This window comes from Beta vulgaris, chromosome 2 (genome assembly GCF_026745355.1).
Source record: "Beta vulgaris subsp. vulgaris cultivar EL10 chromosome 2, EL10.2, whole genome shotgun sequence".
Classification (NCBI taxonomy): domain Eukaryota; kingdom Viridiplantae; phylum Streptophyta; class Magnoliopsida; order Caryophyllales; family Amaranthaceae; genus Beta; species Beta vulgaris.
The window spans coordinates 28,886,909-28,958,997 of NC_079203.1; the positions used below are offsets into that span (position 1 = coordinate 28,886,909).

General features: G+C 37.7%; 2 protein-coding genes and 1 long non-coding RNA gene across 3 annotated transcripts in view; 1 reads left to right on the top strand and 2 right to left on the bottom strand.

Annotated features, from left to right (window-relative positions):
* Window positions 1-18,322: 18,322 nt before the first annotated feature.
* Window positions 18,323-19,556, bottom strand: LOC104887033 (uncharacterized). Its single transcript, XM_010671615.1, has 2 exons — window positions 19,126-19,556; window positions 18,323-19,070 (listed from the first exon to the last, which is right to left on the bottom strand). Exons 1-2 carry the CDS (start codon window positions 19,554-19,556, stop codon window positions 18,323-18,325), a joined length of 1,179 nt encoding a protein of 392 aa, XP_010669917.1.
* A 3,420-nt stretch (window positions 19,557-22,976) lies between these two features.
* Window positions 22,977-24,417, top strand: LOC104887004 (peroxidase 63). The gene has a single exon (XM_010671582.4). It carries the CDS (start codon window positions 23,138-23,140, stop codon window positions 24,134-24,136), a length of 999 nt encoding a protein of 332 aa, XP_010669884.1. The 5' UTR covers window positions 22,977-23,137; the 3' UTR covers window positions 24,137-24,417.
* Window positions 24,418-69,543: 45,126 nt separating this feature from the next.
* Window positions 69,544-72,089, bottom strand: part of LOC104887005 (uncharacterized) — a 9,512-nt gene continuing 6,966 nt past the window's right edge. The window contains exons 2-5 of the long non-coding RNA XR_789277.4: window positions 70,598-72,089; window positions 70,383-70,524; window positions 69,977-70,303; window positions 69,544-69,866 (exon numbers count right to left, since the gene is read on the bottom strand). The exon at window positions 70,598-72,089 is cut by the window's right edge and continues 467 nt beyond it. This is a non-coding gene — a long non-coding RNA (uncharacterized LOC104887005). The remainder of the gene's footprint in view (window positions 69,867-69,976; window positions 70,304-70,382; window positions 70,525-70,597) is intronic.

Below are 72,089 nucleotides of genomic sequence, written 5' to 3' on the forward strand. Positions count from 1 at the left end.
TGAAGGCACCGGCAGAAATGAAGACGCCCTACAGAAACAGGGACAAAAGTAAATATTGTCATTTCCACAAAGATTGTGGTCATGAGACGAATGAGTGCAAGCATCTAAAGAGAGCATTGGAAGATCTAGCCCGAAAGGGTAAAATGAACTCTTGCCTACCTTCATCAGGAAGAAAATTCCAGAAAAAAGACAATCGTCAGGGAAGAAGGAAAGATGATAAAAGCACTGATGAAGACGCGGTGATGGTAATTTTTGGGGGATTTACAGCCGGGGGTCCTACAACTCGCGGCCACAAAAATTATCTGAGGGAACTCAGTCAGGTGATGCTCACCAATCCGGTAGAGTCTGATCCTTTCCCCAAAATAGTGGTCAGCGAGCAGGATAGAGGAAAGATAAGAATTCCTCATGACGACCCGCTGGTGGTCGAGATGAAGATTGCTAATCTCAGGGTAAGACGGATCTTGATTGATATAGGAAGTTCTACCGATATTATCAGCGCGGATTGCTTGTCAAGGTTGAGGTTTGACGAGAATGACTTAATCCCTGTCAATCACCCTATAATCGGCTTCGGCGGAGGGGTTATTCATCCCATGGGAACGGTTACCCTGCCCGTCAGGGTAGGGGATAAAGATGCCGCGAGGACGCTTTTTGTGAAGTTCCTGATAGTACGAGATCTGACAGCTTACAATGTCATCCTCGGACGACCTACCTTAAACCACATCAAAGCTGTCATAGTAACTCATCTAATGCTCATGAACTTTGAGTGTGATGGTGGTAAAATCGGATCGTTGTATGGAGATCAGCAGGCGGCAAGAGAATGCTATCTTACTACTTTGAGACCGTCATCATGGAAGAAGAAATCAGAGCGGCCAAAGGCCATGAAAGATGATTCAGCCGAAAGGATGAAAGACCATGTAAATGAGTTGAAACAAGAGGTAGAGAAAGCACCAGCAAGGCCCCTCTCAGAGGGCAAACCGTCAATGCTTCTGCCGAGCAAGAAAAGGAGATGCTTGGCCATTAAAGAAGAGAAATTCATCCGAAGAAGTTATGGCTATCATGAGCTTGGGAATAGAACGTCCAGAGCGAGTGGAGAGCCAAGTGGAAATCTGTTTAAATCCAGAACGTCAGGAGAGGACGTTGAAGATAGGATCCGTCCTAGGTTCTGAAACCAAGGACGCCTTGGTTGCGTTGCTGAGAGAGTTTGAAGATGTTTTTGCTTATACTATGGAAGAAATGCCGGGAATTGATCCCGAAGTTGCTGTGCACAGGTTGAATATAGAGCCGGGGCAGAAGCCAGTCCGGCCAAAGAAGAGGCACTTGGGTCCGGCCAGGAACTAAGCAGTGGATCATGAGGTTCAAAAACTGCTAAAATCGAAATTCATCCGGGAAACTTTTTATCCGGATTGGATTGCTAATGTGGTCATGGTGCCCAAGCCGAATGGCATTTTGAGAATGTGTGTTGACTGCACTAACTTGAACAAGGCCTGTCCTAAGGACAGCTTCCCATTGCCCAAGATTGATCGGTTGGTCGACTCCACAGCGGGGCATGCACTGCTTAGTTTCATGGACCCCTATTCAGGCTTTCACCAGATCCCAATGTGGCCAGAAGACCAGAATAAAACTTCCTTCATCACTGAAAAAGGTCTATATGGCTGGCTTAGGATGCCCTTCGGCTTGAGGAATGCCCTAGCCACATTTCAGCGACTCATCAACACAGTCTTTCAGCCGCAGCTAGGTAGAAATATGGACGCTTACATTGACGATATGATCGTCAAAAGCCAAAAGGAGATGAATCATTTGGAAGATTTAAGAGAAACCTTCACCATCTTGAGAAAGTACAAGTTAAAGCTCAATCCGCAGAAATGCGTCTTCGGGGTAGTAGCCGGGAAGTTTCTAGGGTTCTTGGTCTATCAACAAGGGATTGAGGCCAACCCTGATAAAATACAAGCCATTCTGAATATGACTTTTTCGTCCAAGATCAAGGAGGTCCAGCGTTTGACGGGATGTCTGGCCGCTCTTGGAAGGTTTTTATCTAAGTCTGGCGACAAGTGCCATCACTTTTTTGCGACCATAAAGAAGAATGCAAAGTTTGAATGGACAGAGGAGGCCGAGAAGGCGCTTCAGCAGGTTAAAGATCATCTTCGGCAATTGCCTAGGCTAATCAGCCTGGCCGAAGGAGAAAAGTTGTATGTATACCTGGTCGTGTCCCCATTTGCAGTAAGTGTCGTTCTCTTAGCTGAAAGAGACTCAGTTAAGATACCTGTTTATTTCGTTAGCCATGTGCTAAAGGATGCAGAAAGCAGGTATTCGTCAATAGAGAAGTTCGGCCTGGCACTGCTTATGGCCAGCCGGAAGCTGAGGCCTTGTTTTCTAGCTCACAGTATTCTAGTCTACACTGACCAGCCGTTAAGGCAAGTTTTGCACAAAATGGATGCCTCCGGACGAATGTTGAAGTGGGCTGTGGAGCTCAATATGTTTGATATATCATTCGAGCCCCGAAAAGCAATTAAGGGGCAAGCTTTGGCAGACTTTATTGTAGAGCTTACCCGGCCTACAGTAGAGTACGTCCAGGATCCGGCAGAGGGAAAGAGGCATTGGACCCTAATGGTCGACGGATCATCCACTGCTAATGGATGTGGAGTCGGGATCATTTTTTCAGTCACCAGAGGGGGACAAATTTGAGTATGGAATGAAGTTCCAATTCCAGGCTTCGAACAATGAAGCAGAGTATGAAGCATTCTTAGCCGGCATAAAAATGTGTAAAGCGGCCGAGCTTTGGAAATTGAGGCAAAAACAGACTCTCTGCTGGTGGTCAGCCAGGTTAATGGAGATTTTGAATTCAAGGAGGCGTCTATGAGCAAGTATATGAGCTTGATAAAAGAAGAAGTAAAATCTTTAAAGCGGTTTGTGCTCGACCAAGTGCCACGATCCAAAAATCATCAGGCTGATGCCTTCTCCAGGCTAGCCAGTTCGGTTGAGGGGGATGGGCCAAGGACTGTCTTTTGGGAGGTCAAGGCGGCCAAGAGCATTGATTCAAAGGAGGTCCGATTTCTTAGCCGCGAAGGCGGTTGGATGAGCCCCATTGTTGACTATAAAAAATCAGGCTGGTTACCCCTTGATCCTTTGGAAGCCAAGTATGTGAAGGCAAGGGACAAGTGGTTTGAGTTATGGAACGGGACTTTATACAAAAAATCTTTCAACCGGCCTCTTCTCAAATGTATTACTAGAAAGGACGGATTGGAAGTTTTGAAATAACAGCATGAAGGAGCTTGTGCTTCCCATATTGGGGGGAGGGAGTTAGAAGAAAAAGCTCTAAGGACTAGCTATTTTTGGCCGACTTTGAAGGAGGACGCCTTGCTTTATGCCAAGAGATGTGATAGTTGTCAAAAGCATGGCAACATATATCAGAAGCCATCCAACTACCTGACTCCCGTCCTCTTTCCTCTTCCTTTTGCAAAATGGGGAATGGACATTCTCGGCCCCTTTCCTGTAGCAGCCGACCAGAAAAAGTTTGTGAAAGTAGCCGTCGACTACTTCACCAAATGGGTGGAAGCTGAGGCTATGAGAGGAATTACCACCAATGACGTCAAAGGATTCGTCTGTAAGAACCTCATCACAAGGTTTGGTATGCCCCAGTCTATTGTTTTTGACAATGGACCACAGTTTGAAACACCTAAGCTTCGTCAATGGTTGGTCGATCAAGGAATTAAAACCCACTTTACTGCAGTTGCTCATCCTCAAGCCAATGGGTAGGTTGAAGCTTTTAATAAGATCTTATCGGCCGGAATCAAAAAGAAGCTGGATAATGCAAGAGGGATATGGGTTGAAGAGTTACACTTGGTTTTGTGGTCAATAAGAACAACGGCCAAGAAATCAACTGGAGAAACCCCATTCATGCTAGTCTATGGCTTAGAGGCCATCCTTCTCGTTGAAGTTGAGGAACCAACTCTGTGAATCATGATGTACTCAAAAGATGCCAACTAGGCTGCTCTTCGGACGGCCCTAGATCTAGTTCCTTAAGTCAGGGGCAATGCGCTGCTAAGGATGCAACTCTACAAGCTCAGAATGGCTAGAGAGTTCAACAAAAGAGTAGCTAGGCGACCATTGAAGAAAGGAGATCTCGTCCTGAGGAAAATGGAAGCAGTAGGCCGAGCCAAGGAGTTGGGCAAGCTCACTCCAAATTGGGAGGGACCCTACAAAATCGTCGAAGAAGTTCAGAATGGCACCTTTCGTCTGGAAGGCATGGACTGTCGTTCTATTCCTAGGACGTGGAACTCTGATACCTTGAAAAAGTACTTTGTTTAAAGATATCTTGAGAAAGTGTAATCTCTTCTTAGTACCATCCAATGAAAAAAGTAGAAATGTATACATGTACCTTCGCTCTCCGTCAAGCAAAATTCATATAATACAGCTCTACTTCTCTCCTATGACTGTCTCTCTATTTGTTTTGTTTACTTAATTTAGTAAAAATGCATGTTGTCGGCCAAGCTGACTAATAAAACAGAGCAGCAAATAAAAACACCTTCTATTAAGAGATCGGCCACTATGTTATCATCCTTATAAGGATAAGTACATGGAATCGGCCTGCACCTTATTTACTTAAAGAGTTAAACATCTCCTAAACAAGGTCGGCTGGAATTAGAACACCTTAGTAAAGGTATTCTACTTTCCGTCCAAAAGCCATACTTAGAAATAACAACCTTAGTAAAGGAACAAGTTATTTCACAAATTAACAAGGATGGACGGGTTATAATAACCTTCATTAAATGTCCAAGTTATCTAGCAAAATTATGGTCCTTCTCCTTCTTGAAACTAAGGGTCACTTAGACCTTTTCGTCTAAGAAGGGGGGCATATAGGGACCTAATATGCTGCAGATAACTAAGTCCTTGTCCAATGACGAACAATAGCCAAAATTCAGGCCGCACATAGTTTTTAACTTATAAATTCTTACCGGTTTTAACTTGTCGAGAAGTATTCGGCCAACTAGAGTCGTTTGATCGCATAAAGTGTGTTAGGACGAGCTGTTTTTATACTTGGCATGAATAATTGGATCAAAAGCAAGGCGTCAAGGGCTTAAAACTATGAAGCTTTGAAGATAGAAAAAGATAACTCTTTTATAGATAAAAGAAAAGATTACAAACTAGTCTAAAAAATACAAAAAGAAAATTAAAGCAATACACTGAAAAAAAAAACTACAAGTACAAGTGGCCTGCGGCCAAGATGAAGAATAGGAGAAGTTAAGCTTCTGGAGGAGCGTTGTTCTCTTCGTCCTGGGCCTCGACTTCTTCTTCCTCTTAATCTTCTGAAGACTCCTGGAAGACGGGGGTTCCTCCCCTTTGATGTCAGCCCTATGAAGGCTCTCCTGAAATTCTAGCCGGCGAACATATCTGGGCATGTCCTCTTCTTCAGCCAGCATTTCAAAGGCCTTCACGGCCCAAGATTTTGAAGTATCAATCACTTCGTTCAGAGCTCCTTTGGCCGACTCCTCAATGACCGTCACCTCCGCCTTCAATGCTTGGTTCTTCCCTCGGAGAAATAGATTCTCTTTGAAAAGCTCCGCAACCACCAGCATGCCCAAGTTCCTCTCATCTTTGAGAGAGCGCTCCAGAGCAGCTCTCTCGTCCAAAAGCTCGGTCAGCCGGAAAAGGTAGGCCTTGTTCCGAGACTCCATCTCGGCCGACCGCTTTTCCCAAGCTATCTTGGACTGCTGGTGTAGCAGCTCTTGCTCGGTTATAGAAAACTGAGCGTGGTTGGCTGCTTTGGTAACGTCTGTGACGAATTTTTTGTTCTCTTTCCTCAGTAGCCTCTCCCAGTATTCAGTAATAATGCTGCGAGCAAAGAGCTGTCAAAGGGAAGACGAAAAGTGTTAGGACGGTTGCAAAAATGGACAATGAGTATTTACAAATATAGAAATAAAGCGGCAAAAGGAAGGAGATATACCTCGGCAGCAAGTTGGGACATATAGCCAACATGTCCTGAAGAGGCTCCCCTCAAGCCCTTGATGTAAGCTTCAGGGAAGCATTTGAAAAGCTCCAGCTTGAGCTTCTCTCTGTCAGCCGAGCTCATTCTCGAGAAAGCAGTCGAGGACTCATCGTCCGAAAAAGTGGGAGAGCCGGCTGGAGCTTCTTCAGCTATGCCCTTTCCCTTATCTGAAAGAGGTGACTCGTAAGTATTTCAGACGGGTATAATGACAGTCTGACGGTTGGAGGGACTCATTGGTCGCCCGCCAACGCGCAATGTTCTAACTACATTTGAGTAATAAGACTCACCAGAAGAACGGGAGGTCGTCCTATATGCCTCTGGCATCTGGCCTACCAGCTTGGCGACTGGTTCAGTATAAGCCGACTCGTCTAAAGCCGCGTCCGACTGAGCAGGCTTAGTTTCTGACCGGTCCAATTGAGCAACCGCTTCTGGCTGCTCAGATTTAAGAGGAGGAGTCTGGTCGATGGGGCCGGCATAAGGATTCATGGCCCTCTCCTCGGTAGCCGAAGAGTCATCCTCAGACTCGACATGAAAGGAAATGAAGAAGCTAGGGAAGGGGCTTTCCGGCTCAACCTAGAAAACTAGCGTTAAATGACAATTCCCCGACATTATTTGGGCACTGCCCAAGGGGTTGCCGTTGTTGTTGACATTTGCTGCAGGTGGAATTGTTAATCTATTGTCCTCAACCATATGATGTAGAGCATGCTTCAAAGTCCAGCACGTGATGTCAAATGCCCCTTTCCTGATGGTACTTACAGTAGGCATAAGGATTCCATTTTTTGGATTTATTATCAGGGGCAGGATTTCGAGTAAGGCCGAGAGGGTGAAGTGCTCCATTTGCATGAAGCCAAGTGAAGGCTTCTTCTAATGTTATGCTCAATGGAGTGAATGTTCTTTGAGGCTTTTCATGACCTCTCTTTTCGATAGTTAGGGCATTGTTGTCGTTGTTTTTGGAGCTAGAAGGATTTTTGTTGTTGCTCTGATTGAAAGAGTTATTGTTGTTGTCATTGTCATAATCCTTATCCTTTAAGTCTTGGACCTCTTCTTTGATCAGTATGCTTACCTTATAAAGCTTCATGCATGAAAGACACTATGCGTTGGAATTAATATGACCTCATACTTAGGCTGCATGTTATGAATAACCAGTCGGACTTGATCCTCTTGAGATGGTCTGTTAGTCATTTTTTTAGTATTTTCCCTCTATATCTTAAGGAATGTGACGAAGTCTTCATTGGATTTTTGTTTAGTTAAATCCAACTCATGAAGGCCAATGGAAAGCTCAGTATTGTATATGTATTGTTTGGGAAACTCTTCTCTAATGTAATCTCAGTCATTCAGCTTGGTCTCATTCAGTGAGCTGAACCACTTGGATGGATGTGCATCCAAGGTCAAGGGATTAACATAAGAAAACAGATTCACTAGCTAGTAGAATAAATGCTTATTGTTGCGGTCATTAAGTGGCCTATTGCGGTGGTGCAGCAATGGGGCAGCAATAGGTAATTAATATATTGCTGCGATTTTAAACCGCAGCAACATTTGAACATATTGCTAAGGTTTCTGGGTAAAACCGCAGCAATAGGAATTTTTTAAATATTAAAAATACTGATCTATTGCTGCGGTTTCTTTCCAAAACCGCAGCAATAGACACAGGGCAGGTAAAAATTATTTTTTTAAGTTTCTCTAGACTTAAATTTTTAATATTTATTATACAATTATAATATAATATTGTTACAAGAATCCACTATTGCAAATTTAAGAAAAACAAACTAAAAAAACTAAAAAACTAAAATGAAAAGACTAAGAAACAAATTCAAACTAAAAGATTAAGAAACTGAAATATAAGCTGAAAATAAAATACACAAATCAATAAATAACAAAAAATTAGATCTAACAATATACTACAAATATGTTTTTGAATTTGTTTTGTTGGTTAAAAAATAAATTGTTAGATCCAATTTTTTTATAATAACTATTAATAATATTGATTCTTAACCAACAAAAAAAAAATTCAAAAAAAAGAAATATTAGCCATCGACGTCGTCGAATGAAGAAAACAAACAAACAAAATCTAATTATCAAATTTAACTAAAAAGCAAAAAAACAAAAAATCGTCCCACGTCGCCGTCGTTGTCGTCGGCACCGTCGCAGCGAACAAAATTGTCGCACGTCGTTATCGTCGGCACCGTCGCAACGAACAAAATCGTCGCGCGTTGTCGGCACCATCGCAGCGCATAAAATCGTCGCGCGTCCAGATCTGCACAAAATCCTCGTTGTCACCGGCAACAAAGGAAAGTTTCTATTTCGCCGGCAAGTGAGAGGATGAGAGGATTTTGTCGAACAGCGAGTTCTTAGAGGTAGACAAAGATGATTGAGAGGAACACCATTTTTTTTTCAGAGGAAGATGAAGACCGGCAGAGAGGCGAGAGGATGATTAAGAGGGTTTAGAGGGAGAGGAAGACCGACAAATGGGTGGTGTGAAATTGATGAGAGGGAGATGGAGAGTCTGATCTGATGAGAAGGAACCCTAGATGGACCTTTTTATATTAATTTAAAAGCCTATTGCTGCGGTTTTCGGTAGGAACCGCAGCAATTAGTCCAAATAATATTTTTAATATATTGCTGCGGTTTTTTCCAGAAACCGCAACAATATGTTTGGTCAAATGGTCAAAAAATTTCAAAAAATTTCATCTGAAACCATATTGCTGCGGTTTTCGGCGAAAATCAGCAATATGATTATTTTATATTTTTCTTTTTACGTGATATATTGCTGCGTATGGGTAAAACCGCAGCAATATCACCGTAGCAATAAACAATTATTCTACTAGTGGTTATTGCTCATGCCTTTGAGAGTTATGGAGATGGAGGAAGCTCTCATATCATTATCTAGGTCTTAAACGCTCTTGAGTTTCGGGAGGTAACCCAGTTCTACCTTTTAGGGAGATTTAATTTTCTCTCAGATCAGGATCAATGATGTCATGGCCATGAGCCTAACTCTCGAGTGCAGGAATTGACTAGATCAATTGCTCGATTTTTTCGAACCTCAAATATGTCTCGGACTTGACAGGAGGTGGTGGTGGTGGTGGAGAGTCATCATATCCTTCTTCCTCAGTTATCAACTTTTCTCTCAACGCCTTTATCTCTTTGTCTTATCCCTGAAGACAACAATTCATTAGTTGGACCTGAGCCATGATTGCATTGAGTTGTTCATAAGTGTCTCCCATCTCGGATGATGATTCATATGATCCAGAAGTTTAGGGATACTCGATTAGAAAGGTGAGAACTCGTTTGACGAGTCTGGGAGTAGGTTGACCTTGTATCCTCTTTATCAGGCGTTACCAAGTTATGATTTCACCAAATGTCCTTAACTGAAATCGAATGGACCTCGTAAATTTTAAGAAATGAATTTTGAAATGAGAAATAGAAATGAGGTATGAAGAAGTGGGGAAATGAGAAGAATGGGAAATGAAAGTGGAAATAATTATGATTATGGTTATGATGGCGACATGGGCCTAACTACATGCATATGCAGATGTGGATTGGACTGACCATTGAACTTGCAAGCAGACTAGACCCAAAAGGATTGCCCATGTGGACTTGGGGAACACTAGCTAGCTTCGCTAGACATAATTTTTGGGTCATTATGGACTTAATTGGGATTCTATAAATATAAGGTAAGAGTAGCTTTGCTAAACATGGAGTATGCCTTTACGGTCTTAGGGGTTACTAGCTTCGCTAGGTATTAAGGATGTCATTATGGTCTTAGAGGGGTGACTATCTTCACTAGGTCAAAGGATGTCGTGATGGTCTTAAAAGTGAGTAGCTTCGCTAAACTCAAGGGACGATGCCTTTATGGTCTTAGGGATAAGTAGCTTCGCTAGATCTAAAGGGTGCCATTATGGTCTTAAAAGGGATGACTAGCTTCACTAGGTCAAAGGGTGTTGTTGTGGTGTTCAAGTTGAGTAGCTTCGCTAAACTCAAGACATGTCTTTATTTTCTTAACGGGATGGATATCTTCGCTAGGTCAAAGGGTGTCGTTATGTTCTTAAAGGTGAGTATATTCGTCAAACTCCAGGGATGCCTTTATGGTCTTAGGGATAACTAGCTTCGCTAGATCTGAAGGGTGCCCTTATGGTCTTAATTAAGGATAAGTAGCTTGACTAGGTCAAAGCACTAGTAAAATAAATGCTTATTTGCTGCGGTCATTAAGTGGCCTATTGTGTTGGTTTTGGCGCCCAACAATTAAGGGCGCAAGAATAGGAAATTACCTATTGTTGCGGTTTATGACCGCAGCAATAGGGTACCCTATTGATGCGGTTCCTAATCGAGAACGCAGCAATATGTATTTTTTTAATATTAAAAAAGTACACCTATTGTTGTGATTTTGTGCCAAACCCGCAGCAATATGTACACTTTTTCAAACAAAATTAAAATCTTCAATACGAAGAATACTTAAAATGCAATAAAAACTAAAGGTAACTAAAACATCAGATCAATCAACGAAAATACAGCATAAACATAGCCTAAATCAGAGCTTATTCGAGGAATGTAGACCAAAAGATGTATTTCAACAACAACGTTCAAATTCATAAAATATTAACTAGAGACAATCCTAAACATCATATCTAGATCAAAAATTTAAAAAAAATTGGAGAAAATAAAAAATACAAAAGTTTAGATCTGAATTGAAAATTAAAATAAAAATGAAGAAAATTAAAAATATAGAAGTTTAGATCTAAAGGAGAAACCAGAAAAAAAAAAAAAAAAAAAAAAAAAAAAAAAAAACTAAAAACAGATTTGAAGAGCCGCCAAAGGAACTTCGTGAAGGACAAACAGATCTCGAAGAGCCGCCGAAATTTAGATAAAAAAAATACAGAAGTTTAGATCTAAAGGAAAAAAACAGAAAAAAAAAACTAAAAATGGATCTCGTCTTGTTCATCTTCGTCTGGTTCGAAAGACAAACAAAGACGACGAACCGGAATCAACGAATAACTCTCGAGTCTCGACGAAATTAGCGACGAACCGGAATCAGTGAACTCTTGACATAATCAGCAAACTCTCGACGAAATCAGCGACGGACCGGCTATTAACGGATGTCGAGGAACCGCTACAGACGGTGGTCTTGATGAGAGGAAACGCATAGTCGACGGTGCTTTCGAGGAGTGAGCCTCGGCGGTTTTCAGCAAAAGTGAAAGGAGAATCGACGGTCTTGATGAGGGGAAGGCAGAGGATATTGCGATGGTATTAAGAAGAGTGATAGGAGAGAGAGGCTGAGATCCGAAGGGCAAGGCTGAGGAGTAAGAGGGAAGAGAAGGAGTGAGAGGCGTGAGATGAGAAGGGGAAGGCGCCTAAGTGACAGAAGAGATGAAAGGAGGGAAAAAAAAAAACCCCTAAGTGACACGCCTTTTATACTTTTTCTAATATTTATTAATGATATTACTGCAGTTCTTGACAAAAATCGCAGCAATATATTAAAATAATTATTATTTTAATATATTGGTGCGGTTTTTGTCAAAATTCGCAGCAATATGTTTGGTCAAATTGTCAAGTTTTTTCGAAAAATTTCCGGTTGACACCATATTGCAGCGGTTTTAGGCCGAAACCGCAGCAATATCTTTATTTTATATTTTACCTTTTCTTTTTACATGAGATATTGTTGTGTATGAGTAAAACCGCAACAATACCACCGCAGCAATAAACAATGATTCTACTAGTGAAGGGTGCCATTATGGTCATAAGGATGAGTAGCTTTGCGAAACTCAAAGGGTGCATTTATGGTCTTAAGGATAACTAGCTTCAATAGGTCAAAATGTTTATATATAGTCCTATATGGGTTTGAAAATGGACTTAATTAGACTTAAAAAATGAGTTGGGCTTTTTATGGACCTAATTTTGGACTTAGTCCTATATTGGTTCGAAGTTATACTAAGAAATGTACATGGGCTTGACATTGAACATGAACTAGGATTGGAATTCGATTGGTATGGACTTCAATTAGATTTGGATTAGGCTTGATATAGATTAGGGTTCACATAAAGATGCAAATGGGCCCTAGATTTTGACATGAACTAGCAGACTTATATGGACCTAAGATCGACTCTAATGTTAGTGGGCCTAATATGAATGCAAGCATGAACTTAAATTTAGATGGACCTAATATGAATGCAAAATGGACTCTAATGCATATGGGAATCAAATGAATGCAAATGGATTGGATTTGGATTGAAGGAAGGTGTTTGGATTGTGTTTAGAATTTTCGAAATTCGTTTTAAAAAAGAACCCCTTGTTTTTATCTTTTGTTAGTTGAAAAAGATGGGTTGTTTTTTAAAATACTTTTGTAAATGTTGTACATGGTATGATGATGATTAGTAAATGCTTTTTAGAAAAGGTAGAATATACATGGGTGTAGGAATGATTTTGAAAAATGTAAGTTTTTTGAAATTGATTGAATATGGTAAGGTAAGAGTGACAGGGAAGAATAGTTGAATAGTAGGGAAAAGGTAGACATATATGATGATTCTAACTCTACCATGACCAGTTTTCTAGATGCACTTTTTAGGAAAGACTCGACCTTGCATGAAAAGACTGAGTTTTTCCTTGAATTAGGTGAAACCTCTAAATAGACCATGCGAATGCTTACGAACCAAAAATAGGATCGACTACCACGGCGACTAAATCGACGAAAAGCACGCGATCCACGGACTGCGTGCCGCATAGCATCGCTACGCGCGCCACACAGTCGTGCGTCTGGCGCGAGGGGGGTGCGTTTGGAGAAACTTAATGCACTTGGATCACTACTCCCCGACATGTTTTTCGGGAATTTAGGAGAAGTTTTGGCCAATTGATGATCTTATTATTTGTTTTGAGACACGCTTTTAGGAACGATGCATAATAATGGCACTTCGACAAGTTAATAACAAGCAGAATTGCAATCACAGATAAATGTCATGTAACATAGATGCAAAAGTTCCAACCTAAAGTTTAGTTCTATATTTGAAACTATGGTCAGGTTTAGGTTATGTCTGAAAAGGTCCATGAATAAAAGATTGATCCCAGGCTTCATGCCTCTGCTTAAAGAGGTGGCCACATGTAAGACACACTCCGTTTCTCAAGTCAGGAATAAGAGAACAATGCCATTTTTGGTTATGTTTGCTTATGCTTAAGATCCAACACTATCGCTCAGGAAGCTTTTTGGAAGGACAAAGCGCTAATCCCTGGGGGTGACCTCACACATAGAACGTGCGCTAATGAGGCAAGGTAGAATGTCCTTATAGTGGCTTAAACAATAGCCATGCATATGCAAAACTGTAATATCATTCTAAAGCATAAAAAGAGTATGAATCGTATTTTTTAAAATTCACCCTTTCATTTAGAAACTTAATATTTTAAAATCCTCCCTGGTGGAGTCGCCAAATTATAGGCGTTAGTTTATTTCACCTACGCGAGATAAGCGCGTATTTGTATTTGACTACCCCATTAAAAAGGTTTTTATTGAAAATTGATTTCAAGTCGCCAACAAGTCTTTAAGGAAAAACTTATAAACGTAATTTGATTTTGAAAACTATAGGGACATCATAGGGACTTATGCAATGTAGAACTCACCGTCCTGACACCATAAATAAATGGTCAATGAACCAAAAGTTGAGTTCGGGGATGAGGGTACAACAAAGTCAGGAACCATATTTCCCATTGTTGGCCTCTACTAATATCGATTCATGTCAATTTTTATGCAATAGAATAACCATATAATGTTTTCACGTACCGGCCTAAAAGTAATTTAGTCTAGGTTGGTTCAAGAAATACATAAAAAGACTATATTTTTAGTGATATGTTATTAGGTAATCAAATTACAAGGTACCTAGAAGGTTATTCAAATTAATCTGATTAATGTTAGAACATTTTTTTAGGTCTTGATTAACAATAATAGGCATTTGGGTAATGAAAACATTAAATTAGCACAATCATATAATTTGTGTAGAACAATCAGGCAAGCATATAATAATGTACGAAAATAAAGAAAAAGGAAAGAAGGATTAGAATACATACAGTAAAACGATTTTATATCAAAGATCTACATCATGAAAGAAACCGTTAGTAACTTCAATATAAAAATAATAGATTATTCAAGGATGCATGCTCAGGATTATATCGTGGCTTGGGTTTCGAAAATCGTGAAGCCTGAAAGTTTGGATGTCGGAAAGTATTTGTTTGAATGTCTTTATCTTTGAAAGGAATGAGTGTTGCAGAGAGGTTTTTAGGGAGGTTCGTAAAGTATAAAGTCGCATATATAAAGTCGAGTGTTGAAGTTGTTGTGGAAAATCGTCTTAAAAATTGTACGGAAATCAAGTGTATTTATAGGAAAAACGAATCCGCGCTTGATGCGCCATCCGCGCCGGCGCAAGATGGCATGTGACGCGCAAATCCATGTGACATGCGCACATTCGTGCGCCTGATGCGGCAAGCCTAATAGGAATCGTACCATGTGGTACACAAAATTTAAAAGGAAGAAAAAGATGTGTCTCACACAGAGAAGTGCGCTTGGCACAGGACTCTGTGTGAATCACAAATCCACATGTCAAGTGCATATTAGTGCACCTGACACAGTGGACAATGCGCAAGGCATTAGGTGACGCGCTAGGCATTAGGTGATGCGCTAGGCGCACCAGCGTGGCTTTTGGCACGCGTTTGCCAGCTATTTTAGGTACATGTTTTAAAGATTTTTTTTTTATCTTTTAACTCCAAAAATCTTAGTTTACGAGATAAAATTCGATTTAACTACAAAAATATATTTGAAAATATTTGTTAAAATAAAATAATTATTTATCATTAAACAATTAATTGGGCTTTTCAAAGGATTTAGTTCAACATGTAATTAATTTTTATGAATAATTAATTGGATTTTAATCATTTTTACTCATTATTATTATATTATTATTATTATTACTATTACAAATGATGATAATTTAATATTAATTATTATAATAATAAATAAATAATATTAATAATATATATAATGATAATTACCATTATTTTTTCTTAACTAATGGAAGATTCTCACCTTTTCTCAGTCACATAACATTGTTCTCCGACTATATGTGTCCCCTGGAAGAAAATGGCCACCATTCTCTTTCTTTCTTCTTATTATTATAACATAATTATTAAATAGAATAATTATAGTTATTATAAAAGTAAAAACATAATAATATCAATCATAATAATAATTATAATAAAAAATAATAGTAACAATTATAATCTATATGAAATTAATAATTATTATTATAGTAATAACTATAGATACGTTTAATAATATATATATATATATATATATATATATATATATATATATATGATATTGTTAATTTTAATAATATTAATTTGTGTGCTGAAATGAAACGAGTTGAATTGAGTTTTGCTGAAATGAATTGAAATTAATTTTGCGCATTTTACTCGAATCAATTTTGCTTAATTCAATTGAACTTGAATTAATTTTGCCGACTGAACTTAAATATGCTGAAATTATGTTCAAAAGTTTAGTATTGTGGTTATTGGGTATGCAATAAATTAATGGTGAAACCACTTTATTTTAGTTAAAATATTTCAATATTTTTTAAGTAAAAAATGAGTCACTTAACATAGGGTGCTTTTTTTTTTACCTTAAACGGTTATATTTTGCATAAGTGAAAATGAGTCATTTAGAGCCAAAAGTTACCATTATCTAACATGTAATTTTTCACTTTCAAGAGTTTACTTCTATATAAGTGATCCTTTTAGCCATTTGGTGTAAAAAATTACCCCTTTGTCACAATAATTCATTGTGCGCATGTCTTATTAAAGAATGTGTGTATTTATTTAGCATAAACCTTAAATCCACCGAGCTAAGTTTGGTCTAGGGATAAGAAAAGAATCTTCCAACTTCAAGGTTGGGGGTCTAAGCCCAACTAGGAAAACTTTGGGATTGGAGATGAGACCCCCTACCATTCCCCTTACTCTCGAAGTGTCTGCCCACTAAACCTGCGAGAAATTTCAGTATGATAAAACCCTTGATCTTATCATTTTAAAAAAATATGCTAAATCCTAGCATCCAAGTGTATCATACATTCAAAATTATTATTTTTTTGGTAAAAGGTAAGTAGATTTCATTAATAATTACCAAACAAAAACAACCCCACACTAACAAGATTGATTGCCTAATAACAAAGCAACCACACCAACCAGTCTACAACATAGCAGCTGCAAACATTACAAGGTTTTAACAAAAACAACCTAGTTAGACATAAGCTAATTTAATCTAGCTAGATCTTCAAACCACTCCTTCTCTTCCTGACACCATTTTTCATTGATGAGTTGTCGAACTCTATTACAAACACTATGCTTAACAGTACCAACAAGTACATCAGGTCTTGATACTCTTTTCTCCCAGTAGGCACAGTTCCTAGCATACCAGATTTGATAAACTAGAGCAGCTAATACAACAATACATGTACTCCTCTTCCTCTTGCTTGCATATTTCCTCAACCACTTTTTCTAACATCTGTTTATCTGATCCATATGAGTAGTTGAAATAGTCAACCATCTGCATATCTTTACATAACATTGCTGACTATACAGACATTGAAAAAAACAATGCTCTATGCTCTCCTCTTGAAGTCCACACATCATACACAAACTGTTAGTAACTACATACTCCAATTCCAAACAAGTGTGCATCAGTTCTCAGCTTCCCAAGCGCAGTCATCCAAGCAATTACAGAATGCTTTGGGATGTTATATCTATCCCACACCCATTTACTCCATGGCACATTTGCTTCCATGCCAGCCTACATCCTTGGGAGGCTTATAATCCCACCAATTTTCTATCTTAAGGTACACATGATGTACCCATTTGACCCACATCATTTCAGGTTTGTTAGCAACAAACCACACATACTTCCCAAGAGCAATTATGTTCCATGTCACACAGTTTCTTATCCCAAGACCCCATGACTCTTAGTTTTGCATATCCAATCCCAAGCTACAAGAGAAGGTTTTGAAAGATCAACCTTCCCTTCCCATAAGAAAGCTCTAAAAAGTCGTGTTATTTTCTGCAACACACTTTTAGGTATTAAAACCATTTGAGCCCAGTAGGAGTGAAGGCTCTTGAGAACTGCATTTACTAGCACAATTCTCCTAGCATATGATAGGTGTCATGAGCTCCAACATCTAATCTTCATTAACATCCTGTCAACTAGCATTTCACAATCATGCTTGCTTAGTTTTTTCGAATTTAAAGGGAACCCACCTAGTAAATTGCTCTGGAAAACCCAAACAACTTCATGTCCTAAATGAAACCCCAGTCAATGGAATCATAAGCTTTCTGAAGATCAACCTTTATTGTGCATCTAGGGGGAAGATTTCTCCTGTTATAACCCCTCAACATATCCTGACATATCAATATGTTTTGAATTATCACTTTCCCACTTAAAAAGGCACTTTGAGCTTCATTTATCAACCCTGGTAGAACCATTTTGATTCTACTACACAATAGTTTTGATATAATCTTGTAAACAACATTGCAGCAGGCTATAGGCCTAAAGTGCTTCACACTTGTAGGTTGATCAATTTTGGGAATGAGGGATAAAGTAGTGCAGTTTATTTGTTTCAATAGCTTGCCAGAACTGAAGAAATCTAAAACAGCCTTAGTAACATCTTCTCCCACTATAGGCCATGCTTGCTTAAAGAAAAGACTAGTAAACCCATCAAGCCCTGGAGCCTTATTATTCCCAATTTCAAACAAGGCATTTTTCACCTCCTCCTTCTGAAATCTCATACAAAGTAACTCTTGCTGAACTTGGGTTAGTGGTGCATCCAGATTAATCACTCTTCTTCTAACTTTCAGTCTTACCCCATTTGCACTACCAAGCAACTTTTGGTAGTACGTATTCTATAAAGGCATCAGTAATAGCACTTTCTCCCTGGACCACATTACCATGAATGTCTTCAATACTAAAGATTATGTTCTGGATTCTCCTTTTCCTCAGTTGAGCATGAAAAAATGCAGAATTACAATCACCCTCATTCATCCAATGAGATTTAGCATTTTGAGCTAGGAAACTCAGTATGGCTTTATTCAGTCTTATGAATGCTTCTCAAGCCACCAACTCATCAGCAGTTGAAGCCTCCCCTTTCTTGAGTTTCAACTGAAGTTCATCACGGTTTTTCCTTGCAGCTTTAGCCTCAAGCTCAATATTAGAGAAACATTGCCTATTTAATGCTTTAAAAGGTTTTTTCAGTTTCTTCATTTTAGAGGCTACTTGAAACATCATAGTACCAGCCGTAGGATCTCTCCAATTCTCCTCTACTATACTTAGAAACCTTTTAGAATCACACCACATATTGAAGAATCTAAAGGCTTTGCCCTTTTATTCAATTCCTTATGAATTTTCACTATACAAGGACAGTGATCATAGCATCCTTCAAGCAAGAATGCAGCTTCAGTGTATGGATAGCATAACTCCCATTGCCCATTTACTAACACTCTATCAATTTTTGTGGTCACATAATCATCCTCCTGCTGCTTATTGGACCATGTATAAAAGGGTCCAGTCATTTTAGCATCACCTAAACCACAACTATCCACACAATTCCTGAACCTTTCAATTTCACTGAACAGAACAGGCTGACCTATTCTTTCATTCAAATTCAGGATATTATTAAAATCTCCCATCACCACCCATTGAGTATTCATGACATCCCTACTGCACTTGATCAAGTCATTCCACAATTCACTTCTTTTTTCCTTATCATTATGACCATACACCATACTCAAACAAAACTGAACTCCAGATGCCTTATGATTCATTACACCATAGATCATCTGCTCTGTCAACATTCTCACATCAACAGTAAAGCAAGAAGGACTCCATACCAGCCATATCCTACCTCCAGGAAAAGCAGAATAACTAGTAACAATTGACCAGTTTGGACATATTCTAGGGTAGACTTTTGCAAAATTACCAGTCTTTACCCTAGTTTCTAGGTAGCCAAATAGTCCTACATTCTGACTTTGGATAAACTTCCTAAGATGAAAATGCTTCCATGGACTATTTAGGCCCCTAACATTCCAAAATCCAAAGTTATCCATTGAGAATGAGGTTGTCCACCCCAGACTGAGGTGCTCTTTCATTCCCATTCTCCATCTGTCCATCACTCACATTCTTCTCCTTTGTCATATCATTAACTTCAATCACTTTAGCAGCAATCTCAATGTTCAATGGATTCAGTAGATGATCAATCACTCCACAAGTGACTTCACCCTCCTGCATCCCCATTTGTGCCTCCTGACTAGTTTTAGCTGTTTGTACCTTATGTGGTACAGTAGCTTTTACCACCCATACCTTCTTTATTTTCAGTTTTTTCCTCTCCTTTTGAACCTCCTCCTTCTTCATCCTACATGCCTCACCATCATGACCAACTCCACCACATTCATCACATTTTATTGGCCTCCATTCATACTTGATCATTTGTGAGGTGAGAACACCATTTTCATTTTCAAATTCAATCTGCTCAGGTAAATCATCACCAAATTTGACCTCCACCATAACTCTTGCAGCATCCAATCTTTCTTTTTAAGCAGTTACTTTATCAGTTTTAATAGGCTTCCTTATTTTGCTAGTCAATTTCATCAAGGTATTCGCTCCCCAGTACTTAATATGTAAATTTAGGTAATTGCACCCAAATTGGAACCACATCTGTGTTCATACAATCTAGATTGAGATCTACAATCCATTCCTTCACCACCACTGGTTTACTATCAAACATCACATGATCCAGTTCTAATGCTTTGACTTTATCAACAACAATTTTAAATTTAATCAGGAAAACACCATATAGCCTTACATCAATTCTGTCTATATTGAATTTACCCCAAATTCTCTGTGCATACGTACAGATTACATGATAGGAGGTTTAACACCAACAATATAGCAAGCAATCCCCGAATTCCAGAAATTAATCTCCTCAGAAATATCATCATTTGTAATTTTCATGACATCATTACAATTCGATTTCATACCTTCCAGGTTGAGGCCTTCATCTCTCAATCCATGGAACAATGTATTACTCCATCGCTCACCTTTTTCAGAGGTTATAGGTTTTTTTATCGGACGTCTAATTGAAGTAATCCATTAATTTAGCGTTTCATCAGCTGCCTTCCTAGCATCAATTGATTATTGTTGATGAACTCGTTCATGAATCGAACAATCTGATTCTGAATCTTCAGACCACTCTAATGGTGGAATTAGCGATTTTTCTCTCATCGATCTAGCCTTATGTTTATTGCGAATCAATTGCCTTCCTCTATCACTCCTGGATTGTTGGCCATTTCCCTTTGAGTTACCACCAATTGCCATAGTTTCAGCACAAGCTGAATGGTGTTACTTCGCGGGAAATTTGAAATTCTAGAGAGAAGGTAGAGCTTCTCTCTCTAACTTCATTTAGACCAACTTTAGCCCACCATTTTACATTCAAAATTATTATTTTATGTTCAATCTTGAGCGTTTGCTCATGCGGATTCTACAAATGAGAAGTGAGCCGAAAACTATAAGATGTATTGTATAACCCCTCAAATTAGCTTCTTTTAATCAAATTTGACTGAAAGTTTGATTATGTGTTACGATTAAATATAGTTTGAATTTTAGATATCTGAGTATGGCTTATGAAATGTACAAAGCTTCTCGATATACTTCAAACTACGACTGACATTTGAATAGTTTGAATCAACTCCTGCTATTTAAGAATATTAACTTATGTCATATTAAGGGCGTGTTTGGCGGCAACGGTAACTGTAATGGTAACTGTTAGCTGTTAGTGGTTGGTGATTAGCTTTTAGCTGTTAGTGGTAGGTGATTAGCTTTTAGCTGTTAGATATCAAAGTAGCGATATACATGTTGATGTTCGGTAAAACAAGTTGTCAATGTAGCTGTTTACAAATAACAAGTCAAAAACTCAAATAAAACTTTAACATAAAATTAATAGACCACTAAACACTATTCCAAAAGCTACAAATTATAGCTTTTGACAAACACTACCAAAACTCTATTTCTACACTAGAAGCTACTCATACCACTAACACTCTTATTTTTCTTAATTAGTGTTTTGACTGAGCTATCTCAAAAGCTTGCGCCAAACATGCCCTAAGTCATTTATGTTTGAAATCCGATAGTATAATTAAAGTTGTTAGGTGATATACGTTTGAAGTTTTATATTGGAATTATCAAGTGATTTTAAATTATATCTTGCTAGCTTATGTAGACATCAAATATATTTGTGTTGGTTAGATAATTTCTGATTTAAAGTTTCATATAAAAATTATGGAAGTATTCTTATGAAACTTTATTAGTGGAAGTTACAATTATGAAATGTGGATTATAGATTATATCATGTAGAACATCTTGAGTTCTGACCATGATAAGCTTTTGGATTGAGTTATGTTTTCATATAAATTTCTTTCTAACTAATGATTTGTAGTAATTGACATTATTGAAGGGTTTTTTTTTTTGAGGGGTCATTTTTCATCTAGGTGAAATACGAGAGTAAAGTAATAATCATACACAACACTATTCCTAAACATCTCGCACTATTCTAATTGTGACCATTCTTTTCTCCTTCCTTAACTTTTCTTTGAAGCTCGAACTACAACAAACGATTTAAAAAAAAAATCTAGCAGTCTTATCGATAAGTGGATTAATGTAATCACTCAATGTATTAAAAAATGTGATTATTAAGTAGATTAAACTGATCTAAATAAACGAAACATGTAATTAAATATAGGGTTATGCTATATGCAGCCCTTAGGGTTGCATATAAGACATAAATACACTACTTAAAATTGAAATAAGTTGTGAATTTATGGAAAAAATTTGCATCAACCGATTTAATAAATGATCAATTAATACAACTTATTTCCATTTTTAACTTCTTATATACAGCCCTTAGGATTGCATATAACTTTTCCCTTAAATATCAAGAACGATTATCTATTTCTTTTTTTTTTTTAAGGGAACGATTATCTATTTCTTCTTAACTATTAATGTTATACTTCTCTTACCTAATTCTAAATTAAAAATAGACGATGTCTTCCACGACTAAGGCTATGTTCAGTTCACCTTATTTTTGCTTATTTCAGATCTAATCGGATCAGATCAGATCAGAAAAAATAAGTTCAGATCAGATCAGATCAGATCTGTCAGATTTTAAACTCATTTTTACTATTAAATATCTTTCATTACATATTAGTAAAAATTATAATAATTGAATATTAATAAGGAAAAATTGTCAAGAATAAGTCAACCTTTGCGTTGACCGCTTTTAACAAGTCAACCTTCATTTATTCCAGTAGCAAGTAAAGCTTGTACACGAATTAGCTTTTAACAAGTTTTTTTACTTATGACCTGAACAACCCCTACAATTTTGTTCAGTTTTAACAGGTGTGTATTCTAGAACTCATTAAATTGTTATCTAGAACATATTTGCACTGCTTGAATTTTATAAAAGTTTCGTGAGAAACTTAAAACTGAACAAAATTGTAGGGGTTGTTCAGGTCATAAGTAAAAAAACTCGTTAAAAGCTAATTCATGTACAAGCTTTACTTGCTACTGGAATAAATGAAGGTTGACTTGTCAAAAGCGGTCAACGCAAAGGTTGACTTATTCTTGACAATTTTTCCTATTAATAAAGTACTCATTGAGACGAATCAAACAAGACCCCACATGACTATGTTTTTTCGTTTATATTGAGAAAAATCTAAAAGATAAGATCTTGTATTCAGATCAGTTCAGAAAAAATAAGTTCAGATCAGATCAGATCAGAAAAAATAAGTTCAGATCAGATCAGATAAGTTCAGATCAGAAAATTTCAGGTGAACTAAACATAGCCTAAATCTACAATAATACAAATTAAGTGTCTTTCAAATCCTTTATTCTACCTTTAGATCCACCTAAACCTTTCGGGTTCCATACACTTTAACAACATATACTTGGATGACTCCTTAATCATTAACCAACTTTTAATAGTCAATTCCTGTGTTCCTCTCCCAACTATCTCCATAACTTGGCCATTTCGGCATTTCCTCTCCTCCACAAAACTCAACACTCACTCAATCCTCCTAGGCGGCCTTCACCAAATGGCGGCCTTCACGCACCTCCTCCTCAGCCTCACCATCATCAGTACACTGATCATCATCACACTTCCCATCTCAGAGTCCCGCCTCTCATCCACCTACTACTCCAAATCTTGCCCCAACTTCGACAAAATCATGCAAGAAACCACCACCTCAAAACAAATCTCACATCCCACCACTGCCGGCGCCGCCCTCCGCCTTTTCTTCCACGATTGCTTCGTCACCGGCTGCGACGCCTCCACCTTAATCTCCTCCACCCCTTTCAACACCGCCGAACGTGACGCCGAAATCAACCTTTCCTTACCCGGCGATGGCTTCGACGTCGTCGTCCGCGCCAAAGCCGCCCTCGAACTCTCCTGTCCCTCCACTGTCTCCTGCGCCGACATCCTCGCCGTCGCTACTCGCAACCTCGTCAAGTTCGTCGGCGGCCCATACTACTCTCTCTTATTGGGCCGCAAAGATGGGCTCGTCTCCAAATCTTCCCTTGTTAAGCCCAACACTCTCCCCAAGCCCAAGATGAGTTTAGACGAAATGATCGATATTTTCGCCAGAAACAAGTTCTCGGTGCGTGAGATGGTTGCCCTCAGTGGGGGCCACACTATTGGGTTCTCTCATTGCTCGGAGTTTGCTTCTGGGATCTATAATTACAGCTCCACTCAGGAGTTTGACCCGACTTATAACCCGAGGCTGGCCCGTGGGTTGAGCAAGGCGTGTTCGAGTTATGCGAAGGATCCCAGTTTGTCGGTTTTCAATGATATAATGACGCCCAATAAGTTTGATAATGTTTACTTTCAGAACTTGCCCAAAGGGTTTGGGATCTTGGCTTCGGATCGGGTTTTGTCTACTGACCCGAGAACCCGGCCCATTGTTGAGCTGTATGCGAGAGATCAAAATGCGTTTTTTAGTGATTTTGCAAAGGCGATGCAGAAGTTGAGCCTTGTTGGGGTTAAGACTGGCCGACATGGCGAGATTAGGCGCAGGTGTGATGCTTTCAATACTTGAAAAATAAGAAAAAGACTAATAAAAAATAAAGAGATATTAGAAGAAGAGTTACAGATTTGCAATAATTTATTGCATTTTTTGAGGGTAATTTAATGTCTTTAAGTGCTTTTTTTATTATGTTTTTTTTATTTTTTAAAAATTTCTTGGTTGTGGCCTTGTGGGTATTATTAATTTTTTTCTGGGTATTGCTTATATAGTACTTACTACTGAGTGGAATTTCTGTGTATTTACATTGTGATAATAGCAAGTGCCAAAGTATATAGTAGTCATTATTGAAGTAATGGATCTTGTTAATTGTTTGTGCTTATAAGATTGAAAGTTTTTATCTTAGATTGACATGTTTGATTGACAAGGGGACAGTTGGGGGTTTAGTCGAACCCTGGATGATCAAGTGAAATGTCTTATAATCCTGTTTATTTGGGGCAAAAGTAGAACGACAAAGGTGTGTTTATTCTCCTTGAGTATAGTCCAATTCGGTTTAATCAGGTTTAATAACTTAATAAGTTTAATTAAGACAAGATACAATAGTTGTTAGTTAGCGAGAGTAGACGCACCCAAATATTTTATATATATATGAATGAAATATTTGCACCACTGCTAGATTAAACATCTATTAGTTCCTTTTGTTTTGAGGGTAAATGATTTCTTGTTGCGGACATTACGCTAGATAATTAGCTGTAATGAAGTGTCAAACGATTGTATCCCAATTTGAGCTTAAAATCTGGAAGTGTTGACTGCTGAGTGCTGACCTAGTTAACGGATTCATTTCCCTTAAGGTCATAAACTGCTCTAATCATTAGATCCAAACTACATCCGAAATTACTCGAGTCTAAATCATTCATAAACTCCCTTCAAAAAAAAAAAAAATCATTCATAAACTAGAATGACATTGTCTGGTTTGACATTTTAAGTTATACTCCCTCCCTCCCAAAATATAATTCTTATTTTCCTTTTTTCACTGTAATTTATACAAGTAAAATCTAGGAGGGATAATAAAAATTTTGTTTATTTAAATAAATGTTGTATGAGAAAAGATGATTTTAGGAGAGAATGGAGAATAATTGATGAAAAAGTATTAAATGTAACATTTTGGTTGAATAAATCAAGGAAAAACCAAAATTCAAGAAGTAAATAAATGATGGGACACGATTTTTCTAAACAAACTAGTTATTATGTTCGGGCTATGACCTGGGTAAGAAAAAATTTCATTTATTAACATAATACTTTATGATAATAACACTAAATACAACTTAGCCTAGTGGTTAGAACTTTAGTATATGTACTTGAGGTCTCAGGATCAAATCATATATTATGCAATTTCTTAATTTTTTTTATTGTACATGGATTACATGAACTAAAACTCGCTAGGGAGAGCGCCACGTGGCACAGTTTCTTGTTTTTGCATGCCTTTTAATATATTTGTATAGATTACGGAAAAATGTGAAATTAAATATGAAATGAGAACTATATTTTGGGACACCCAAAATAGAAATGGAACTATATTTTGGGACGGAGGGAGTACTTCCTTCAGTTTTTGTTAATTTATCCACTTCCTTCAGTTTTTTTCTACGAGAAATAGATATGTGGGTCATGCAAGGAAAGACAAAGTATTGTTAGGATTTTTTGTCCCAAACTACCTTTAACTTTCAAGTTTTTGCGAGAAACTACCTTATAAAAAAATTGTTGTCCTAAACTACCTTACTTTACAATTTTGTTGTTGACAGCTACCTTATGCCGGTTTCCGGCGTTGACTTTTGTTTTTTCTGTTCAAAATTGTGGGAAAAACAAAATTACCCTTGTGGGAATTGAGGAGGGTGATTGTTTCAATTTTAGTTTAAGTAGAAGAGGAATTTAATGGTGGATTGGTGGTACAAAGTGTCACATAGATATGAGGGAGAGAACGCGCGCACACCGAAAAATGAGGAAATTAGGGTGGGGAAAATTAAAAAAAGGGTTTGAAGAGGTTAAGTGATATAATGTGACAATAAAAAAGCGGAAAAAACAAAAGTCAACGTCGGAAATCGGCCTAAGGTAGTTGTCAACAACAAAATGGTAAAAGTAAGGTAGTTTGGGACAACAATTTTTTTATAAGGTAGTTTCTCGCAAAAGCATAAAAGTTAAAGGTAGTTTGGGACAAAAAACCCTTAATTTATTAACATATTGTATTGAAGTTAACGTTATTAGTTATAAAAAGTAGAGTGATAAGGTAACAATAATACTAATAATTAGTTAGGGTTTGTTCTCCCCAGCTTATTTTCAGTTTAGTTCAATTCAGTTCAGTTCAATTCAGTTCAGTTCAGATCAGATCAGGTCAGTTCAGTTCAGTTCAGTTCAGACCAGTTCAGTTCAGTTCAGCTCTTGACAATACTTTTACTCTCACATATCACTATTCATTTCAGTTCAGTTCAATTCAGATCAGTTCAGTTCAATTCAGTTCAGTTCATTTCAATTCAGTTCAGTTCAGTTCAGTTCAGTTCAACTGTTAGTGGGATTATTTTAAAATAGGAAAAAAAAAAAAGAAGAAGTGGTTAAATTAGTATGGATAAAAAAGTTAGATAAACTAATAAAAACTAGAGGAGTATTTGTAAATTTTTATTCGTAAATTCTAATCAATGTATTTATCAAAATACTTTGACTTGGCTCTTGCTAGTTTTTTTTTTTTTTTTTTTTTTTTTTTTTTTTTGATGTGTAACAATTGTTCCTAATACATAAGTTAAGATTTTTTTTCTTTTGTAAATAAATCATTAGATATTCATGTCAAAAAAAAGAGTTAAGACATTAATTGTTAAAGATGTCTACTAGAGATTTTGAAAGTTAGATAAGACAATTATTTGAGGGAAAAAAGGAAAAACTAACAATAGAGGTCTGAACTTTGGGTGATAATTTTTAAAAGGTCTCAACTATTGATTAACCTGTGTAGGTCCCAACTTTAGGGGGTCTTAACTTTTAGCGGGCCTTAGTGACTTAAGGCTGGTTTAATAGGTCATCACTTGTAAAACTAGCGTCACATCAGAAGGGTCAATTGAGGGAGGGATATAGGAACTAGGTGAGATTTAAAAAAAAATCTTCAATTTTAAGTCGTCGAGGCCCACTAAAAGTTAAGATCCCCTAAAGTTGGGACCTACACAGGTTAATCAAAAGTTCATACCTTTTAAAAATTATCACCTAAAGTTCAGACTTCTATTGTCAATTTTTCCATTATTTAAGAATAGAAAAAATAATACCAACATAAGCTCCTCCATCAATAAATAAACAGTCTTTTAAGCTTGAGCATACAAATTGATGGTAAGTGCTATTTGCTAAAGATTGTAGGTTATTACAATCAACTAGTATAAAAAAAATCGAAAAATTGATTGAAAGAGAGAACGTAGGTAGGAGGACCCATATTACAATATCACACATGATATGTCATTGAAGTTACAAGACAATTCGAGAAAGATAGTTAATAGAGGCTTGGAGGGGTACACATCACATTTTCATTTGACTTGGGTAAAATTTTCAACTAAGTTAAAGTGATGTTAACTATTCTGTCCAACTTTTTATATGTTTTAATTTGATCATTACATAGATAATACACAATTTTAACAACTTATATTTTTAAATTATTTATTTTATTTATTTTTGTAATATGTTCTTATTTAAAAGTTTTATATTTATTGTACATTACTAAATTTGAGTATGTTTTTTCTCTACTCTATTTTTATCACTTGGGTCACTTTTCTCATTTCTTTCATCTAAGGGTATGTTTCTAATAGCTAACATTGCCTTAGCTGTAGCTGTTGGGGGTAGCTGCTAGCTGTCAACTATTAGTAGCTGTCAGCGATTATCGATTAAATTAGTTGTTTAATTAGAAGTGTTTTGGAAAAGTAGCTGTTGAAATTATTAAAGACAATAAATGACATTTATTCTAATATGAAATGAACTACAACAATTTCATACGTTTGTTCAATAGTTAAATTCAAGATTTAATTTTTCAAAGAACTTACACAAAAAGGAGTACACATCACATTTTCATTTGAGTTGGGTAAAATTTTCAACTAAATTAAAGTGATGTTAACTATTCTCTCTAACATTTTAGATGTTTTAATTTGATCTTTACATAGATAATTCACAATTTTAACTACTTATATTTTTAAATTATATTTTTTTGTAATTTTATTTTTGTAACATGTTCTTATTTAAAAGTTTTATATTTATTGTACATTACTAAATTTGAGTATGTTTTTTCTCTACTCTATTTTTATCACTTGAGTCCCTTTTCCCATTTATTTCATCTAAGAATATGTTTCTAATAGCTGTTAGCAGTTGCAGTAGTTGTAGCTGTTGGGAATAGCTGCTAGCTGTCAACCTAGTAGCTGTCAGCGATTAGCGATTAAATTCGTTGTTTAATTAGAAATGTTTTCGAAAGTAGCTGTTGAAATTATTAAAGACAATAAATGACATTTATTCTAATATGAAAGGAACTACAACAATTTCATATGTTCGTTCAATAGTTAAATTCAAGATTTAATTTTTCAAAGAAATTACACAAAAAGGAGTATACGAATTTTTAGCTGCTCAAATAAATGTATAAATCTAAGAAAATATTCAACCCTCGAAAAATTTATATTACCAATTTTACTAAAATACTTGTAAAATATCTTATCTTCAAAATAACTATTTAAATTAAATCTCTGCTATTGTAAAATAAACATTGAATTGCCATAAAATAAAATAATTAATAAAAAATAAAAGGAAAAAAAAATAAAAAAATTTTGGTTAATAATTCTATCTTATGCTATTATATAGTGTTTATTTGCTAGACCGCTACTTCTAAATCTCAAACGTTACTTGTACTAATGTTTAAATCTTGTCAAACCGCTAACGCTACCTCAAACGCTAGTGCCAAACATGACCTAATTAAAAAATTAAAACCCCTACATATCTACATGTTGCAATTATTAAAGAACGGAGGAAAGTTGAAATATGGAAACTTACTTTACAAATCCAATAATATTAATTCAAAATTTTAAAAAAATTATACAACTTCTATTATAAATTTGGTGTATCACAAATATTTTATACGCAGGGGCGGGGCAAACATAGCGGGGGCCCTATACGCTCTCTTAAAATTGGGCCTTTCATATATAGTTCATAAAAGATATTAGATTCTCAATTAAAAAAAATACTCTCAACATATCAAATAATTATAAATAAACAAATATTTAGATATAAATAGAGTAAATTTTATCGAAAAATCGCATAAAAAATATAGGAGTATGAGTAGAAATCAATGAGAGAGAGTTAGGAGGAGAGAGAAGAGAGTAGCCATTAATAGGGAATTGGGGATTTGAAGCAGCCTAAGAAAAAACCCATGCGTGATGGTTGTTATTAATGTGAGTAGGTGATAAGTCAGCAATCATAATTAAAACAGCAAAAAGTGAAAAAAAACTTTTCCTAAGTAAAATCCGAACCCACGCCCCTTTGCCCCATCCCTTACTACTTTACCACTGATCCAAATGCTTTCTTTTTGTTTTTATTTCAAACATTTAATACATATAATATATTTCGAGGCCCTTTTAATTTTGGGGCCCTATTCCGTCGCCTATACTGCATGGGCCAAAAACCACCTCTGTTTATACGCAACTTTATATTCTATTGCTCATTTTGAAAGCTCTAAATGAATAAAAATTTGCACAACGAAAATAGCTCCAAATGAGCGTAAAAAATAACCCTTTTTTTTTTTGGACAGGGAGCGTAAAAAATAACCTTACCAAGTGTATGGTGAAGGTACAATTGGATGGAGTGAATATATATTAAACAATTGCCACCTTCAAAATTTTTGTTTTTAATTGACAATAGACCTGAATCAGAGACCAGAGTAATGTGAACTTGCTGAAAGTTAAACCGAACTTATAATCTGAACATGATTTGAATTAAATCCGATCTAGAACCATTTGGCAGTGTGTTTCATCAGCGAACTTGTTCAGTTTCTGTTTTAGCTGCAACGGAAAAACGGGTTGGTCAATGGGATATCCTTCAATCTAGGATTCCTTACTGTTCATATTGTCTCTCTTTGCTATTTCTTTCATTACTAAAAACTTTTTGTTATTCCTTCGGGTAGAAAAACTTTTTAGTGTTGTCTGTAGGAGTACTACAGTTGTATTATTGCTGTAATTATTAATGCAAAGCAGATATAGTAGTTTATATAGGAAAGTGGACGCGGAAACGGTACGTTTCCCTTTGTTTATTTTCCTGCGGCGAATCTAAGGTGGAGAGGCCGAGAACCACTCTGTTTGTTTCTAATGTAACCTTTGTCATTTTCAGTGAATAATTAAAATAATTAAATATTCCATCTAAATAAAAATAAAGGTAGTATTAGGTCATAATCAATATTGATAATACTATTCAAAATTCTTCAACCAAAAAATAATACTTCCTCTATTTTTAAGTTGATGTTCCATTTTAATTTGTACGTTTGTCAATGTACAACTTTGACCATTAATATTTCTAATTATACATTGTTAAAAATTGATATTTTGAAAATATGTGTTGATACAATTCAACCTCTTGCGTGCTGATTTTATACTTAGGTAGAAAAATATGTTCAAAGTAGAGTACATGAATAGTACAAAAGTCAAAATGGAGTACCTATTTAGAAATACTAGGGATAAATATATATTGCCACTACTACAAAAAAGGCCAAAGAGACTACCTCTAGGAGACCGATTGAGGTTACCAACCTATTTCTTAAATATAGGAAACCATTGATTAAGTCTGTAAGTTTTTATAATTTTGACTAATTAAAAAAGTTATTGTAAAATAAGAGACTGTTTTCAAGTAAAACCGGTTTCCTTGAAATATTTTAATTTTTTTAATTCAATATAATATACTATGATACGTATATATTTTTCTCGTTGGGATATAAAAAACTATTTCTAAAACTGCTCCAAAAGATGCTAGAGACTCCCGGAGAAGAAAAAGAAAAAAAACACGAACCCCTCATTGAAAACCAAACCCTAACCATTGCACCACCTCTGAATCACCTTCCAGAGAGAGAACCTCCACCGCGTCCCCTTTTCATCACTGTCGAGGCACGTAACTGCTTACCCCCTGCTCCGTCAGTGAGCCGGCGAACCTGAAGGAACGAGTTTCGCAAACTCGTGAGGGTGTTTTGAGCACCACCGCGATCAATTGATCTGAGCTCCACCAGTGTCCTTCCTCCGGCGAACATAACGCGCCTAATCCACCAGTGTCCTTGTCACAGGACCGCCCTCCAAACCACCCCGTCAACCGCGTCACCACCGCTTCCTCTCACAGGTTCTACGCTACTGTGGCGATTCCTGCTCGTCGACCTACGGCACGGCACCTGCTCTGACTACCCTCAAAGAACTTGCCTTTCCCGCCCTCGGCCACCAGAAGCTGCACCGGCCCTCTTGCTACACTTATTCACTTCGATTTTGCTATTTTATTCAGCTTCTTTTGGTTGAAGATGAGAAATGAATTGAGATTTACAATTCAATGCTTACTATTCATGGAAGTATCATTTGGGCTTACTGATATAGCGTATTTTGATTGTAACTAGTTTCTATAACTTGTCTTATTGCAGAACATTAATCATGTTGCTATGGTATAGGCTTCCTGCTGAACATGTCATTGCAACAAACCGTCAAGTAAGTTTGTGCCGAATTCATGTATACTTAAGTATTTACAGGGATCTAGTGTTCGCTATTCATTTTAATAGCTGGATTAATGAGTTAAATCTTACTGGCTTTGCTGATGGAAATATTAGGAATGAACTAATTACTATCTGATTTATATAATGATCCTATCTTGCTGCATTTGGAACGTAATGCTTTCTTGTAATTCCTAAACTTATTTTTCTGATTGAGTATTATAAATTTTGAGTGGGCTGATCAGTGTGTCATAGTATGTTTTTTTGAATGAGCATTACTAACCAAATATCCTTGCTGATCAGTGTGTCATAGTATGGAAATATCAGCTGGCATATTTGGTTAGTAATGCTCTCGATACTAACATATCTCTAGATTCGTTCGAGCTGTCGAATGATTTGATTAATTGCCCTTAACATAAGTATCCTTTATCGAATTGGAAGGATGCCTACTAACTTATTATTGTTTGAAACTATGGTATTCTCTTTATTTTTTTTGAGAATTTCTTATCCTAGGAACCCAATATTTCTCTTTCTAACGATATGTGCTCATAAACATGCTTTTGAACAGGTAAGGGGTGGACAGCTTTGGGGAACAGATATATGTACTGATGACTCTGATCTTGTAGTTAGTATGTGCTTTAATAATATTAATGAAGCTTCAAGATGTTTCTACATTTTAAGTAGACATATAACATGGAAACATTGCCTTCTAGACTTCTAGTTCTCATGCATACAGGTTATTACCCACAGCATCTCCCCCCTCCAGCAACTATTCAAGATTTACGTGCAATTGTAAGGGTTCTACCTCCACAAGATAGTAAGTCAAGAGACACTAAACTCTTACTTATATATTTCACATATTTGGAAATATTCTCATATTGCCATTTTGCGAAAGACCAGAAGTATACTTTGTTGGAAATTGTCTTCCATATATGTCTGGTAGCTTCACCTGGTTATTTAATTTGCGAAATGTATGCTTAACATTCTGTATGGGATAATTATTGGTTGAAATACATGTGTGGTGGTGTAAATCAGGTCCGAAATTGACTTGGAATTGAGGAGAGCTATGCCCTGACTTTTTAGTTTCATTAGAGTTTCACTTTTCACCAGAATGATGTGGATTAGTTTTTTTCGTAGTTTACTAGTTTAGTACTTTAGTATGATTGATTTGGTATAAAGATGCAGTTATATTGATCAAATTTATAAACTTGGTGCGATTACATTGTGCAACTTGACTTAGTGGTCTTACAATATTGATGACCTTCCTATGCTTTCTCTGCAGGTCTCAAGGTATGCTAATTTGTTGCTGTTAAACTTGGATGATGAGGGCCTCTTTTCTCTGCCAGTCATTTTAGCATAAGCCATGCCATGCTGTTTCTTGGTGCCCTCTTTCCCCCATTTTTTTATCTAAGTTGCTAATATTTCTGTGCAAATGTTGACTGAAATTTGCATTTTATTTTTCTCTTGAAACTTATAAAATACATATTAATACTAATTCTAATTATAATTATCTGAAATTATTTTGTGTACCTTCTAATTATAATTCTTTGTAATTATTTTGTAGTACTTTCCTGGGATTCCTACCACTTATTCGCAAGAGATGATTGACAAGCTAAGAGATACGTCGGTGAAATATTTAAACAATCAAACACGAGACGATGGAGATTGAAGACAATAGTCCAGTTTCAATTGTATATATCATTTGCTCAAGTTAGAATTTTAATTTTAGTAGATATCATTAGATAATAGAAATTTTAATTTAAAGACATTAATTATTGGAATAAATGGATGCTTTGACTAGAGAAATTGATTTTTATGTAAATTAAATGTAGCAAATATTTTTTATATTATTAATAAAGCAAGCAGGAATTTTTGTTTCATAATATTATTATTATTGTGGTTATTTATAGATTTGTTTTTTTTCTTAAAAGTGTATATACCTGGAACCACAAATACAGGAGCAGATGTATGTATATTGTAACATTTTAATTAAAAAAATGTAATACACCTAAGAAACCGGTTGTGGTAAATAACTGGTTTCAAAGGGTAAGGTAAGGAGACTGGTTATAAATGGTAACTGGTCTCCTAGCCTCTTTTCATAGTAATATTTACCTTATCTAAGAGACCGGTTTTACCTATCAACTGGTCTCTCACAGAATCAAAGAAACCATATATTATAACCGGTCTCTTAACCTAGGACACATGTGAGATGGAAACGTGTTGTCGTCAGGTTTCCTAGGTCGTTTTCAACCGGTCTCCTATGCTTTTTTTGTAGTAGTGTGCTACCCAACATTATTTGGTTTGGTGATTAATACTTTGAGCAGCAGGTGATAGTCTAGGAGCAGCAGGTGATAACCTAGTGGTATTGACATTACCTCCGATTCCATAGGTCAAGGGATCGAGTCTCACTCCTTGCAAGAAGGGATCTCCAATTTCCCCCATTTCTTGCAAGGAACTGCATTTACTAGAGATGGCAAATGGGCGGGGCAGATGCGGATACCCCTAAATCCAGACCCACCTCCACCTAAATTTTCCATACCCGCCAACCATGGCGGGTACAAGTTTCCATATCCACCTCCGCCCACGTGGGTATAAGGCTATACCCACATCCGCTCCACCACCCAAGTGGATATCTGTTACCCACTTATACCCGCCCATCACCCAGGTGGATTTTCCACCTGCCCACCTGATTTACTTTCTATATATAACCTATTATATAAATTAATTATTAGAAACACCCATTTCAAAGAAAAAAAGGTACACATTCTTTGTCATACATAAAGTGCAGTAGTTCAACCTCAAGAACAGTTGAAAATTGTTCCAAATAACAATACAAAGTTCACAAAAACTAACAAACAAATAAAATTATGCAATACAGTTTCATTGTTACTAATAAATCTCAAGAAACATCAGTCAATTCAACTTTACTTTCATCCTCTAAATATTCTATCTCCATCTCTACCTTTTGCCTGTATTAGCTACTGTCTGCAAATTACATAAACACATGTGGTTAAATAAAAAGTAGGGTTACATGAATTGTCATTGAGTAATAATTTTTATATGGTGAGTAAGTATAATCTTTAATTTCAGCCCACATCCAATTTTGAGCACACATCAATGCTTCAACCATACGTGGAAGGAGTCGACCACGATAAGGATCAAGAACACGTCCACTTGTGCTAAATGCAGACTCTGACGGACCGTGGAAACTGGTATGCTCATAATATCTCTTACAATTTGTTGGAGAATAGGATAAGAGTGACCATTTGTTTTCCACCAATTCAGAATGTCAAAATCATCAACAAGTGGTATAGGTTGAGCTCCTAAATACTTGCCTAAATCTGATATTTCTTGCACTTTATCATTGTCTTCCTTCAAAAATTGTGCATATTCTTTCATATAACTCTTAGTGTTAGAGAAATTAGGAGTAGTACTACGACTAGTATTAGCTTGGTTCTTTCCAATTTTATTTCCATACTCCTCCACTAATTCAACAAGCAAACTTCGAATTCTATCAACCTCATAATTCACTTCATTCTCATTATAGATTTTAGAAAAGTAAAAGCGTATGAGTTTGGTTTTGAACCTAAGGTCAAGTCTAGTTGCCACTCCCATGAGCCCATTCACATTCACCCAATACTTATCATATTTTTCAACCATCACTACCACCATTTTCCGCAAAAAATCAATAGGAGAAGATAACCAGTTTCTTAAAGCAAGTTTGATCTCACAAATGATAGAAAAATAAATGTTGGCGGTGGGATTGTGTGAAACACTAAATTCAAGTGTAGCATTCTTGAACATTTCCAAAACTCACAAATTTTATCCACTCTATCCCAATCCTCACTAAGTGGTGGATTTTTGTATAAATTATTTCGAGCACTTAATACAACAAACACCTCTCTATAACTTCTAGCAACCACAAGCATGTCATAGGTTGAGTTCCATCTAGTCTTACAATCAAGTACCAACTTTTTTTGACATTATGGAACTAATTGTTTAACTACTTGTTCAAATTTTTGAGCTCTCTTATCAGATGCTGTCCAAAACACTACACTTTCCCTAATTCTCTCAAGACCATCTTTAAAAACAACAGCTAATCCATCTTGAACAATTAAGTTAAGTATATGTGCACAACATCGCATATGGAGAAAACGACCATTCAACATAAGAGACCCCCATGGAAACTCAGAACGCAATAATTCCAACATAGCATCATTAGTTGTGCAATTATCAACAGTTATAGAAGATAACCTAAGGTCAAGATTCCATGACTGAATGCACTCTTTTAAAAATTCAGCAAGTACATCGACAGTGTGAGGTGCAGGAACATATACGAACCTATCACATTCAAAGCAATACACATTAATACAAAGTTACATATATAATGGTGTGATGCATAATTCACTTAATACAATTCACATTTTAAAAGATGAAGACATACCTTATGGTTCGACTTTGGACTTTCCAAGCATTGTCTATGAAATGAGCGGTGACAACCATATATCCTTTTCTTTGGTTGTCTGCTGTCCACATATCAGTAGTCAAAGCAACTCTACTCTTAGCTTTCCTTAGCAACCCACTAATGATCTCCTTTTCTTTGTCATATCTTTGGAGTATGTCTTTCTTTATTGTGTTGCGACATGGAACATTGAATCCAAGTTGAAGGGTTCTGGAGTATTTCCTAAATCCATAGTGTTCGACCATACTAAGTGGGTATTCATGTAAAATGATCATTTCTTCCAGATCTTTTCTCCCATTTTCTTGATGGAACTCATATGGAGCCAAATATAATGTCTCGGTGTGACTACAAGGGTTATCTTGTGTGCCAAACAACCTTGTTTGTCGCAGATCCAAACATTTCCTTTTAGGATATTTCTTAGTATGCTCCTTCAAATGACTTGTTCCAGATTTTTATCCCCCCGCAAGTTGTTTAAGACAATAGTTGCACTCTGCTTTTATTTCATCCGCAATCCTTTTCCTCTTAAAATGACTCCAAGCCTCCGAGGTGTGTCTACTAGTAAGAGGTAAAAGCGAAGGATCATTTGAATTAATTGGACTCTCATCATCATCTAATGTAATTGGAGTAGGGGTACAACTCGATGTCGCAGAAGGTTTAGAGGTAGCAGTGCCGTTATTGTTGTCATCTTTACTTGTCATTATTTTTCCCTGTACAACTAGAATCAATTAATCGAAACTAGTCATGTAAAATAGAACATGAAAGCCATAATGAGGCACTTTTATAGATCTCATTCTCATATATTAATTGATAATGAAAAGCCAAAATTCAACACATAATGTAAAAAATTAACTATAATAGACGGAATTTGTGGTACATATCAGAGTAAGCATAATTTCTCCTAGTTAATATATATACATACATATATATATATATATATATATATTAATTATAATATATATAATATAATATATATAATATATTATATATATATATATAAGATGTAATAGGCAAATAAATCAGACATTTAATAAACTGCAAATGCCGAATCATTTGATGAACTAACACTATTATGCAAAAGAGATGACTATAAATTTGGTGTTATTAAGTTACTATCACTTTTTCATCAAAATTAATTAGATGATAAAATCAAGAACTTAGAATCTCAGATTAAACATGGAATAATTACAAAATTTTGTAATAGGGAAAAATAGATGGAAAAATACCTAATTTGAAGTAGCCTGGAGCTTGCGTTGGTCGGAGCTTGTGGTTCTCGGTTGTCGGAGCTTGCATTGGTCGGAGCTTGTGGTTGTCGATTGTCGGAGCTTGCGGTTGTCGGTTGTCGGAGCTTGCGGTGGTCGGAAAGATCAAGAACTCGAAACTTTTGTATGTTTATCAAACTGATAATGGAAGATCTTGAAGAGAGAGAAGAAGAAAAGGGAGAAGAAGAAGTGAGAGTGTTGAACTGTTGTAGTATTGAGTAGAGACTAGAGGCATTTAAGACTTTAGTCTTTAGGGTTTCTATATTACATAATACATACCCATCAGATGATGAGATATTGAGATGAGTATTCCTTCGTAGGCAGTAGGCTAAAATGCTTAATGTAACTTATTGGGCTATTGGTCATTGGACTTAGTAAGTTAGTATTCATATTTCTTAATTTTATTTTTTTACAATTTTTTAGATTTATGAGCATAATTCTTTATTTTATAAAAGGTAAATTAGGAAATATTATACATGGCGGATGGGGCGGGGCGGGGCGGGGCGGGCGGATTTGGGGCGGATGTGACATCGTATCCACCACCTACCCACTATCCGTGGCGGATTTGACTTTTCGTATCCATACCCACCCACTACCTACCAAAGTCATACCCATACCCGCCCCAACTGGGGCGGATGCGGCGCGAAACCCGCCAAATTATACCCATCTGCCATCCCTAGCATTTACCTTTTAAAAAAAAATTAGAAATACTGGGGATCTTTTTTCCATTTATTATTGTTTGACCCATTTTTTCGATTTTTAAATATAACTTTTACTATTAATATGTTTAATTACACAATAATACACCTTAGTGTAAGACTAATCTTTTTCCATCCTCCTCCTTACATGTAGCAATAATTCTGAAAGTTCATTTCATTACTGATATCCATCCATATTGTAGCAGCATAGCTACAAGAGAAAAATAGGTGCTGAGCAGTTTCATTAGCATTTGAACATAAGCAACAAGTAGTATTACAACTAATGCCCCAAGTGCTTAGTCTGTCCACAGTTGCTAGTCTATTGCGGAGAGCAAGCCATAAGATAAACTTGCTTCTAGGAGAAGCAATGTCGTTACAAATCAGTCTTTTCCATTCCTTGTTTTCAAAGTCTCCCTGAATTAGCTTGTTCACCTTGATCACAAACTTTTGATCAGGACAGATAGCATGCAATGCCCCCTAAATAGGGATGGCAATGGGGCGGGTCTGGGTCGGGTCCACCTGGACCTAGACCCAGACCCGTTTATTTTACACAGACCCAGACCCGCCCAGACCCGTTGGGTCTAGATTTTTCAGACCCAGACCCAGATCCGTTGGGTCTAGCGGGTCCGTGGGTCCTTACTGGGTCCTAAATGGGTCCTTCTTAGTTTTAAGTTTTCATCACATTTTTGAATATATGTAATTAAAAATTTTCGCTCTAATATATATAGGTTCTTGTATCCATGGTTAAAGCATTTTCTAAATAAAATTTTAAGAATTAACTCATAAAATATTAAAATATTACACCTTATAAAGTTACATGTTTTAGTGGAGTTACAACACTAACGAGTTCACAAAATCATAACTCATAAAATTTTAGAATTTAGGTTAAAAAAAAAATTCTAATATGTAAATGGGTCCGTGGGGCGGGTCTGGGTCTAGCATATGTGGACCCGGATCCAGACCCGGCCCATGCTCTTTGGGACCCGGACCCGACCCGGACCCATTGGGTCTAAAATTTCTGGACCCAGACCCTTATAAATGGGTCGGGTCCTAGCGGGTCTGGGTCGGGTCCGGGACCCATTGCCATCCCTACCCCTAAATCAACCACAATCTCCCTAGTCTTTAAAATCTTTCTTAGTAAGCAAGAGCAATTAGCACTAACGGTCATAGTAGTAACAACATACCTCTTAATATAATATGCATGAACCCATTTTACCCACAATTTATCTCTTTAAACTCAACAACCCATGAAATCTTTATCATAGTTACTTTATTGCAACTGTGCATATTTATCAAATTCCATCCACCTCCACTCTTACGAAGTTGCAGAGTAACCCAAGAAATAGGAGATTTCTTTCCTTCTTAAGGGGAGCCAGACCAAAGAAACCTCCTACATACACTCTCCATAGCTTTTATCAGTTTTTTTTAGCGTGGGAAGATATGTGTCCAGTAGTTTTGCATGTATACTACTAAGGACACTTCTCACCAGTTGAAGCCTGCCAGCATAAAATAAAGAGCAATCCAAGTCCGAGCTCTATTAGGGATTTTCTCCATCAAAGGCTTACTTTGAGAATAAGTATGCTTTTTAGAAGTGAGAGGGACTCCTAAATATTTAAAAGACATATCACCAATAGGCATTTGAACAATAGTATCTAACGCAATAGCTAAGTCAGTCTGAACCCCACTAAAATACTTCTAAACACTTGAAGCAAGGCCATATTCTTTGGATTTTCTTCTGAAATGCATCAAACATTAACCCTATAGAACTAGCATTACCTCTACTGAATAGAAGTAAATCATAAACAAACATCAAGTGGGTTAATCTAAGCTTTTCACATTTGGGGTGATAATTAAAATTTGTGTTATTATGCAGCTCATTAATATTCTTTGGATTTTCTTCTGAAATGCATCAAACATTAACCTTATAGAACTAGCATTACCTCTACTAAATAGAAGTAAATCATAAACAAACATCAAGTGGGTCAATCTAAGCTTTTCACATTTGGGGTGATAATTAAAATTTGTGTTATTACGCAGCTTGTTATAACGGACGTGAGAGAGAAACAAATTATGAATGCAAAAACAATAAAAACAGACAACAGATTTACGTGGTTCACCAATTTGGCTACATCCACGGCAGAGAGAGAGAATATTTTATTATGTGAGGAAAACCAGATTATAGAGAGAATATAGGCTAATTCGTAGTCTAAAACCCTAAGATATAAATACATATTTATACCCCCATTCAGAAAACGCGTTTGCGCGTTACCCGGTCAGCCGCCCGATCGGGCGAATCCCGCCCGATCGGGCGCTTAACGCTCGAAGAATTTTGCTCCCGGGCCCGATCGGGCAACGAACGCCCGTGTCGTAATTCGGCCTGCCGCCCGATCGGGCAAGATGGCCCGATGCCATCGGGCGAGCCACAAACACACGCTGCCCAGCAAATCGTTGCGGGCCTGATCGGGCTCCCTCGCCCAACCCGATCGGGCGAGACTTAAAACAACTATAACTTCTGCGTTTCTTATCGGAATCGGGCATATGACCTATCGTTGGAAAGCGCTCGGAACAAGTTATCACCTCCACTTTGAATCACCTCAAAATCATTTATAGATTGAGAGATATGTTCATTCAAAGTTAGCCTTATGTCATTCCTTCTTCACGCATTCTACCAAACACCTTCAAGGCACCATTCAAGTCACTATTCTTACAAATCTCCACCTTGACTTGAATCATCTCACAATAAGCCAGAAAACCAGATGCATTGATCACAACGCCAGAATCTCCCTACACCAGATTTGTTCCAACAGACAACCAGACCAGATTAGTCCCCAAGGACCCCAGAATTGCCCCAAGAGGGCAACTAACAATCACGAACAGCTTGTAAGTCCAAGCAACCTTGGAACTTACCCTGTGGAATCAGATTCGAACAGATGTGTTTCTTATACTCTTTCCTAGCAAAAGTAACACCTTCCTTGGACGGCCCAAAAATATTCACCTCTCCGACATACAGTGCTAAACTCACCATGTCTTCACAACCGTCCCTTTGGGGAGAGTTCCTAAAGATTTCATGCTGACCAGGAGTCAAGTTTGACTGACCCAACTTTTATGACGAAGAACACGGAATTTCAGATTCAGATTGTGAGTGTTGACGGATTTCTCCCTGACGTGAACCACCACTCCAACCTAGAGTGCCTCTGTGCTCCACCTGTTTCTCAACACTATCACAAACAGCCAATGTAGCAACCCCAGACTCAGATAACGTAGACCCTTGCAACACATATAATGTCTCCCGTTTAACCCCTTTCAGAATCATCTTCGAACCCCTGTAGATATACAACCCTCCACCTTCACCTTTGAAACTGAACCCTTTCTTGTCTAACAGACAAAGTGAAATCAGATTCTTTGTGACCTGTGGAACATGTCTAACATCATTCAAAGTACAAACTTTGCCATCACATGTCCTAATTCCGATGGACCCTATACCAACTGTCTTACAGACCTCACTGTTGGCCATAGTAACACTTCCATCAACTTGTTTATAGTTCATAAACCACTCCCTGCGAACACATATGACAAGATGCCCCAGAATCAAGAACCCACACATCCTGACAATGTGACTGGCTATTAGCTACTAGGGCCAGATCTTCCTCAGAATCACCTCCAGTTTCTGCAAAAGCAGCAGAACCTTCATTCTTGTCCTCCTGCTTCTTTTTCTTAGGACACTCCCTTTTCCAATGCCCCGTTTCCTTACAGTAATTACAGACATCACTAGATTTAGGACCTCTAGAAGACGGTTTCCTGGATTTTTTCCCCGAATTCTCCAGTCCATTACTACGGCTACTAATCCAGCAGCCTGATCGCCTGTACCTGTACCAGACGTCTTATGACGAATCTCTCTAGTATGCAGAGCAGGTCTTATTTCTTCTAACGACAGACTATCTTTACCAACAATAAAGGAATCCACAAAATTCTCATATGATATAGGCAAAGATACCAACAATATTAAAGCAGCATCCTCATCATCTACTTTAACATCAATATTTCTCAGATCTAGCAAGATAGTATTCAGTTTATCTAGATGATCCCTTAGAGACGTACCTTCCTGCATACGCAGGCTGAACAGACGTTGTTTCATCATCAACTTGTTGGTTAGAGATTTTTTCATGTACAAACTCTCTAATTTCAACCACACACCAGATGCGGTATCCTCCTCTGCGACTTCAGTGATTATGTCATCTTCCAGACACAGCATAATCGTTGAATGAGCCTTCTCCTCCAGAACGGCCATCTCAGCGGTGACTGAATCCGTTGCTTTCTTTGCTAACGGTGCCCACAACCCCTGTTGCTTCAGTAAAGCCCGCATCTTGATCTGCCACAGACTAAAACTATTCCTCCCAGAAAATTTATCGATTTTGACATTCACCCCAGACATCTTTCTCACACAGATCGAACACCAAAGCTCTTGATACCAATTTGTTATAACGGACGTGAGAGAGAAACAAATTATGAATGCAAAAACAATAAAAACAGACAACAGATTTACGTGGTTCACCAATTTGGCTACATCCACGGCAGAGAGAGATAATATTTTATTATGTGAGGAAAACCAGATTACAGAGAGAATATAGGCTAATTCGTAGTCTAAAACCCTAAGATATAAATACATATTTATACCCCCGTTCAGAAAACGCGTTTCCGCGTTACCCGGTCAGCCGCCCGATCGGGCGAGACCCCCCCGATCGGGCGAGACCCCCCCGATCGGGCGAGACCCCCCCGATCGGGCGCTTAACGCTCGAAGAATTTTGCTCCCGGGCCCGAACGGGCAACGAACGCCCGTGTCGTAATTCGGCCTGCCATCGGGCGAGCCACAAACACACGCTGCCCAGCAAATCGTTGCGGGCCCGATCGGGCTCCCTCGCCCAACCCGATCGGGCGAGACTTAAAACAGCTATAACTTCTGCGTTTCTTATCGGAATCGGGCATATGACCTATCGTTGGAAAGCTCTTAGAACAAGCTATCATCTCCACTTTGAATCACCTCAAAATCATTTATAGATTGAGAGATATGTCCATTCAAAGTTATCCTTATGTCATTCATTCTTCACGCATTCTACCAAACACCTTCAAGGCACCATTTAAGTCACTATTCTTACACAGCTCATTAAGACACTTACTTAAGTATTCCATACTTAGAGAAAACAGGAAGGGGGAGAGAAGGTCACCCTGTACGAGCCCTTTTTTTTTTTTTTACAGGAATCCCATTAATCAAGATAGAATAATACACACTCCTCACACACACCATAATCCAACCCGCAAATCTGCTAGGAAAACCAAGCTCCTTCGGTAAACTCTCCAAAAAAGGCCACTCTATAGAGTCATAGTCCTTTGATGTTTACTTTGATAATGTATACAAGGGACATTCTTGCTCTAGTTTAACCTTTAATCAACTTAGTAGCAAGTAATATGTATCAACAATATGTCTATTTGGGATAAAATCAGATTGAGCATCACTCACCACTTCACCAATCACACTTTGCAGTTTGTTAGTCAAAATTTTAACAATATATTTAATACATAGCAGAACAGCAGGCAATAGGCCTAAACTCCTTCACGTGAGTTACATTAGGCACCTTTGGAACTAATGTAACTGCTGTGTTATTCATGGGACCATGCATGAAAAAATTCTGAAAAAAATTCCATGATGCCCTCGACCATGTTCTTCTTGATGACCTCCCAGCTCTTCTTGAAAAGCATAACATTAAAGCCATCCAGTCCTGCTGCTTTAGAGTTGTTAATTCTAGCTAAAGCGTTTTCAATTTCCCTTTTAGTAACATCTTTAATAAGATGAGCACTAGAGGCTGAACATAGAATAGAACCAACCGTAACCGTTGTTAGATCACTACTATGAAGATATTTTGCACAAGAACCAAGTAGGTTTTTGTAGAAGCCAATAATTTCAGTGGTGATACCTTGTTGATCAGTAATAGAATGACCATTGCTATCAATAAGCTTAGAAATTCTATTCTTAGAGTATCTAGCTTTTGTAATAGTGAAAAAGAACTCGGTATCATTATCACCAAGTTTCAACCAATTTATTCTAGCCTTCTGTCGCAATATACTTTCTTCCACTTTTGACCAATGTTTCATCTCACCCAAGCACTTTTTCTCCTCCTAATGAGCAACTGCATCAGTAGAGAAATTCACCTGAGATCGAATTTGACTAAGATGTCTTCTTAGCTCCTCCACTTATCAAATGAGCTTTATCAAACTTATTGTTATGCAACATTGTTATAGCTTGCTTAATAGCATGAAGTCTAGTCCACACATTTTTAAGCTAAAAATCAGGCCTGACAATTGCCCAAGCTTTAGTAACAGTATCAATAAATTCCTCACGATCTGCTACAACATTTTATGAACCTGAAGGATTTGCCCCCTCTCGTTTCTCTATACTCTAGGAGCTAAGTATTGCATACTACATTAGTATAGTTCCTCAGCCAGCAGTGATTGACTGATTGACAAATGCTTTGTCACTTCTGCTCTCTACTCTATCCTCCCCAACACTACATATGACCAGGATTAGAAGTTGCTTGCACTTTTAGGTTCAACCAAACTAGTATTAAGCAAGGAATCTTCAAAATCAATTGTATCGGAATCACTAACTACAACACCATAAACACACAACATTAAAATCACCTATTACTATGATATGATCCATAGTTATCACCTTCTGTAATATCCTGAAAAGCTTAAACCTGTTTAAGTAAATAATTAATTTTAATGAGTAGTTAAAATATGTTTTATTTTATCGTTTCACTAATTAAGCAACGTATAATAAAACGAATATAGAACTGCAATATAAAATTTACCAACTTAAGATGTTAATATTTATGCGACGATAATTTTTATTTTATAAGTTCATGAGTTAAACAAGAGGGTTAATTTTGTTGTTAATTCACTAAGACACAAAATATCCAAGTTTCACCAAAATTTTACAAAGCCACGTTTAGAGTGAAAGTGTGGAGCAAAATTTCTGATTTTTGGTTACAAAATAAAAAGGAAAAATAAAAGCTTTCATGGTCGACTACACAATAACTTTGCCTTCTTCTTCACCCTTCCATGGCCACTTGGCAAACATGCCAAGACACTCCCTCCTTCTCCCTCTGTCAAAATCTGTCACCAAACCCTCTCCATAGCTTCTTCAAGCTAAAAATTCAGAACATTTACTTCAATTATCACCCTCCCAACCACTGATTTTGTATTCCTAATTCCACTATAAATAGCCATGAACATCCATCACCAAGAACACCATCAACAACATACAATCTTCATCATCTCTTTTCTTACTAATCAGAATTTCAGCCAACAACTCGCCGGAAAAGGTGACCCAAAGAAAACCCAAAACAAAAACCCATATTTTCCCTCTCTCTCCTCTATTTCGGGATACCAACACCACCACCATACCTTGTGCCACATCGCGCGACACCTGCGCCGCGTTCATTTGCAAAGCACCTGCTCCGCAGTTGCTCGCCGGCCACCCGCCGCGCCAACACCACTCGCAATATCTCTCTCTCTCGTCGCTCCTCTTCTTCGCGTCTGCTATACCAGTGGCGGAGCCACGTAGTAACAAGGGGTAGCATGTGCTACCCCTATTTTTTTTTTTTAAAAAATTGAGTATCTTAAAAAAAAAAAGAAAAGAAAGACATATTGCGTGCCAACAGCGAAAAGTAGAAGACAGAGAACAGAGGTTGCTTTCTTTATTTCCCCTTTTCTCTCTCCTCAGACCTCAGGACTCAGGAGGTTCTCTTTATGTCTCTTCTCTCTCATGCTCTGCCAGTGGTTCTCTTTATGTCAACACTTTATTGTTTCAGATTTTAATGCTTTAACTAAATTATTAGAATTCTCATTATCAAATGTGATTATTTTAGTTGAAAATTTTGGAGTTTCTTTTTGGGATATATACTGATGAATTTTTTCTGGTTCTTCACAGGAGGTGTAAATTTCATGGAAGAAGTGGAGAGTGTTGCAATCAACGATGGAGAATCTCCACCGTACGCGGCTGTTTTGAGCGACGGCAACACCATAGTCCTTGTATAGTTCACAAGCGTGGTGCTGATATTTTCCACGACCCTTGGTCTGATAAGTTTTGTTTGTTTTTTGCTTTTTTATCGTCTTCAAATTCGCAAATATTTGAGAATTTAAATGTTCTGTTAACTGATTTGTGAATTTATGATGTGTGGATTTATAGATTTGTAAATTTGACAATTTGTGATAAGTGAATTCTAAATTGACAATTTTTTTTTGTGCTGTAAATTTTGGTTTGCTTATTTCGTATTTTAGTCTTGAATTATAATGGGAATAAGAAATGACTAGTTGAGTTAATTAGTGAATTCTTGTTCAATTGATTAATTGGGTATTATGTTATCAATATAAATGCAATTTAAAATCATTAAGAAAAATCTGAAGTGCTATAATTTTTTTTTCCAGAAGGGATCCCTAATGCAAATGAAGATAATTCTAATCCAATGTCTTCCTCGAACTCACCAATCCAAAAAAAATCTTCTCCATCATAAAATAGTTTATCTGAATGACAAGATCATCGTTAGGTTGCTTAGTTTTTCTCAATTGAATTTTTCAAGTGGTCAAATGTTTTTGAACTCGATCTGAACTATTGCAATTTTTTTCATTAATATAGTTAGAAGTTTTATTGGATTTATAGCTTAGAATTTCAGATTTTTTAATTATTTTGTACTATCGCTACGTTACGCTACCCCTAATCTGGAATCCTGGATCCGCCCCTGGCTATATCGTGTAGCATCACTGGCGACCTTCGCCCGCGTCATTCCGATGTCGCTCTGTCGTTCTCGATGGCGACGCCACTGCTTGTCGCCGTCCAGCGGAGCCGGAATCCTCTTGCCTCGCTGCACTCTCGTCCCTGCTCTAAGAAGCAGAGGTAACGACCAATTCTAATTCTTTTTAAAAGTTTATGATTTCCTAACTCTATAATCTAAGCCCAATTTGAATCCCTTTGTTTTTATACTAGTTTGGGCCTAGGAGGATACATTTAGAACTTAAAGCTAGGTGTTTATAAATCTGAATTATATTGTTATTAGGCTAAAAGGGTGTTTTGAACTTTCTTTATGGACTGGTTCAGTTTAACTAAATCACCTAACTTATTTACTAAAACTATGTTTGGGCTATAACTCCTAATGACTAAGTCGTTCTAAAACTAATTAAAACTAGTTCGTTAAGCTTGTTGTTTATAATTTGAGTTTATACACTAGTGGAAAAATGAAGAAGGGCTGCGCTAAAAAAGGCATGTAGGGCTGCGCTTTTTGACAGCAGCCCTTTCAGTAGCAGCCCTTCACTTTTTAAGTAGGGCTGCGCTAGAAAAGCGCAGCCCTTAAGCTAGAAGGGCTGCGCTAGTTAGGAAAAAAGCCGCACCTTCTAGCCCAGAAGGGCTGCGCTAGTTAAGAAAAAGCGCAGCCCTTCTGGGCTAGAAGGGCTGCGCTTTTTCCTAACTAGCGCAGCCCTTCCTACCAAAAAAAAAAATAAAAAAAAAAATAAATTTTGTCATTTTTTTACTCATAATCTCACATTTTCTGAAATTAAACAGAAGAGAAGAGAAACGAAACGAAAATACTAAACCCAAAACAATAAAAAGAATGAAACGAAAATGAAAAAAAGGAACAAAAACTAATATACAAAGAGAAGTATACAATAAGTATACAACAAGTATACAAACATTAATCAAAACAAAGATGAAAATACAAGAAATTATATAGAAAGAGAAGTATACAAGAACATTAATCAAAATAAACAAAGAGAAGCATACAAGAATAACATTAATCAAAATAAACAAAGAGAAGTATACAAGAACATTAATCAAAACAAAGAGAAGTATACAAGAACATTAATCAAAACAATAAACAAAGAGAAGTATACAAGAACATTAATCAAAACATATAAACAAAGAGAAGTATACAAGAACATTATAGATCTGAAAATACAAGAACTACAACCTAATAATGTTTAAATACATAAAACAAAACCCAAATACATAATTTAAGGGAAAAAAAAAATTTCGGAAAAACTTAAAATGGCTATTTGGAGGCTTAAACGAACTCGGATGGCTTAAAAAGCCTAAACGTCACAGCTTAGCGGTGAGTTTGACTCGTTGGCTCGTTCCGCTTCCGAAAAGGTATCACAATAGGCAATCGGACTCCGTCGCCATGTTTAGTGCAAATCATTTCAAGTTTTTGTCGCAAATGTTTATGGGAGATTTTGAGAGAGAAGAGAGATGAGAGAAGAAGGATGAGAGAGAGGAGGAAAGGAATAATGAGGGACGTGAGAGAGAGAGAGAATGAGGGATAATATATTTGACGAATCCCCGCTCAATATTTCAAAGCCCGCGATTCCGAAATTTCAAATTTTTTCAGGAAGGGCTGCGCTTTTTTAAAAAAGCGCAGCCCTACTAAGCAGAAGGGCTGCGCTTTTTAAAAAAGCGCAGCCCTTCACTTAGAAGGGCTGCGCTTATTTAAAAAAGCGCAGCCCTACTAGTGAAGGGCTGCGCTTTTTTAAATAAGCGCAGCCCTTCTGCTTAGTAGGGCTGCGCTTTTTTAAATAAGCGCAGCCCTTCACTAGTAGGGCTGCGCTTTTACGAAAAGCGCAGCCCTTCCTGCGCAGCCCTTTATGTTTTTTCCCCTAGTGTTAAGTTATGAGTACTTCACTAATCCTTAAGTCCACTTATAATCACTAGTTACTTGACTTATTAGTTTTTTTTAATGATTAAATAATAATATAATAATGCCAATGGATCTATTATAGTTTTAAACTCAATTAATTTATTAATGGACGACTAATGAGTTATTAACTATGAACTCAATTAATATTAATATGCTTTCGAATGGTTATAGGTTATGTAATAATATAACTTTAAGTATGATGTTTTGATAGTACTAAAAGTATAACTAAACGAGTTATTTCACCTAGTTAGTGGTTAAAGAGTCACCTTAATTAAAAAGTTATTAACGATTAAGAAATAATGACCTTTAGCGAGACGTTTACGACATTATAATGACCGCTATGACCTTAATAAGCGCTAACTAATATTTAGGCTTAGCTTATAAGCTAAATAACGAAACGTTCATTAATAAAACTATTCTTGATTAGATTAAAGGAGATAAAGGATATTACAAGTCTCCCCCGGCTATATCAAGGTTGTTAAGCAGGAGTTCAGGTAATGTCTACTGCTAACACCTGCATTCCCCTTCAAAGTATGTTTTATTATCATGATTAATATTATGTTTTATATATGTATTACGGGAAATGAAATGTTTTATGATGGTTATGATGCTATGAAATGATGACGATGATGATGTTATTATGAAATGAAAAGAATATAATTATTCACCATGATGATGATATGATTAAAAGAAATGAAACATGATAAATTCAAGTGAAAGACGGTTCTTGGCAAGTTTCCCGTTATCCTGGGTCGTGCACGTACCTCCAGGCCGGTTAAACACCTCCCGTTTAGTCAGGGCTATTGTCCTCGGGTGGCCCGCGCATTCCATATTCTGGGCATTAACGCCACCTCCCGTTTAGTGAGGGCTTTTGTCCTCGGGTGGCTGCCTCTCGTTTACGATGTTACTATGTTTTGGGGAGACGACCCTTCTCTTGTACGAGCCAAGTACCAAAGTAAAAGATATATGATGATAAACATGATAAAGAATATAATGTAACATGTTATGATATATTTGTGAAATGGTTTTACTTATTCTCTCCTCCCTGTTTATAAATAAAATGATGTGAAATGAATTTACGTTGTTAGAGTAGTATGTTACCGAGCCTCGGCTCACGACGTTTTGTTTTATGTTTTAGGTATGGCAGGACAGTTGTGGAACACTATTATAGTGCGTTATGGAGATTTTGTATGATTCTATGAGGTTTTAGGATATTTTGTATGATGGATAAACATGTATTAATTTACAAGAGATTAGAAGCTAAGTTTTAATTAATCAAGACTAATGTTGGATCCATTTTATATTTCATATTTATAATAGGTTTAAGTTTATGAGTTCATGTTGCCTTGTATTTTCCTTATGGAAAGTACGGCGGTAATGCACCGACTATCTAGGTTCCACTGCTAATAGTCGATTTATTAACTTAACAACGATGATTAGAGGTCGGGGCGTTACACCTTCCTACTCAAATCATTGCATAATCTTCTCCTATCTGCTAGTGTATGTAATCCATACACTACAACAGATTGGAACAGATAAGCCCCACAACTAGCCTTACAAATAACATATTGCTCATGAACGTCTTCTATACTCAACTGCACATTCACATGTTTCCATCCAATCCATATCCTACATATAGGAGAATATCTATAGTTGCAAAATCGAGACCAATCCTTCCCCATTTTTCCTATAATCTTACTAGAATTATGAGACATCACTCTAGTTTCAAAAAGAGCACAAACTTCAACCTTATGAGAGTTTAGAAAATTCTCAATCTCTCTTATTTTGAAGGGATCATTCATCCATCTCACATTCCAAGATGTGTAGATCATCAAGACAAAATAAGGGTTTGGTCCCTTAGCACCCCAGCTCCAGCGAAGATTCCCACTCTAGATTGTAACTCATACTACACTGATGTTCTAGCAGATTGGTATGCAGCTTGCTTGCTCTTATCCTTTGATTTCCTTGTCACTACCTTCCAAGCTCCCTCTGTTACTACATTATGTTTTTGAGTATAGGGTATTAGCATAGCCACAGGGTTGAATTCCCCAGAAGAGAAAAAGCTAGGAAACACATTTGAAGTCCCAATATCCTCTCCATCCCCAATATCGACCTCTAAAACTGAATTAGTAGGAACTAGGAGTTCATTTTACTCAGGTAGATCACCATTTTGCACAAAAAAAGTAACATTCTATATAAGATCTTTAACCACCCACTTCTGAGTCACTTTAGCATTCTTAATAACTTTGTTGTCAACACATGAGTGCCTATTATTTTGACGAGTTCATTTTTCTCAGGTAGATCACCATTTTGCACAAGAAAAGTAACATTTTGTACAGTTACTTTAACCAGTTACTTTAACCACCCACTTTTGAGTCACTTTAGCTTTCTTAAGAAATTTGTTGTCAACACATGAATGCCCAATATTTTGACATTTTTTGGCAAAATGGAGGCAACCGATCATAAATGATTTTCTATTTGAAAATAGTACCATTTGGATCTCCAACACTACTCCCCTCAGGAACCTTAACTGTGACTTCCATTTCCACAAGAATTCTTGCAAAATAAATTTTTAGTTGCTTTGTAGTGCATTCATCTACATAAATTGGAACACCCAAAGTCCTTCCAATCCTACTTAACGAATCTGGAATCCAATAGTTTAGGGGTAGATTGGGGAGTTAAATCATATTGGAACAACTTTCAATATCTCCTAGTGAAAGCTAATGTTTGGAATCCATTGTCTTACAATCATTGCCTTCCCAAAGAATAAATGGGGACCTGAGTAAAGAATAACATCTCTATCTTTTCTAGAATCAAGCTTCATCACAAAATAACCTTCATCATGTTTGAACAGTTTACGTTCATCCACAGGAGCTCATTGAGATTTATGATAATTTGTTATGGTAATCAGATTAGGATTTTGACGAACCACATAAACAAGTAAAGCATTTTGCCAGCTTTCAGTCATCATATTAACATCCTTTTTGACTAATTTTGCTATCGATTCTCCATAAAAAATCATTGGAGCTACAAAGTTTAAACCCATACCTTTATTAGAGATTTTGCTTTAAGTACAACTTTTCCATTGATTTCGATTCTTCTCAACAACCTCAGCTTCGTTCTCAACTATTTTAACCACCGATACAAGTGTCACGAAGGGAGGTGGAGCAGGGGAGGACTCTTTCGCGGCCATAGTTACTATTCCATTGCCTTTTATGATCTCCGCGCCTACAACCTTCTTCTGATTACTTGTTACCTACTGCTAGAGTTTCCTGTACCCGACGTCGCTCCTATAGTGCCTAATTTTTTCTATTTCCGACCCATTTTTGTCGATAGGCTCATAATATCAACTCAACTTATCGTGCGCATATAGAGCATTTGGGGAAGGAAAATTCTGAATTGATAATTGAAAATCGATAATAATAATGACACATGCTAGTGGGTCAACTTTGTTATCCGATGTTTAGGTTCTGGTGCTAGTGGAATGAGATGAGAAGTGGAAGGAAGAAGAGAGAGAAAATCTCCCCGAAAAAATTGTGAATTTTTTTTTCCGGAATTTCTTATATTATGAGAATATTATTTTAGGTACTTTTGGAATTTTCATAAAATTTTAGTTTAAGGTACTTTTATTAATATTAGAAATATGTTGGAGAAAAAGAAAATATAAATAGGCCATAACAAACATGTGGATCATATTCATTGAGGCTCCACTTTTTCCATGGTCATATTTTCACTATGATCACCCTAGAATGTTCCAAATACTTGTGCCCACAACATTATAGTAAGTCATTAAATACCGAAGGAGTAGTAAGAGACAATCCTGTAATTGACAGCCGCAAAGGATCAAGGAGTAGGGAGCAAGGTTGTGATTCTATATATACCAAGCCTTTTTCCCCTAGGGTTGAGGGGGAGCCTAACCTCTAACAAACCTGACTTATGCATGTGCAGTACTTAAACTGTTTAAAAATCAAACAAATAATAGTTGAGAAAAAAGTCATTGGAAAACGTTATGCAAGTATGTTGTCGATATATGAGCATTGTCACTCATGATTTTCTTGGTCATGCAAATGAAGCATTGATGATTAAAAAAATCCCACCCATGATCTAACTTTTTTTATAAGTCTGACTCATGCTAGATATTAGAATTGCCAGGGATTTACAAGTTCAACCATTACATGAGCACTATGGAGATCATATATAATATTCCATGATTATATGAGATAGAGACATAGAAACTGTTAAAATATGAAAGATCTTCCTTTAATCTCCCAGAATTAAAAAGTTATTTTTAGTTATCACAATATCAATCATCTAAATTATAGTAAATGATTAACGATGTTTATGTATTTAAGCTTACTATATATATTATTTATGCACTATTAGCAGTATATACTAACAGTGGTATCAGAGCTAGTATGATCAAGAAGGCTCTAGCAAGATTTCCGTAAAGTTAGAAATATTTTATAAAATATAATATTATCAAAAAAAAAAAAAACAATGACATTTACAAGCACAATAAACCAACAACAAGTTCAACTCTTTAACGGTAGCAATTACGAATATTGGAGCACTCGAATGAAGACTGTTTTACGTGCATTTGGCTTATGGAAAGTTGTTGAGTTAGGTATACCAACAATTAAACCAAATGAAGGGGAATCTGCTATAGGAGGAGTTGATTGGTAAAAAAAAGGATGCGGAAGCATTAGCCAAACGTCACCTAGATACTACAGACTCGATTTTCACGAATAATGAATGCTAGTTCAGTAAAACAAGTATGGAATATCTTGAAAAGTGAATTTCAAGGAACTGAGAAATGAAGGCTGTTAAATAATAATCTCCTCAACTTGAATTTGATAACATGTAGATGAAAGAAGATGAAAGTATAAAAGATTACTCAGCAAGAGTAATAGAAATCGTGAATCAATCAAAAGCCATGGGTGAAGATATAACTGATCAACGAGTTGAGCAGAAAATGTTATTAATGTAACACCACGACCCATACGGAGTCGAGTATATTGTCACCAATGCGCATCTAGGGCCAACAACTGTCCTCAATAACCAACACAAGTTCTTCCGGCGCATTTTGTCCTCACTCATGCGCACCCTGAGAAAATTCCCAGGAGGTCACCCATCCCTAGACTACTCCCAGCCAAGCACGCTTAACTGTGGAGTAACTAAGGAAATAAGCTCCCTAAAAGAAAGATGCATCTTATTGGAATGAGTAGCCTGCTAAATCCCTTTAAAGCAATCATGAGGGGTATTACAATTAACTTTGTCAAAGAAGTTTAATTTAGTTGCACAAATAAATGAAGAGTCAAAAGATATCACAACATTATCTCTTGTGGATTTTCTTGATTCTCTACATATATATGAACAAAGAGTAAAAATTAGGGATAATTAAACATCTTTAGAAGGTCCAGAGGGAGCTTTCCAATCAAGGCATAAACCCTCATCGTCGAAACCTCAAAATAACTCAAGAGGTAATTTTAAGCAGAAGAATTCATATAACAATAGAGAAACAAATCAAAAAGGTATACTTCCTCGTTGCAAAATTTGCAAAAATACAAATCATGAAGAAAAGAATTGTTGGTACAAGGGAAAACTGCAATGCAATCATTGCGAGAAATTCGGTCATATTAAAAATGTATGCAGGTTTAAGAAACAACAAGCAAGCGTTTCAGAGACAATTGACGAAGAAGGTTATCTGTTTTATGCTAATCAAAATAATAGTAACAAAAAGAATGATTGGCTTATAGATAGCGGGTGCACGAATCATATGACAAAGCAATCTAATATTTTCACCAACATTGACACATTTGTTAAAATCCCTATCAAAATGGGTAACAGATCAATGGTGAAGTCTGAAGACAAAGTTACAATTGCCATTGAAACAAAACTAGGGACAAGGTTTATTAAAGATATTCTTTATGTTCCTAGCTTAAATTAAAATTTGCTTATAGTGTTCCTCTAATGATTCAAAATGGATATTATGTCCATTTTAAGGATGAATCATGTGCAATATTGGACCCATAAAAAAATCAAGTTGCTAATGTTAAAATGCAACAAAAATGTTTTCCTTTAAATTGGCAATATGAAGGAAAAGAAAAAGTAATGCAAGTTCAAGGAGATGAAGCTACATGGCTATGTCACAAACGTTTTGGTCATAGTAATTTTCAGAATCTAAAACTTCTTTCTTAGAAAATATGGTGAACGGTATAAATTATGTCGAACATAATTGGTGTTTGTAGTGGCTGTCAATTGGGAAATATGATAAGACAATCATTTTCAAAGGGACTTGCATGAAGAGCGACAAAGAAATTACAACTCGTACATAGAAATGTATGTGGTCCAATGAGAACCCCTTCTCTTGATGATGGCAGATTGGTAGTAAAAGGATATTCACAACAATTCGACATCGATTATAATGAGACATTTGCTCCGGTGTCAAGATAACATACAGTTAGAGTAATTGTTGCTCTAGCTGCACAACGAAAATGGAATATTTATCAACTTGATGTCAAGTCCGCTTTTTTAAATGGATTTCTCGAGGAAAAGATCTATATTGAACAACCTCCAGGGTTTGTAGTGAAAGGAAAGGAAGATAAAGTACTGAAGCTAAAGAAAGCTCTATATGGGCTCAAGCAAGCACCACGTGCTTAGTATAGTCGAATTGTGGTTACTTTATTCAACAAGGATTCAAGAGGAGTCCTAATGAAGCAACATTATATATAAAAAATGGATGGAATTAATGTCATAATCTTATCACTTTATGTGGATGATCTAATCATTACTAGGAACGAACAATCCGACAATGATGGAAGCATTTAAGCAAGACATGATGAAGCAATTTGAAATGAATGATCTTGGAATAATGAATTATTTTCTTGGTATGGAGATTGAGCAAACTGATGAAGGAATTTTCATAAGTCAAAAGAAATATGCTGAAAACATCTTAAGAAAGTTTAAGATGGAAAATTGCAAACCGGTGTCAACCCCTTTAGCTCAGAATGAAAAGTTAAGCAAGGAAGATGATTCTGAAGACGATGATGTTAAACAATATAGAAGCATAATTGGAAATTTATTATATCTTACAGCTACAAGACCAAGTATGAGTATGCAGTAAGCATGTTAGCAAGGTTCGTTTATGCAGAATCTAAGTCAAATACACTTGCAAGCAATCAAGAGAGTTCTTCTTTATCTAAAAGAAACCTCAAATTATGGAATATGGTACAAGCACATTGAAAAATCTAAAACTATTCGGACAACGATTGGGTTGGATCCATAAATGACATGGAAAGCACACCAGGATATGTATTTTCACTAGGAAATGGAATATTTTCTTGGCTAAGACAAAAGCAAGATACCGTGGCTTAATCAATAGCAGAAGCAGAGTATATTACAGTATGTGCTGCTGCAAATCAAACTATTTGGCTACAAAGAATTTCAGCAGAAATGGGAGAAGATTAAAAGCAACCAATGAAGATATATTGTGATAGTAAATCTGCTATTGCTATTGCTAAGAATCCAGTACTACATCGAAAGATTAAACATATCAAAATAATATATCACTTTGTCCGTGAAGTTGAAATATATGAGAGAATGCACAGTAGTACGTCTGAAGAACAAATTGCTCGATATTTACAAAAGCTCTTTGGAAAACAACCATCGAGCACTTAAGGAAGAAGCTTGACGTCCAAAGGAAGGTCTTCAAGGAGGAGTGTTAACATATGAAAGATCTTCCTTTAATCTCTCAGAATTAAAAAGTTATATTTAGTTATCACAATATCAATCATTAAAATTATAGTAAATGATTAACGATGTTTATGTATTTAAGCTTACTATATAAACATTGTAAATAATAAGCTAAGAAAACTATTACAAGTAAAAATAAAACAAATTATATATATATATATATGAATGGAATGTAATGCCTTATGCCCTTGAAAATGCTCCTTCTGAATATCAAAGGATAATGAACGATATTTTTAACCCATATTCAGATTTTTGCATTGTTTACATCGATGATGTGCTAGTCTACTCAAGCACGATTGACCAGCATTTCAAAAATCTAAAGACCTTTTTCTATCTAATAAAAAAAATGGTCTCGTCGTTTCGGCAAAAAAGATTTCTTTATTTCAAACAAAAATTATATATATATATATATATATATATATATATATATATATATATATATAATATATATATATATATATATATATAATTTATGCACTATTACCACCATATCTTAACGGAAACTAACCCATGAAGGAAGAAAAATATGAGATTTTAGGAGAGTTAGCACCAAGCCAGCAGGAACTCGGAATCGTTCCTCAAACCTTGCTTACTGCTTCGCCAAGAAGTCGACCACTCCGTTTGTGCTACGACCTTTATAAATGATTAGGAGATTCAACTTTACGTGCAGTTTAGATGTAGGTAAGGAGGAAGTTGAGATTCCATGGCCCACCCTCATCATATTGATCATATAAATTGATCACAAGGTGATCATACAAACAAACTAGTCATGAAAAACAAGCTACCCCAGCTCGTAATGAAATAAAATGTTTGGCTAACTACATGGGTCAAGAAGACGTGTGTTTGTTGTGATTTGAGGTCATTTTAGATCTAAACACAACCGCAAATAAGAACATGCACCCAAGTGCATATAGAAGATGGTGCATCTTGCACTAAACGACATAGTTTTAACATTTTAGGAGTCCATGATTTTTAGAAAAAAAAGTGTATGGGTATAACCCAAGTATCTTGGCGGATCCTCATGAAAAATCCGCGAGCATAGTCAAGGACACGAGCATGGTAATGTCATCCACAACTCCATGAAAGTCAGTTCACCATCGAGGTTCGATAATGTTGGCGGATGCCTAACAAGACAAAAGCATGGGAATCTTCCCTCATGTCAAGTGCGTCACAGCCCTACACGTGTCGAAGGATCATACGCCATGTCAGAGGAATATTACTTCTATGAATACCCTAATAGTACTATTCTTCAGGTACATTCTCTCTCATACTGAAAATAGCTTATCTCTCTCTAGTTTCTCTTTCTAATCCCAGTTGGATCAATACTGACTTGAGCGTCGGAGGGGGTTTCCTCACAACCACCCCGAGGGTAGCTCACGTTTGCTTATTGTGCAGCGATTTACTAAGGACGTTACTCTCTATATTTTTGGCGGACTCCACTGAGGCCACTAACCGTTTCACGACCGAAATAACTTGGCGCTAGAAGGAGGGGGACTTCCAATCCTTTCAAGTAACACTCATGGGTGATGCAAACAACAACATTGGTCACGGTCCACAGGAATTCAATGTCGGACAGACATCCTCTCAACCTACCATTACTAGGGCAATAGGGAATCCGCAGTTCAACTATCAGACGCCCGAAGAGCAGACCCCGAACAGTAATGTACCATTCAGCTTGGCTCAACTGAGTCAATTCTCTCCTAAGCAACTTCAAACTGTGGCATATTTCATTTAGATGTTAACAGGTAATCCCCAATAGAGTACCCCACCTACTCAGCAGGCTGGCGGAGCCCGTAAGCGACCAGTGGTCACGGGCAGTAGGAACGCTGACGGTACTCCGCTCCGGAAGATGCGCTCCCTGAATCAAGAGGAACAGGAGCTAGAGAAGCGGATCGATCAATCTGACTATGAAGAGCCAATACTGGAGACAGAAGAACTTTATCATTATGAGGAGGAGACGCAAGGTTACTCCCATCGTGAGTATAACACCAATGGTGCTAGTAACTATTCGGATGATTTTGCTGTACCTCACCAGAATTTTGCTTCCAGGAGAAGTTCGGATGATTTCTCCAACCCGGATTGTACGTATTTGAATATGGATTATTGTGCGGAGGGTAGCCTTGTGCCGCATTCACCTGTTCATGTGATACATTAGAGTATATAGTAGGACAATTATGAGACAAATTATTAGGATTTGCACAAATTGAACATACATCATGAGAAGTAGTGGTGTTCATATTCATGTTGTTAATAGCCATTAATTGATCCATCTTTTTAGTGAGAATCTCTACTTTGCTTGACAAATCAGGAGAATGAGAGATTTCATAAATACCACCTTTACTTCCCAATGATCTAGAAATTCCCATACGTGAAGAATTAGCATTTTGTAAAGAATTATCACTCAAATGCTCAAATAATTCCCATGCTTCATTAGGAGTTTTAATGAAAAGGTACCACCACAAGAAGCATCAATCATTTGTTGATTACGCTCATCCAAGCCAGAATAGAAACTTTGCACTTGTTGCCATTTAGGAACTTCTTGGTGTGGACAACTATGTAAAAGATCCCTAAATCTCTCCTAACATTCATGGAATTGCTCACTAGGTAATTGAGAAAAAGTTGTGATTTCGCGTCTAATCTTAGTTAATTTACCAATTGGGAAATATTTCTTTAGAAATTGCGTAACAAGGTTTTGCTAATTAGTAATGTTTTCTTTTGTAGTCCACCAATGTTTCGCTTTATCTTTTAGTGAGAAAGGAAAAAGTAAGAAATAAATTTCTTCGTTTGGCACATCAGGTTGATTAAAAGTGGAACATACCTATAGAAACTCATCAATATGCTTATATGGATTTTCAGATTCAAGACCATAAAAAGAAGGAAGCAATTGAATAGTCTGAGGTTTAATTTCAAATATCCTAGTTATGGTGGGCATTCGACTACCTACAGGAGAAGTGTATGTACCACGAGTGAAATACTCACTCAGTTGTCTAGGTTCTGGGTCACCCATTGAATTAGAATTAGTCTCAGTATCATAAACAGAGTTATTCACTTGATGTAAAGCCCTTAGTTCTCTAAGTGTGCGTTCAATTTCAGGATTATATGGATTTAAATCAAAAGATAATGACCTACGACCTAAAATTAACTAAAAACATAAAAACAAGCACAAAATAGAAGTATAAAGTGGAAAGAAAGCACCTGATTCTTGACATATTAATTCAGCAACTTCTCTCCAACCTTCAATACTTGTAAAATGCGAAAATATATAAGAAACCAATAAAGAAAAGCAACCAAGAAAAAACAGAAAATTAATATTATAATAAGAAATAAACTAGAAGACACTAAATTAAATTAACCGAACACCGTTCCCCGGCAACGGCGCCAAAAACTTGATAGCGATTTTAAACAAGTTATAAAACCCTATTCTTGCAAGTGTATAAGACTTAGTAGTAAGTAATAAATGATAGGGTATCGTATCTATAGGGAATTGATTAAAATTAGATCTAATGTCTACTAATTTAATCCTAAATATAAATATAATGAATTGTTTGTGAACTAATTAAACTAATCTGAAATATATACTAAACTAAATAAACTTGAGAATAACAAAAGTGAATCGGAGAACAGACAATAATACAGAATCTAGGACATTCGAATCCACCACTACTAATAGGATTAATACTTCAATGTGAACGAGAACTAATTGGTTTATCAAGCTCCCTAAACTACAAGTCGGGAATACTTAAAACAAAATAGTGTCGTGATTGATTAGGTGACATAACCTATCTAACCAAAGCATAAATTATTCAACTTTTCAATCACAAATCATGAAATACCATTGCATAACATCACACTTTGAACTACAAGAACAAAGTATGTAAATTTGATAACAATAAAACCAATAATCAATTCTACAAGAACAATTTTCAACTTATATTGCAAACAATAATCAATCCAATAATAATCTAAATAGTTATGCAATCATAAACGAAATATCAATTCTCAAACACCATTAAACTATTAATTCATACTAATAGAGTTTTATCTAAGTCCTAGAAAAATAAATTAGCTACTCATAATTGAAGAAAACATCACCAAATTATAAGAAACCATGGTCGAAAATCAGAAGACAAGCTTCCTACGTCTGCTGCTTCGTCCTCTGTTAGTCTCCTTACTACTGCCGCCAAAAACCTCCTTGTTATGTCCTAAAATTTTCCTAAGCTGAAACTTGCAGGTAACGCGTTTGTCACAGCTAGAGAGCATCAAGAAGCAGCTACAGCAAGCAGAGATGAAGAGTGCAAAATAACCCGGTTGAAAGAACATTGGATGCTAACCAAGACCAAGTCAAGTAATGACGTTGTACCAAAGAAATAGGAAGAAGTGGTTAGCCAGCAGAAGAGAAGATCTCCCTTGATTCTAGGGATAGTGGCACCTTCTTAGGAGAGTTTGTTGTGCAACGTTCAAATGGAGGAATAACGTTATAAAAATGTATTAGTATAAATAGAAGGAAAAACATTCTGTAAAAAAACAAGTCTTTACATTGCTCTTACTTTCATACTCTCTCTTCTACATTTACAATATTCATAAGTGTGTCTAGTACAAGCTGCTAGCTGCTAGCTATAAGTTGTAATCTTCTCATATAGTGGATTGGTTGACTCAATTCCACCCGCGATTTTTACCCTTTTCTTGGGGTTTTCCGCGTCACCATTTCTTGGTGTCTTTGTCTCTTCTTTGCATCTTCTTTAATTTCGTAGCTAGTTTCTCTTGTCATTTCTAGCTGCATTTGCATTAGTTGTAGATCCTCAGCTAAGTTCTGCCTTATCAGAATTTGGCATAAACAGTTTGGCGCCCACCGTGGGGATCTACAGCTAAACTCTCATTAAAATCCCAAAAAGAAACACCTTAACCCAACTTTGAAAAATGGCTGACGATTCTGCTGAAGCAATGAAAGCAGCCTTGCTGAAGGCTCAAGAAGACCTTCACCGCACTCAATCTGAAGCCCAGCAGACCATTGACAGCCTCAGAAAAGAATTGGATTCTGTCAAAAGTAGCAAAACACCTAAGCCTCGTATCCGGAATGTAGTTCCTAAGATTCTCGATCTCGAGGACTCCGAAGCCAGTGAAGGTGAAGATGGAGCAGCTAGGTCTGACGATGAAGCAGATGAAGCTGATCCTGCAGCTAAGAAAATGGCGCTCCTAGAGTCTCAGAACAGGAAGATACTTCGCATGCTGACGAAGTTGCCTGGAGCACCAACCCCCGTGGCTGAAGAATCTCCTGATGGCTATGCTCAATCCCCCTTCGTGGAAGAAATCGCGAGAGCCAGGATTCCTAAGACGATCAATGTGACCCAGCCTCACAAGCTATATGATGGAGCCGCAGATCCCTATGACCATGTAGCGCAATATAAGCAAAAGATGTGGACCCTGTCCATTCCTGAGCATCTGCTGGAGGCTACCATGTACAAGTCCTTCGGAGCCAGCTTGTCCGGGCCTGCTTTACAGTGGCTGATAAGTCTAAAGCCAGGTAGCATCCAAAATTTCGCTGCTTTAATTAACAAGTTTTATATGCAGTTTGCCAGTAGCAGGGTCCTAGAGAAGCATACCGGCGATCTGTACCGCATCACCCAGAAGGCTAATGAAGCTGTGAGGCAGTACCTGGATCGATTCAACAAGGAGATGATCTCAGTCAAGAACCTGGATGTCCCCACCGCTATTGAAGCATTCAGGAGAGGACTAACCTATAAATCTAGATTGTATTATGAATTGACCAGGTACCCATGTGGCACGTTCGAGGAGGTCAGGGCCAGGGCTATGGCTGAAATACGCGTCGAGGAAGACGAGGCGTCCAGGTACGTGAGCGAGCCCAGCTACGATCGGAAATCCCAGAACCAGAAGAAGAATGATTGGCGCCACCAGCCATATCAGAAGCGCGAAAGTAATAATGTAGCCAGCAAGGCCACAGGTAAGTCAGCTAGTAACAATTATCCTTCGATTGCTTCCTATTGTTTTAACGTGGATGCGCGAAAGTAACAATGTAGCCAGCAAGGCCACAGGATGCAGGAGGTTCAGAAATATGTGGACTAACATACTCTGCAGCCAAGAGATTTGCCCGGGAAAGTTCCAAAACCTCACCAAGCCCGCTGAGGAGCGCCGAAAAGAAAAAGCTTAGGAGTATGACCATCAGCTTCGACGAAGAAGATGGTGACGAAGAAGCTGACAATCATGATGGCCTCGTCGTATCTCTCACCGTCAGCAACTGCCTCATGAAGCGAGTCTTGATAGACAATGGCAGCTCAGCTAATATCATTTTCAAAAGCGCTCTAGAGAGCATGGGGTTGCAGGAAGCTGATATCCTCAGGAAAGCGACTGTTCTGTTCGGGTTCAATGGCGAGCCAGCTACAACGCTCGGGGAGATCGTGCTGCCCACCTATGCAAAAGGAGTCAACCTCCAAACCAGGTTCAATGTGGTAGATTGTCCCTCAGCATATAATATCATAATGGGGACACCATGGATCCACAAAATGCGAGCTGTGCCCTCGACCTATCACCAGACTATCAAGTTCCCTACCAAGTGGGGAGTGTAAGAAATCAGGGGTGATCGCAAGCTAGCTAGGGAGTGCTATAACATATCTCTAAAAGCAAAAAAAGAGTCTATCTAGCAATTACAGCAAGGTCCAGCGCCAGTCAAGCCAGCAGATCAAGATGTAAATGAAGTGGCGTTGGACCCAACAAAGCCAGAGCAAACCGTGCAGATTGGGGCATCCCTGCCAGCTGAGGAGAAGCAGCGGATTGTTGAGTTCTTAAAGAAAAATATAAGCTGTTTTGCGTGGAGCCACGAAGATATGGTAGGCATTGAGCCTGACATCATTACCCACAAGCTAAACGTTGATCCTAATTCAAAGCCCGTGAAGCAGAAAAGAAGGAAGTTTGCTCCAGAAAGAAATATGATAGTCAATGAGGAAGTGGAAAAACTACTGAAAGCTGGCAAGATCCGAGAAGTCAAATATCCTGACTGGCTAGCTAACGTGGTGGTTGTAGGAAAGAAAAATGGCAAGTGGCGAGTGTGCATTGATTTTACTGATCTCAATAAGGCGTGCCCCAAAGATCCATTCCCGCTGCCACATATTGATGCATTGGTGGACGCTACAGCTGGCCACGAGACTAACGTTCCTGGATGCATACTCAGGTTACAATCAGATACTAATGGATCCCGCAGATCAAGAAAAAACCGCCTTCATGACTGAAAGAGGTATCTATTGCTATAAGGTAATGCCCTTTGGGCTAAAAAATGCAGGTGCCACCTACCAGCGGTTAGTCAACAAGATGTTCGAGAAGCAGCTGGGGGACACAATGGAAGTCTATATAGACGACATGCTGGTCAAAACAAAGAAAGCTGAAGACCATGTAGATCACCTGCAAGAAACCTTCGAAGTCCTAAAGAAATATGGGATGAAGCTCAATCCTAGCAAGTGTTCCTTCGGGGTCCCAGCAGGCAAGTTCCTGGGGTATATAGTCACCCAGCGAGGAATAGAAGCCAATCCCAGCCAGGTGCAGGCACTAATCAATATTCAATCACCACGGAATCTGAAAGAGGTCCAGAAGCTGACCGGGAGAGTAGCTGCGCTGAATAGATTCATATCCAGATCATCCGACAAGTGCCACCTGTTTTATAACGTGAAGAATAAAGGATTCTGGACAGCTGAGCATGAAGCTGCATTGCAGGATCTGAAGGCCTATTTGGCTCAACCTCCCCTACTTTCAAAGCCAGCTGTAGGAGAGACTCTCCTATTGTACTTAGCTGTTAGCAGCAAAGCAGTAAGTGCGGTACTAGCTAGGGAGGCAGAAAATCAACAACTCCCAGTTTATTACGTTAGCAAGTCTTTGCTAGATGCTGAAACCAGGTACACATCACTTGAAAAATTAGTGTTAGCTTTGTATATGGCATCTCGTAAGTTGAGACACTATTTCGAGTCTCACCCTATTCATGTTATGACTAATTACCCCATCAAAGCAGTGTTACGAAAACCTGAGCACTCAGGGAGAATGGCCAAATGGGCCATATCCCTAAGTGCACATGACATTAGATATCTGCCCAGGACAGCTATAAAATCACAAGCCCTAGCTGACTTTGTGGCTGACTTTAGTCCTGACCTAGCAGCTACAGCTGAGGAAGAGGTGCGCCACATTAATAAAGTAGGTAAGTCAGGCTCATGGCAGTTGTATGTGGACAGATCTTCAAACTTCAGAGGGGCTGGCCTAGGTATAGTGCTAAAGTCGCCACAAGGGGACATGATAGTACGTGCTATCTGCTGTGATTTTAAAGCTACCAACAATGAGGCTGAATATGAAGCCTTAATTGCAGGTATGATACTGGCGCATGATTTAAAAGCTAACAGTTTGCATGTCTTTAGTGATTCGTTGCTAATAGTAAGCCAGGTAAAAGGAGAATACGCAGCTAAAGATTCAAAAATGGCCTCTTACCTGGAGCTAGTTAAAGACAAAGCCAAGCTGTTCGAAGAGATCAGCATAAAGCAGATCCCAAGGGACCAGAATACCAAGGCCGACGCTCTAGCTAACCTCGGATCAGCACTTAGGAAATGCGACTTCACGTCAATACCTATAGCCCACCTAGCTGAGCCAGCTATCAGCAAGGAGGTAAACATGGTGCAACCAGGTAGAAGCCAGGTAGGAAACGCTAGCTGGACCCAGCCAATCATCGATTTTCTAGAAAAGGGCATCCTGCCAGAAGATAAGCTGGAAGCTAGGAAGCTGCGAATGAAAGCCACTAGATATCATGTTATTTCAAGCACTCTATTCAAAAGAGCTTGCGCCAGCTATGACCTATTGCAAAGATGCTTAGAGAAAGATCAGTGGGAGCCCACACTCAAGGAGTTCCATGAAGGTGAATGCGGGTCCCACACAGCTGGAAGAAGCCTATCAAACAAGATCCTAGCATATGGATATTATTGGCCAACCATGCGTGCTGATGCTAAGAGGTATGTGCAAAAATGCGAAAGTTGCCAGAAGCATGCAGGTATGTCCCACCAGCCAGCTGAGGTATTGCATCCCACCTTGACACCCTGGCCTTTCATGAGGTGGGGCATGTATATTGTGGGGAAACTACCCGTAGCCCCAGGGCAAAAAGTGCGGAATCTACCCGTAGCCCCAGGCGCCAAACTGTTTATGCCAAATTCTGATCAGGCAGAACTTAACTGAGGATCTACAACTAATGCAAATGCAGCTAGAAATGACAAGAGAAACTAGCTACGAAATTAAAGAAGATGCAAAGAAGAGACAAAGACACCAAGAAATGGTGACGCGGAAAACCCCAAAAAAGGTAAAAACCGCGGGTGGAATTGAGTCCACCAATCCACTATATGAGAAGATTACAACTTACAGCTAGCAGCTAGCAGCTTGTAATAGATACACTTATGAATATTGTAAATGTAGAAGAGAGAGTATGAAAGTAAGAGCAATGTAAAGACTTGGTTTTTTACAGAATGTTTTTCCTTCTATTTATACTAATACATTTTATAACGTTATTCCTCCATTTGAACGTTGCACAACAAACTTTCCTAAGAAGGTGCCACGATCCCTAGAATCAAGGGAGATCTTCTCTTCTGCTGGCTAACCACTTCTTCCTATTTCTTTGGTACAACGTCATTACTTGACTTGGTCTTGGTTAGCATCCAATGTTCTTTCAACCAAGTTATTTTGCACTCTTCATCTCTGCTTGCTGTAGCTGCTTCCTGATGCTCTCTAGCAGTGACAAACGCGTTACCTGCAAGTTTCAGCTTAGGAAAATTTTAGGACATAACAATTTCCCCTAACTTGTGATGCCAACCTAGGCGCAACTAAGTTAAAATCGCAAGTTACCGAGTCAAAACAAAACAATTGTTAGCAAAAGATTTACTAGATTAAGATAAGCTTATACTCTTAGAGTTTTTATCTTTTCCCCGAGGAATTAAAACGTTTGAAGATAAAAAAAAAATTTCTTAAGAGATAAACTTCTTTAACCGCTAAAAAGATAATTTTCTTGGGAAAAGATAAACTCATCAGGTAATTGATTACTTATCAGCAGCTAAAAGATAAATTTTACGCAACATTTAATATCTATCCGTTGGCCTAGGCTACCGTTGAACTACTAGTATTTAAGGATCTTTTAACCCTTCCTGAAACTTCACTTTACTCTTTTGCGAACTCCTCTTCTTCTCAGGTAAAACTTCTTTTCTTCTTTCTTTCATTTGCTTCCTCAGGAATTTTTAGATCTTTTCTTTCAATGGTAGCAATATGATGTTGCTTCGTCGTCTGTCACTAAGCGAGACATAGAGGTGCTCAAAGTTCTGGGGAGTTTCCCTGAAAACGCTCAATCATCCTCCCCACTCCCACATGCAGGCCTAAACCTGCCCGGAGGATTAGATATGCTACTATGAGCATCCTTTCTACCTAGGGTATAACTAGGAATTTTCCCCCCTTACTAGGTCTTTTATGGAGTTCCCGCACCTATCCCCTGGCCAGCTGATGCCAGCTTTTTGGAAAACCTGCTCGACTCTAGAGACCTTGACTAAAACTTGGCACAACCTCTTCTCTTTAAACGAACTCTTGACTGCCTACAGTGCTAGAAAATCAGGCAAGGGTTTTATAACTTTTAGGGCTAAGGCTCCCTTCCCCCCTTTGCTAGAAGGTACAATCGCATCTGATTCCATATGGAAGACTAGGTATTTCTTCATAGTGAAAGATTCGCTGGGCGAAGTTGGGAGCCCTCTAGTTGGGGGTTGGTCTACTAAAGGTACCTATCCGTTCAATTTGCTTTTTATTCCTAAAAATGAATTAACTAGGTTCTTACCTTGTTTTCCTTGCAGGTCTTGGCCCCATTATTTCCCAGATACTCGAGCAAGCTGAGAGACAACCAGAACTGCTTACTTTCCCCATTGAGGAACGCACATTCACAGCTCCTACTGAGGTTCTACCCCTAGACTCTAAAGTTTCTTCTCGCACCAACTCGATGTCGACAGGTAATTCTAGACTGCAAAGATTCTATTTAACTTATGATTCTTAGACATTGGGCCAACTAGGTTTTCCTTATTCATGCAGCTCCAGCAAGATCTAGCAACTTATCCGACGAGGACGTCATGGACAGGCTAAAGAATAGGAAGAGATCAGCCGCCTCTTCTGGGCATTCTCAGGTTGAGAGGGTTCCTCGCAAGCATCTACGCTCATCTGCCCTCCCAGCTACAATCAACATCACGACTGACTCTCCTAAAGACGAGGTCCTTGTGAGTTTTCCTGCAGACTTCCATGGCAGCTATGACCTATTGCAAAGATGCTTGGAGAAAGATCAGTGGGAGCCCACACTCAAGGAGTTCCATGAAGGTGAATGCGGGTCCCACGCAGCTGGAAGAAGCCTATCAAACAAGATCATAGCATATGGATATTATTGGCCAACCATGCGTGCTGATGCTAAGAGGTATGTGCAAAAATGCGAAAGTTGCCAGAAGCATGCAGGTATGTCCCACCAGCCAGCTAATGTATTGCATCCCACCTTGACACCCTGGCCTTTCATGAGGTGGGGCATGGATATTGTGGGGAAACTACCCGTAGCCCCAGGGCAAAAAGTTTTCATGCTGGCACTCACAGATTACTTCTCCAAGTGGATCGAAGCTGGGGCATTCCAGCAGGTACGAGACAAAGAAGTGATATCCTTTTTGCATACTAACATTATCTGCAGGTTCGGGGTACCTAGCGAAATTGTTTGTGATAACGGATCACAGTTCATAAGTGACAAGACAAGGCAATTCTGTCATGAATGGAACATTAGTCTGATAACCTCTACACCTAGATACCCGCAGGCTAACGGACAAGCTGAGTCCAGCAACAAAGTAATCATCAATGGCATTAAAAGGCGCCTGAAAGCTAAGAAAGGAAAATGGGCAGAAGAACTGCCTAAGGTGCTATGGGCAAACAGAACAACACCAAGAGGCGCTACAGGAAGAACTCCCTTCTCACTTGTGTACGGGTGCGAGGTGGTGTTACCTGCAGAAGTAGCTGTCCCTACAGCTAGATATGGATTGATGACTCCTGAAGCTAACGACAAAGAGCTTAGCTATGACCTGGACTCCATCGAGGAGTTAAGAGATAATGCATTAATACGGATGGCTGCGCAACAGCAAATAGTGGCTCGTAGCTTCAATAAGAATGTCAAAGCCAAGGTATTCAAGGTAGGAGATTGGGTTCTCAGGAAAGTTTTTCAAAATACCCAAGAGATCAACGCAGGTAAGTTAGGGATAAGCTGGGAAGGCCCTTATCTAATTGATCAAGTAGTTGGAAAAGAAGCTTATCGCCTGGTTACTAAGGATAGAAAAGCGGTACCCAGAAGCTGGAACGCTTCTCACCTCAAACTGTATCATTTCTAACCTGGGGCATTAGCCAATTTACTACCCGACTATAGACGCCAGAATCTTCAAGTGGGGCAACCATTGTTTTGCATAAAGCATTGGTCCACCAGGTAAACAAAGAATTAATTTTGTTAATGACTTAAGTACTTTATGATTATTGCTTGCAACAGCAGGCCATCTAAGTTCAATTCATGCGCAGGCAAACGCAAGGGGTCGCAGCACCCAGGTGACTAGCTGGAACTACAAGGTCCAGCTACAAGGTCGTAGCACCGGTTTGAGCAGCTAAGGGTTAAAGCACCAGAATTTAGCTGAATGGTCGTAGCACCAAAGAAACGGACCCAACCAAAGATGAACAACGCTTACACCAGGTAAATATGTTGTTCAAATATCTAAGAACAAAAGCATGCATATAACATAAGTATTTATCAAAGTATCAACAGCTAAGATCAAAAGGCAAAAGCATAAGTCCAAACGATTAAATAGCTAAAAGTAAATATGTTCTTACAAAAACACATTACCCCTATGGACAATGGTAAAAGTACCAAAGCTAATTAAAATTAAATTGTTCCAGAAAGAAAGCTGATAAAGAGCTGAAGAAATTAAGAAGCTATGCTGGCGTCATCGCCAACAATTTTGTCCTTGCCACTCGGAGCAGCGCCCTCTAGCTGGTTAAGAGAAGGTGGAGATTCAGCTGTAGATTGCTCTGAGTCGTTTGCCTTGCTACCTGTAGCCAGAGCCTCCAATGCAGCCATAGAGTCCAACTTGAGAAATCTGTCAATGTAAAAATTGACACCCTTGTCATCCAGCTTCTTGAAAAAGCGTAAGTATAAGCAGCAACGATAATATTCAGTGTATAAGATAATTCATAAGTTCTTTCTAACCTGCAGTGATAGCTGAACCGCATGGTTCAAGACGACCTCAAGGTCCTGTCCTTTTAACCTCTTTTGTGCAGTTGGAAACACGAGCTTGTCAGCTGCAGGCCAGATCCCACCTTCCAGGCCTTCCTCAGCTAGGAAGTCTGCAGGAAAACTCACAAGGACCTCGTCTTTAGGAGAGTCAGTCAATTGTAGCTGGGAGGGCAGATGAGCGTAGATGCTTGCGAGAAACCCTCTCAACCTGAGAATGCCCAGAAGAGGCGGCTGATCTCTTCCTATTCTTTAGCCTGTCCATGGCGTCCTCGTCGGATAAGTTGCTAGATCTTGCTGGAGCTGCATGAATAAGGAAAACCTAGTTGGCCCAATGTCTAAGAATCATAAGTTAAATAGAATCTTTGCAGTCTAGAATTACCTGTCGACATCGAGTTGGTGCGAGAAGAAGCTTTAGAGTCTAGGGGTAGGAGCTGTGAAAGTGCATTCCTCAACGGGGAAAGTAAGCAGTTCTGGTAGTCTCTCAGCTTGCTCAAGTATCTGGGAAATAATGGGGCCAAGACCTGCAAGGAAAACAAGGTAAGAACCTAGTTAATTCATTTTTAGGAATAAAAAGCAAATTGAACGGATACGTACCTTTAGTAGACCAACCCCCAACTAGAGGGCTCCCAACTTCGCCCAGCGAATCTTTCACTACGAAGAAATACCTAGTCTTCCATATGGAATCATATGCAATTGTACCTTCTATCAAAGGGGGGGAAGGGAGCCTTAGCCCTAAAGTTATAAAACCCTTGCCTGATTTTCTAACACTGTAGGCAGTCAAGAGTTCGTTTAAAGAGAAGGGGTTGTGCCGAGTTTTAGTCAAGGTCTCTAGAGTCGAGCAGGTTTTCCAAAAAGCTGGCATCAGCTGGCCAGGGGATAGGTGCAGGACCTCCATAAAAGACCTAGTAAGGGGGGAAAATTCCTAGTTATACCCTAGGTAGAAAGGATGCTCATAGTAGCATATGTAATCCTCTGGGCAGGTTTCAGGCCTGCATGTGGGAGTGGGGAGGATGATCTGAGCGTTTTCAGGGAAACTCCCCAGAACTTTGAGCACCTCTATGTCTCGCTTAGTGACAGACGAAGCAACATAATCTATTGCTCTACCCATTAGAGAGAAAGAAAAGATCTAAAAATTCCTGAGGAAGCAAACGAAAGAAAGAAGAAAAGAAGTTTTACCTGAGAAGAAGAGCAGTTCGCAAAAGAGTAAAGTGAAGTTTCAGGAAGGGTTAAAAGATCCTTAAATACTAGTAGTTCAACGGTAGCCTAGGCCAACGGATAGATATTAAATGTTGCGTAAAATTTATCTTTTAGCTGCTGATAAGTAATCAATTACCTGATGAGTTTATCTTTTCCCAAGAAAAGTATCTTTTTAGCGGTTAAAGAAGTTTATCTCTTAAGAAATTTTTTTTTTATCATCAAACGTTTTAATTCCTCGGGGAAAAAGATAAAAAATCTTCTGAGAGAGTATAAGCTTATCTTAATTCTGAGATAAATCTTTTTGCTAACAATTGTTTTGTTTTGACTCGGTAACTTGCAATTTTAACTTAGTTGCGCCTAGGTTGGCATCACAAGTTAGGGGCAATTGTTATGTCTTAAAATTTTCCTAAGCTGAAACTTGCAGGTAACGCGTTTGTCACAGCTAGAGAGCATCAGGAAGCAGCTACAACAAGCAGATATGAAGAGTGCAAAATAACCCGGTTGAAAGAACATTGGATGCTAACCAAGACCAAGTCAAGTAATGACGTTGTACCAAAGAAATAGGAAGAAGTGGTTAGCCAGCAGAAGAGAAGATCTCCCTTGATTCTAGGGATCGTGACACCTTCTTAGGAGAGTTTGTTGTGCAACGTTCTAATGGAGGAATAACGTTATAAAAATGTATTAGTATAAATAGAAGGAAAAACATTCTGTAAAAAAGAAGTCTTTACATTGCTCTTACTTTCATACTCTCTTTTCTACATTTACAATATTCATAAGTGTATCTAGTACAAGCTGCTAGTTGCTAGCTGTAAGTTGTAATCTTCTCATATAGTGGATTGGTGGACTCAATTCCACCCGCGGTTTTTACCTTTTTCTTGGGGTTTTCCGC

Bases quoted from the DNA above. Each gene is read 5' to 3' on its own strand.
- LOC104887004 (XM_010671582.4), top strand. From the start codon at position 23,138: ATGGCGGCCTTCACGCACCTCCTCCTCAGCCTCACCATCATCAGTACA.
- LOC104887033 (XM_010671615.1), bottom strand. From the start codon at position 19,556: ATGGTGGAGGTCAAATTTGGTGATGATTTACCTGAGCAGATTGAATTT. The intron at 19,071-19,125 runs GTCTGGGGTGGA...TTGGAATGTTAG, and splicing joins GGGAATGAAAGAGCACCTCA to GGGCCTAAATAGTCCATGGA.